Genomic DNA, 72,089 nt, shown 5'->3' with positions numbered 1-72,089 from the left:
TTACCTCAGTCATCAGGACAACACTGTAGTAGAATCCTGGGAGAACATCCTTCACATTTCCCACAAACACCAGGATTCCAGTGGCCACACCATCTTCACTGACACTGGCCTTTAAACATAGAGAACATTTTTATAAATGTTATTATTCCTACTTTACAGGGAATTAAACATAACTTTATCAATTACACAAATATAGATAAATAACCCAAGACCCAAGCAAACTGAGCGGGCGTTCACACAGAATGCGTTTTGCTTTGAAAATAATGATATAATATCATTATAAATATATACTGATGAGATGGGGATTTGTAAGTGCACATGTGAGAATGTATAACTTGCAAATAGAAAAGATTCAAAGCATTTAAAAGCTATAAGGATAGTTGATGGCAGTGTTTAGCTTGTAATGTGTGATCAGGGTGTGCTGGCTGAATTAATGGCAGAATTAATGGCAAAACTTGTAACATCACCTCATCAATAGACAAATCCAGCGAAACACGGAAGTAAAGCAGAGCCGCCATTACTGCGTGCCTTGCTGCTAAGGAAGTAGCAGAAGTAGCGTGTTGGTCCCGTAGGCTGTAGCAGATGTTAGCTATATAGTTTTTTTTAGTACGTATGCTGTCCAGTGATGCCGGGCAGAGCGTGTTGTGTGGTTGGTTGTTTTAACAGCACAAAACTACAGGCCTGGAATAAAACAGTTTGTGTAATCCACAAAGCTTTGTTGCACATTGACTGCCCATGGTTACGGCCATACGGATTGCACAGAGTTCCTGGTCGAGCGGAGGACCAAGATGTGCGTCAAAAGTGGATGAAACACATAAACCGAGATGGCTCATCGCATGCCAGATGATTAATAAAATAATCTTCAATACCTGTAAGAACATGTATTTTATTGCTACAACTGGTAGTGGCTAAGGCCATCCTTAAAAATACTTTGGTTTGCCGTAACAGCCAAAAAAATAAAAATGGTCGGTAGGTCGTAAAAAATGTAAAAAAAAATTTTTTTTATTGCATCACATTAAGTGTATTGTGATTGTCAAAACATTTTAGTAACTAAGATGAATTTTATTAGGTTTAGTGACATGTTACAATGTTTACATGGTAGGCTACAATTTCTGGTAAGCTACACTATTATTTTTATTCAATTATTATCATTTAATTATTATTGTGATTTGATTTAATATTGACTCATTTGGATAAATATTAGCTAGGCTACACAAGGTAGGCATTAATTTTTCTCAAGAAAAAAACAACTCACCTAACTTAATGCTGTAAACATACAGAGAGCCCTATCAGCTGGCAGTATTATTTAAAAATAACAATTTAAATATAATGCATTTTTTATTATAATAACAACTTTATTTAATGCTATAAGTAAAAATATAATAAAGATGTAATACAGTACACATATCAGCCAAAACAGGTTCTGTGTGAGGGGCTGCTAGCTGACAGCGTTCGGTCATTTCTGAGAGATTTATCTCAGACGAAGGTAAGTGTGAATACATAAATCCATTTTGAAAAACATGTTTACAAGAACATAACATTATACGTCGTTTGATGTTGTAATATTTTTTTAATCTGTATTTCTAGCATGTCACATTTACAAGCACCAAAACGGTATTTATTGTTTGAATTTCGTAATAAAATTGACAGAATCTGAGAGCTGAGATTTTTTTTCTATCATAAGTAACCTGCTCTGTCTAGTCTGTCGGTCTCTGTGTCCTCTTTACTTCGCGATTTTTCTGTGCGTGAGAAAATGGATGTGTGGCGTGAGAGCGTGTGAAAAGCGTCAATTGCGTGTGTCTCACATTTTATTGCATTTGTATTAGCTGTTTGAAGAGTAAAAAAAGTCCGTGGGTCTTAACGCAATTACAATCGGCAAGTCGGTCGGACTAAAAGGGGAAAAAATAATTAATTTGGTCGGTCCTAAATTGACAGGGTCGGTCGGGTTATGGCAAACAAGAATATTTTTAAGGATGGCCTAATAATTATTTGAAACTTAAGCTTGTGAACATATTAGCAACACAGCTAGTAATGACAGCGTTCGGTTTTATTGTTGTCATCAATTAATACACTTCTTAATTACATTACATTACATTTTTACATTATTACATTATGTTGTCAATAAATTACCTTTATCTGTAAGTTTTGGCCACTACCTGACATCATCTACCCATGTTCCCTTTCACCAGACATTTTCTTTAATGAGCAGGATGCGCTTTAATTGAAATGTCATTAGAGGGCACCGGCAAGTGTCACACCGTCACACTTCGCAGGCACGCAGTAATGGCGGCAGGCAAGATGGCGGCGCCCATAGAGTTCGCGGCGGATTTGTGTATACGGGTCTTTGATTCCAAACAGCTTGCACTGTATCTCCATTGACAGATCTGTACTGATCCTACAAAATGAATATATAACTAGATAAGCACATAAATATTACATATTACAAACACAAACAGTAATTGAACACCTCACTTTTCAAATGCAAAAAGAAAAATAGATTATAAGCAGTATTTCTAGAGGGGGTGATATATTGAACATTACTGGTGGTTATAATAGTGATTTGATGGATTAAATGTAAATGTCTTTGAATGTTACAAGATCAGATCTTTGAATTTAGTTCTGCAAATTTAACCTTAAGTAATTTCAAATGATTTAAAAAGTCAGAGTTCAATTAAAATATTTTCAGCAAAAATTCTTTAAACACGCCCACACACGCGATCACATTTATATATAAGAAATTATTATGATGCAATCATTAAAAAAAATATAGTAAACATGATTAATTCCCCTCCATATTGCGATTAAACTAAACAAGTTACACTCTTAATGGCAATAAGAACTGCTATGTTACGGTGAAAAAAATAAAAATGAAGTGAGCATATATCAAGATACTTACTTGCTTCTTTATTTGTAGTACATAACGTCTCATCTGTAGTCATCCAAACGTGCACTCCTTTGTTTTCTTCTTCTTTGACCAGCAGAGTTGCCTCGCGCATCGCGATCACAGAAAGATGGCTGAAAGTGCATTTTTCAAACTCTGGTGAAGTAGTGCGCCGTCATGACGTAGTATTTTGGCGCATGCGCATTAAACAAAAAGTTTATAGACAAATCCAGCGAAACACGGAAGTAAAGCAGAGCCGCCATTACTGCGTGCCTTGCTGCTAAGGAAGTAGCAGAAGTAGCGTGTTGGTCCCGTAGGCTGTAGCAGATGTTAGCTATATAGTTTTTTTTAGTACGTATGCTGTCCAGTGATGCCGGGCAGAGCGTGTTGTGTGGTTGGTTGTTTTAACAGCACAAAACTACAGGCCTGGAATAAAACCGTTTGTGTAATCCACGAAGCTTTGTTGCACATTGACTGCCCATGGTTACGGCCATACGGATTGCACAGAGTTCCTGGTCGAGCGGAGGACCAAGATGTGCGTCAAAAGTGGATGAAACACATAAACCGAGATGGCTCATCGCATGCCAGATGATTAATAAAATAATCTTCAATACCTGTAAGAACATGTATTTTATTGCTACAACTGGTAGTGGCTAAGGCCATCCTTAAAAATATTTTGGTTTGCCGTAACAGCCAAAAAAATAAAAAATGGTCGGTAGGTCGTAAAAAATTTAAAAAAAAATTTTTTTATTGCATCACATTAAGTGTATTGTGATTGTCAAAACATTTTAGTAACTAAGATGAATTTTATTAGGTTTAGTGACATGTTACAATGTTTACATGGTAGGCTACAATTTCTGGTAAGCTACACTATTATTTTTATTCAATTATTATCATTTAATTATTATTGTGATTTGATTTAATATTGACTCATTTGGATAAATATTAGCTAGGCTACACAAGGTAGGCATTAATTTTTCTCAAGAAAAAAACAACTCCCCTAACTTAATGCTGTAAACATACAGAGAGCCCTATCAGCTGGCAGTATTATTTAAAAATAACAATTTAAATATAATGCATTTTTTATTATAATAACAACTTTATTTAATGCTATAAGTAAAAATATAATAAAGATGTAATACAGTACACATATCAGCCAAAACAGGTTCTGTGTGAGGGGCTGCTAGCTGACAGCGTTCGGTCATTTCTGAGAGATTTATCTCAGACGAAGGTAAGTGTGAATACATAAATCCATTTTGAAAAACATGTTTACAAGAACATAACATTATACGTCGTTTGATGTTGTAATATTTTTTAATCTGTATTTCTAGCATGTCACATTTACAAGCACCAAAACGGTATTTATTGTTTGAATTTCGTAATAAAATTGACAGAATCTGAGAGCTGAGATTTTTTTTTTTCTATCATAAGTAACCTGCTCTGTCTAGTCTGTCGGTCTCTGTGTCCTCTTTACTTCGCGATTTTTCTGTGCGTGAGAAAATGGATGTGTGGCGTGAGAGCGTGTGAAAAGCGTCAATTGCGTGTGTCTCACATTTTATTGCATTTGTATTAGCTGTTTGAAGAGTAAAAAAAGTCCGTGGGTCTTAACGCAATTACAATCGGCAAGTCGGTCGGACTAAAAGGGGAAAAAATAATTAATTTGGTCGGTCCTAAATTGACAGGGTCGGTCGGGTTATGGCAAACAAGAATATTTTTAAGGATGGCCTAATAATTATTTGAAACTTAAGCTTGTGAACATATTAGCAACACAGCTAGTAATGACAGCGTTCGGTTTTATTGTTGTCATCAATTAATACACTTCTTAATTACATTACATTTTTACATTATTACATTATGTTGTCAATAAATTACCTTTATCTGTAAGTTTTGGCCACTGCCTGACATCATCTACCCATGTTCCCTTTCACCAGACATTTTCTTTAATGAGCAGGATGCGCTTTAATTGAAATGTCATTAGAGGGCACCGGCAAGTGTCACACCGTCACACTTCGCAGGCACGCAGTAATGGCGGCAGGCAAGATGGCGGCGCCCATAGAGTTCGCGGCGGATTTGTGTATAGGCTATGTGCATGATTTAATTTCTGTTCAAATTGAAGTTTTTCTAGTTCATTGTTGTAGTTCGACTGTACGTTTAGGGAACTTGACTCATTCACCTAACTAAAAGTCAATCATTTTTACAGTTTAGTCTGATTAAAATTATTAATGTATTTTAACTGAATATGAATTCAAATTAATTTTGTTTAGATTTGTTAAACCTTTGCTTGCAACTAATGCAATTAAATATGTTTATTCGACTTAGAACAACATAATGATATTAAAATTATTAGACACATATGTAAAGTACAGCACTATTGCATTAAGTATCACAAATTCAGCACTACACAAATGACATTTTATGTCAAATATTATGTAGAAAACTGACACTAATTGAGTTTAGAGCAGGAGCTAGTGATAAAAATTTCAACAATAAGTTGTACTGGATTATACTGTATAAGCAAGTGTATTGAAATTCAAAAGAAAAATACATTCCAGGTGTATTAATGCACACAGTATACTATATATTAAAGACTAAGCACATTTAAAATACATTAACAAATGTCATTTTGGACAACACACTTAAATTGAAATTAAAATAAATTATTTTTTCATGTTTTTTAGCATATTAGTCAATACATCAAAATAAGTGTACTTATTTAAAACACTATAAAGTCATAATTAAGTAAAAAATTAAGTGCATTTTTAAAAAAGTGCACTTAAGTGTGTTTAGAAATATTGTCTTGAAATTGTACTTTGTTTAAGTAAAACTTAATTAGACATTGTTCCAAAATGCATTTTTAAAATGTGCACTTAAGCGTGTTAGTAAATATTGTCATTAAAGTGTACTTTCTTTAAGTACAACTTAATTAGACATTAATACAAAGTGCATTTTTTAAAAGTGCACTTAAGCATGTTAATAAATATTGTCATTAAAGTGTACTTTCTTTAAGTAAAACTTAATTAGAGATCATTAAAAAATGCATTTTTAAAAAGTGCACTTTAGCATATTTAGAAATATTGTCATTAAAGTGTACTTTCTGTAAGTAAAACTTAATTTGACATTATTACAAAGTGCATTTTTAAAAAGTGCACTTAAGCGTGTTAATAAATATTGTCATTAAAGTGTACTTTCTTTAAGTACAAATTAATTAGACATTATTACAAAGTGCATTTTTAAAAAGTACACTTAAGCATGTTAATAAATATTGTCATTAAAGTGTACTTTCTGTAAGTAAAACTTAATTTGACATTATTACAAAGTGCATTTTTAAAAAGTGCACTTAAGCATGTTAATAAATATTGTCATTAAAGTGTAATTTCTTTAAGTACAACTTAATTAGACATTATTACAAAGTTCATTTTTAAAAAGTGCACTTAAGTGTGTTAATAAATATTGTCATTAAAGTATATTCTTTTTAAGTACAATTAAGTGGCCTTTAATTTTAATTATATTATATTATCTGCAAGTGCACTTTTTAAAAAGTATACTTTTAAGACTTGAAGTACACAAAAAATACACTTCCAATACAATTAAGTGCACTTCTTTTTCACAAGGGATGACATTAATAATTATTAATTTCTGATAGAAATGCAAAATCAATCGGTAGTTATTAATAGAATAACGACACACAAACCTTTACATTCTATCGCATTTGGTCCCATTTATTTTTGATCACAGTGCATACACATGCAAACTTTAAGTCCAAAAGTGCGCACATTTGGAGAAATGCACATTTACCTCATATTTCATTAGATAAGAGTATAAGCCGGCCGTATGCAGGGTTTCATACCGAGGTCAGAAAATGTTGTTTGCTAGGGGGTACGGAGGCATGCTCCCCCGAAAATTTAAATCTCCCTGGTGTACATATGTGCATTTTTAAGACATTTTAAGGCCAACAAATTGGATAACAATTTAAAACCATGTCAACAAATACATGCATGCACAGATTTGAGGCAGCTTTAATCGCATGTTTGGTAATTTCATGACTTAATTTACAACAGAACAATGACGGTCATTGTTCGTAGTTTCTTTTGCGCTTTATTTAAGCTATAATAAAGTAATTATGCAACGCGAACAGGTGTTACAATATATTCGGTTCCTGAAATATTCTGTTCCACTGGGTGGCGCTTACGCGAATATTCATGATATCCTTCTATTGTGGGCGTGTCCTTGAGACAACGCGCAAGTGAATGGAACTGAAAATATTAGTACACGCTCCTCAAATCGCATCGGTTTAATGGATTATTTCGAAAAGGTAAAAATATTCAGTGTTAAGCAACAGTTCACATGTTCAAAGCATTGCATAGTTTGTGTGAAATAATTGAAAAATTAAAAAAACAAACATTGTTAAAACCTTTTCTAAATATCTTTAAAGCTTATTTGGATTGTACAAAATTATCTTTAAAACATTATCCTGAAAATTGACTTTTTTTTGCAGATTTTTTCATCTTTTCTTAGTTTTATTTAATTTTTTTTAAACAACAAATTCAGTTGTAGCCTATATAAATATTAAATACATTAAATGTTATAACAAGTACAGAAGTAATTACTCTATGAATGTAACTCAAATTGACAAGACGTTTAAAAATTCAAAACAATGTGTGAAAAGAAGCAATGCTAAATTTGTTGTAGTACTCGTTCCGTATCTCAGGGAACCGAGGTTACGTTAGTAACTGAGTACGTTCCCTTTCGATACTTCACTCGTACTGCGTATGGGGAACGAATTCAACTGCGCCGTGCCACGGCAGGGAACGACTGGACTTGTCTTGGGCACCGTGAGGGAACCAGAGGACAAGTGAGAAGGCCGGAGCCGTCGAACCCTCGTTACACTACAAAAAGGGAGTTAACTCCCAGAGTGGCATGAAGCGGTGCTCGATAGAGGCCGCTGGATCATACCGAGAGGACCCGAGCTTGTAAGGTCGGGATGTCCAAATGATAAAATCTGACAAAAGTGGACGGCGAGGACCAGCCGGCCACCTCACAGATGTCTTTAATCGAAACTCCGCTAGACCAGGCCCAAGAGGAAGCCATTCCTCTAGTAGAGTGAGCTCTAACTCCTATGGGGCAGTCGAGGCCCATAGAGGAGTAACAAAGAGCAATAGCGTCGACTATCCAACGCGAAAGACGTTGCTTTGAGACCGAAGACCCTTTGGTGCGGCCACCAAAGCAGATAAAGAGCTGATCAGATTGCCGAAAAGTCTGTGATCAATCAATGTAGGTCCTTAATGCCCTGACAGGGCAGAGTAGTTCCAGCTCTCGCTCGTCCGACGAGGGAGGAAGCGCTGAGAGGGAAATGACCTGTGCTCTGAATGGAGTCGAGAGCACCTTAGGGACGTAGCCATGCCTAGGTTTCAAAACGACTTTGGAGTCGTTGGGCCCGAACTCAAGACATGCAGGGCTCACGGAGAGGGCCTGCAAGTCACCAACTCGCTTAACCGATGCTAGTGCAAGTAGCAGGGCGGTTTTGAGCGTCAGGGGCCTGAGGTCAGCTGAACGCAGTGGCTCAAAGGGAGGCCCTTTAAGAGCTCTGAGGACCAAAGAGAGGTCCCAGGTGGGAACAGTGAGAGGACGAGGAGGATTTAATCGCCTAGAACCTCTCAAGAAACGCACCACGAGGTTGTTTCGTCCCACTGACTGGCCAACAATAGGAGCGTGAAACGCTGCAATGGCTGCTACATAAACTTTGAGCGTTGAAGGGGTGCGACCCAGATCCAAACGCTCCTGGAGGAAAGACAGTATTGGCGATACGTCACACTCCACTGGGTCTATGTTGCGTGTAGAACACCAGTCAACAAAGACCGACCATTTCTGGGCGTAGAGGCATCTCGTGGACAGAGCTCTCGCCTGAGAAATGGTATTCAGCACGTCCCCGGGGAGGTTAGCAGGCTCCCGTCGAGGGACCAGAGGTGCAGAGCCCAGAGTTCTGGCTGGGGATGCCAAATCGTCCTGTTCGCCTGAGAGAGGAGGTCCCGTCTCGGGGGGATCGGCCACGGAGCTTTTGTGGAAAGCCTGAACAGCTCTGAGGACCAAACTTGGCTCCTCCAGAGTGGGGCCACCAGGAGGACTCTGTGCTTGTCTTCCCTGATTCGTCTGATGACCTGTGGGATCAGAGCGATCGGGGGAAAAGCGTAAAGGAGGGTGCTGGGCCAGACATGGGCCAGCACATCTTTCTCCTTCGAGAAATAAATTGGGCAGTGAGAGTTGCCTTCTGAAGCGAAGAGGTCTACCTCTGCCTTCTCGAAGAACTCCCAGATCATGAGAACCGTCTGGGGGTGGAGCATCCACTCGTCTGAGGGGACATTGCTCTGAGATAGCATGTCTGCTCCCAAGTTTGTTCTCCCGGGTATGTGAGTCGCCCTGAGCGACTGAAACCTCGGTGATGCCCATTCCAGAAGACGCCTCGCCAGAGCGCCAGAGCGCATAAGCGGCTGGACGAAAGGCCGCCCTGGTGATTTATGTATGACACCACCGTCATGCTGTTCGACTGGACTAAGACGTGGCGCCCTGACAGGTGTGCCTGGAATGCATGAAGGGCTCGAATCACTGCCAACATCTCGAGGCAGCTGATGTGCAGATGGCATTCCTTGTGAGACCACGAGCCGAAGGCCTTGCAAAGAGCACCCCAACCTGTGTTGGACGCATCCGTTGAGAGCACCGTCCTTCTGGACACCGCCTGTAGGGGTACCCCTTGGTTGAACCATACAGGGTTCATCCAGGGTTTCAGAGCTGCCAAACAGGCCTGATTGACCCTGAGACGCAGGCGGCCGTGCCGCCAGGCATGAGGAGGGACCCGGAACTTCAACCAGTACTGCAGAGGCCGCATCCGAAGAAGGCCGAGCTGCTGAATGGCCAGAGCGCCCTCTGGAGAGACTACAGCCGTCATACGGACTGAGTTGAAAACTGCACCCAGGAATGTTATACGCTGGCTGGGGAGCAGTGAGCTCTTGGCAAAGTTGACCCTGAGACCCAGGCACTCCAAGTGGCTGAGTAACACGGATCTGTGATGCTCCAGCTCGGCTCGTGACTGGGCTAGTATGAGCCAGTCGTCGAGGTAATTGAGAACCCGGATTCCCATCTGTCTCAGTGGGGAAAGCGCCGCAATCATGCACTTGGTAAAAGTGCGAGGAGCTAGGGACAGCCCGAATGGAAGGACGTATATTGGTAAGCCACACCCTCGAACGCGAATCTCAAGAATCACCTGTGATGGGGGGCTATCTGGATGTGAAAGTATGCATCTTTCAGGTCCAGCGAGCAGAACCAGTCCCCGGGGCAAACCTGCGCAAGGATCTGCTTCAGCGTTAGCATCTTGAACTTCCGTCTCATGAGGGAGAGGTTCAAGAGCCTGAGATCTAAGATGGGTCTGAGACCGCCATCTTTTTTGGGAACTAGAAAATAACGGCTGTAGAACCCCGAATTGCTTTCTGAGGGGGAGACTATTTCTATAGCTCCTTTCCTCAGAAGAGACGTGACTTCGGCTCGGAGGACATGAGCGTCGTCCGTGTTGACTGAAGTCTGAAGCACCCCGCTGAAGCGCGGGGGCCTTCGGGCAAACTGAAGTGAGTAGCCTCGACTTATGGTTCCCAGAACCCAGCTTGACACTCCGGGGATGGCCCGCCAGGCCTCGGCCCACGTGACAAGGGGCTGAATGGTATTGGGTGACGGGCCGCCAATCGGGGGCCCGTGCAGAGGAGAGAGTGGAAGAGGAACTTCGCTCTTTCTTAGAGAAGGTAAAATATTCATAGTGTTTGCCATAAGAATGGCGTTTTGCATGGACGCAGCACTGGGCCCAGTTAGCACAACACTGAACATATCTCCCACGCCCCGGAGCTGAATGAGGCGGAGGGGGGGTGGAACGAAAGAGCTTTTGGGGTGGTCCGGCCGTGGCGAGGCTTTGCCCCATCCTCTTCCTTCCTGAAAAATCAGGAGGGCTTAGGAGGCGTCGGGTCTAGCGTAATTTTAGGCCGCGGTCCCTGACATTGCCTCGGGAAGGAGGAGCGCCTACGATGGCGTGGGTGGTGCTGCCTGAGAGGTAGAGGGGGCAGGTTTGTTCTGCTGAGCCGGCGCAGACTTGGGGCGGCTGGAAGCAGATGTGGAGCTAGAGCGTTTAGGCAGGAAGTGTCGCATAGCCTGGGACGACTTTTGTGCTGCAGTAAAACGCTCCGTAAAGCCCTCTACTGCTGGCCCGAAGAGACCAGAGGGAGAGACCGGGGCATCCAAAAAGGCCGTCTTGTCCATCTCCTTAATCTCGGTCAGGTTGAGCCACAAATGGCACTCAAGCACGACCAGGCTGGCCATGGATCGTCCAATGGCCTGAGCTGTGGCCTTTGTGGCACGCAGGGCTAAGTCAGTGGCGCTGCGGAGGTCACGGAAGGCAGGTGCATCGACGCCGGACTCGTCCAGAGAACGGAGGAGCTTCGCTTGAAACACCTGGAGAATAGCCATGGTGTGCAGCGCTGAGGCAGCCTGGCCCGCGGACTTATATGCTCTGCCAGCCAGGGCAGAAGTGGTCCTGCAGGGCTTGGATGGAAGGGCCCTCTTAGTTTTCCAACCCACAGCCGTGGGGGGGACAGAGGTGAGCCGCCACTGCTTCATCCAGGGGCGGTAGATGCTCGTAACCCTTCTCTTCAGAGCCATCCACAGAGGTGAGAGCTGAATAATGTGTAGTACGTAGGCTGGCAGAATACGGGGCGCGCCACGACTTCGTCAGCTCATCGTGAACCTTTGGGAAAAACGGTGCAGCGTGTTGACGAGGGGCCTGGCGGGAACCCGTCAGGAACCACTCGTCGATCCTGCTCCGTGATGGCTCCTCTGGCGGAGCCCATTCGAGGTCCAAAACCTCTACTGCTTTCGAGAGGATGCGGAAGAGCTCGGCATCCATACCCGGCTTGCAGTCAATGGGCTCCAGCGAGGGAAGGCAGGCGGGGTCAGAATCACTGGCCCAACCTTCGGTTTCAGAGGCCGCGAGAGACATGGAGTCATCAAGTGGCTCGTCCTCAGAACCGCCAAAAGAGACGAGGTCGATCGCATCTGCCAAGGGACGCAGCTCAGGGCGGGAGAACAGGACGGGGGACTGCTCTCTCGGGGGAGAGGGTGAGGCATGCGGGGAAGTCGGCGTGACGTCATCCAACTCCGTGCGCTGGGCCGCTCTGCCCCGCTGTCTCTTCCTAGCCGGCTCGCGGGAGGAAGAACACGGGAGAGCGCGAGCGGCGAGATCGCCTTCATCGAAGAAGGCAATCCGCGGGCACAGAGAGGCGAGACTCATGTTCTCACAGTGAGAACACGAGGTCCCGGTGAGCGCGGCCTCTGCATGGGGTCTGCCCAGGCAGCCGACGCACTCACCATGTCTGTCGTCGTCATGCAGAGGGGCTCTGCATGTGCCACACGAGTGGCGCGGCATTTGTAACAGCGTTTGAGGGGCTTGAGGGGCTCTTTTAGAGTGGCAAGGGCCGCTGGAGCGGTGAAAACCGCTGTTGGAAAGCTCTTTTAGAGCGGCAATAAACCGCGGCAAAAAATCTCTTTTAGGCGCGCCGGATGGCGGCAGGAGACGGGCTGGCAGGCGGCCGGAAGCGGGAAGCGGGCGGCTCGGAGCTTCTTCGTCGGCGAGCTCAGCAGTCCGCTGCGGGAGCCTCTTCGACGGCGGCGAGAGCTTCTTTCCAGGCGAGCTTCTTCCAGGCGGCGAAGGCTTCAGCCGGAGATCAGCGAGGAGCAATGTGAAGTCGTCGCTGAAGGAGAGAGAACTGAAATCCTATGGCGAAACTCCCGCTTATATAGCCCTAAACCCCGCCCATTTCGGCGGGAATATTCGCGTGCTCTGTCGCCATAGGCCGCGCAGCTATGCTGCACCGTCATTGGTTCAACAACTTGTCTATGAGTGAACCAATGACGATGCAGTTAAACTGCGTTATTGAAAAAGGCTTCAGTAACGGGGAAAAAGGAGACCTTTCCCCATACGCAGTACGAGTGAAGTATCGAAAGGGAAACAAATGTTGCCATATTCAAAGAACGTTTTTTTTTCTTAAAAATGTTGCCATATTGAAATAAAGATTTTAAAACATAGGCTGTGTCACAAATTAAACTAGTATATGTTCAGTTAAAGGCAGGGTAGGTAAAAAATTTATAAAAAACTTTTTTTTCAAAATTTGTTTAAACTTTATTTATATATCAATACATATTTAAAATGTAAGTACTCTGAAAAAGGAAGTATAAAAATCGAGTGTCTGTAGACCTCTCACGACTGTTTTAAAGACAGCTCATTATTTCCATTCACTCCACCCCCTCCCTTCTGGGCTCCTTCCAAAGCCACGCCCCCAAAACGCATGAACGTGCGACTCCGACCACTGAGCTGGAAGACGCATTATTTACCTGAGACGAGCGGAGAGGAAGGAGCACAGTGCATGTAGTGACATCATGTCAGAATCACATGTAATAAAAATAACTTTATAATTATGAAGATAAACATAATTGAATTCGCTAACGAGCTAGTTATCTATAAGGCAAAGCTAAAAACAGGTTGCATGATACACGTTTTTCCATTACCATCATTTACACTGTGATGAAGATGAATTTCGTGTAAGATTCATAACATATACGTTGTTCTACAGATAAACAGAGTAACATACACTCAAATATCAACTCACAACTGCATTGCAGACACAAAATAATAACACACACATACAACAAAGTGTGTACGACACACACAGATACAAGATAAAGACATCAGTAAACATAGGTAGAGAATATAAAAACAAAACAAAGGCGAAAAAAAACGTGCAGGTAAACTTACAGGTGAACATGGTAAAAGAGTTAGACAGAGGGTAAATATAGTTCTAAGAAAAGTTCCTAGATGCGGAGTAACGTTAGGCCTACTATCTGTTAAACATGTATTTAGTTATCTAAAGCAAAATTATGCACAATTCAACACTATAGCTATCATCTTGAGCTAGGCCTATAGATTATTTATCGTCTCTACTACGGCTCGCTAAGTAATGTTATGTTAGCTATATTACGCAGTTATGTGTGCTAATGACACATGCTTCATGAAAAAATAAACAAAAAAATATGTATGATCAAAATACAAAAAGAAAGATTTACCTGTCCAGCAGAAATAAAGCCATCAAGGAGTCACTTTTCAGCCCCTTGAGTTCCCTCAGTTCTCGCCATCGCTGGAGAGCCACGCCGATATTAACTCGCGTTTTATTTCTTTGTTTATCCAAAGACTTTTTGTTCATTGCCTTTTCTTGTACTGTTACTGTCTTCCTTTTTTGCCTGGTTTGCCTTCACTAACTGCATAGGCCGGAAATGTGAATTTTGCTTGCTGTTTCTCTGCCATTGTTTTGGTATTCCTAGGATCCATGCCGCTTGAATTCCCCAAATCAAACGTGCGCGCGCAAGTGGGCAGGTCATGTGTGGCAAAAGGGTGGTTGCCATGGTTGCGAGAGAGTGACAGCCGCCTAAGCCAATCCTATGTTTCGTCCAGGATGGAAATAATGAGCTGTGTTTAATACAGATTAAACGGTCTAGAGTCACTCGATTTTTATACTCTTTTTATCAGAGTTCTTACATTTTAATTATGCATGTATATATATAGAAAGTTTAAACAAATTTGGAACAAAATTTCTTACCTACCCTGCCTTTAATTGTCCGCCTCTTACATGTCTGCGTCTTGAGAGATTGCAGAATTCAAGTGACAAATGATGCTTTATAAACAAAGTTTTGGAGGAGCGCGTTCAAACGGTCTGTCTAATCAGCTCGAGGGAGTTTTCTGCATCCCTCCGCCAACCCGCTCCTCACTCTCGGCTGGGATATGGGGCGAACTCTGGGTTTGGGCTAAACCAATTCCAAGCTTGGAGTTTGGGCAAAATAAATTCCAAACAAATTCCAAGATCGTAGCCCTCGATCCCCTTGGACAGCACGCCAAATACGCTTATAAATATATATATATACTCTATTCGATCATTTGTAAGTGTGAATCCGTGAAAACAACTGCCACAGGTAATAGTACATTATTTATATATTTATTTATTTATTGAAGATTTATTTTTGGCATTTTATTGTATTCCATAAATCAAAATATGTATTACATTTATGAAGAAAAGGTGCAGCACCCAGCTTTATCGCTATTGCCTCAGTGGTGTACAGTGTCTTTGGGTGGATTAGGATTGTTTGTGATTTGGTCTTAGTGACTTAGGAGTCCTCTTGACTACTCCTAACATTTCACAGCTTTATGAGCTAGTTTTAGTGCTAAAATACTTTGTTAAATACTCTTAGAGAAAAAATGTAGGAGTCCTAAATTTAGGACTGACACGCCCATTATTTTTAAGAGTTTCTCCTAAATCTGTAAGTTAGGAGCTACTTTTAGCTTTAAGATGTTTTGTGAATATGGCCCCAGGTACATAAGGTTGTTTGAGTGTGTTATGTTTGACACATTTCAGGGTTTTGTGCTGCAATATCCTGCCTTGTCAAACTTTAAATAAAATGAAACTAAACTATAATTTTCTTATCATAATTATAATATTTTAAACAAAAATAACATTCTTTAAGTAGCTGCTGGCATGAAGACTGTCATCAAAACAAAGCTCCAAAGATTTATATTCCAAAGGAATATTTTATTACCTTTTCGAAAATAATCCATTAAACCGATGCGATTTGAGGAGCATGTACTAATATTTTCAGTTCCATTCACTTGCGCGTTGTCTCAAGGACACGCCCACAATAGGAGGATATCATGAATATTCGCGTAAGCGCCACCCAGTGGAACAGAATATTTCAGGAACCGAATATATTGTAACACCAGCGCATTTGCGCGTGCAATTCTTGAGTGCGCGCCGCGAGCACAGTATAACGCTGATTGGACAGTCATGTTAATTTTTCTGAGTTTTACCGACATAGCCTGACAACATCTCATCTGACCGCAGTTCACTGTTGTTCAACTGAAGCTCCCTCGTCGTCATCTGCACCTTTTCCACGCTAGTTTGACTGGCACCTGGTGTCGAATGCGCGTCTGAAAAGTGTCCCGTTTGTTGTGGTTGTAAAGAGACAGTTCTATATAAACGCTTCATTTTACTTGGTGATGTTTTAAAAAAATATTTTTATTTTTGGTATTTTATATGCTCTGTTGGTGGTTTGTGGAGTAGCATCACCCGGGAGGGATATTTATTTATCCCCACCGGGGATAAAAATAATTCAGCAGAGGCAGGGATACATAGACCAGAAGGGGGGAAATCCCCCCCATCCCCACTACAAATCGCACCCTGAATCCAATAGACTTTAGCATGGAGTGGAAGCACTCAGGTGGAGCAGAGAGGCAAAACTACTTACCTGTTCAGGACTTAAAGTGCAGGTAAGTTTCATCTGTAAATAGGCTATTGTAGTTTTGTCTTTTTTTATAGTTAAGCATTAAACTGTTAACAACTGTTAGCAGTAGCACCCCATTACTCGCATCATTCAAAATACTCTATGCTAAAGGACATCATTATCTATTGTAAAATTACAATAGTAATTTAACACATGAATATTCAAATCATTTTATAATATATTTAGAGTGAGCTAGGGCAGACAACAACACAACCCTTATGAAAATTAACCATGGTTTTACTACAAAAACAAACAAAAAACATGGTGTGAATTTGGGCAGGGCATCTGGCTATATAAGCAGGCGCTCGGTATAGGATCACTGGTTCATATCAACTATAGCGGCGACAGAGTCGTGCAGCATCATAGCACAGTTAGCTATGCAGCACTTGTTCCCATATCTCAGGGAACTGAGGTTATGTTAGTAACCGAGTACGTTCCATTTCGATACTTTACTCGTACTGCGTCGCTAGACGCGGTGGGGAACCTATTCAGTCACACCGTGCTATGGTAGATGAGCGACTTGTAAGTAATTGTCCGGGGTGTCCAGAAGGGTACCATACCTCCGTAGGTCAGCTACAATGAAGCAGGCCATAGCCCGAGACCCAGATTTTATCGGGGACAAGAGAAGGCAAAAAAAACGGGTTAACTCACAGAGGTTGAGCTCAGCCTCATATAATCGTTCTAGAGCTTCACATAGCTTCGGAACTAGATGGGACCGAAAGCGTGCAGGAAGCGAAGCCCAGATGTGGGAATTTCAGCGGGTTTGAGACATAGTCAGACCCATCAAGGATTAAATCCAGCCTTAAGGCGGGAATATGGTTCCCGGAGCATTGAGCTCAGAGAGACAGTTAAGCAGAAAGGACCTGAGCCTGCAGAGCAGGGACGTCCAGCTTGTAAAACCTGACAAAAGTGAACAGCGAGGACCAGCCGGCCGCCGTACAAATTTCTGCAATGGCCACACCACTGGACCACGCCCTGGATGGAATCCCTCGTGGAATGTGCTCTGACCCCGATGGGGCATTGAAGGCCCAAGGAGGAGTATGCAAGAGCTATTGTGTCAACTATCCAACGGGATAATCTTTGCTTTGTGACCGAAAGCCCCTTGCATACAAAGAACTGCTCCGACTGCCTACAGAAGGCAGAGCGGTCAATGTAGATTTTTAACGCCCTGACAGGACAGAGCAAATTTAGCAAATTCCCTCCTGTAAGGGAGGGAGCACAGAGAGTGTGATTACTTGTGCTCTGAACAGAGTAAAGAGCACCTTAGGTACATAACCATGCCTAGGTTTCAGAATGGCCTTAGAGTCGTTAGGCCCGAATTCAAGGCAGGAGGGGCTCACAGAGAGCGCCTGTACATCTCCAACTCGCTTAACTGATGCCAAAGCTAATAGCAGAGCGGTTTTGAGCAATAGGGGTTGGATATCGGTGGATTGCAACGGTTCAAAGGGGGAGTTTTTAAGCGCTCTCAGAACCGTAGACAGATCCCACATAGGGACAGTAAAGGGCGAGGGGGCTTCAACCTCCTAGACCCTTTTACAAATCGAACAACAAGGTTGTTCCTGCCGACTGATTTCCCGTCTATAGAAGTGTGAAAAGCTGCTATAGCCGCCACATAGACCTTAAGAGTGGAGGGGGTGCCACCCTTATCCAACAGCTCTTGAAGGAAGAACAATATCGAAGATATGCCGCATGTGCATGGATCTTCACCTCGGTTTGTGCACTAAGCAGTGAAGACTGAACATTTGAGAGCATAGAGGGGCCTTGTGGATGGGGCTCTAGCCTGAGAAATGGTATTTAAGACACCCTCTGGGAGGTTTATAGGCTCCCATCGAGAGGCCATAAGTGTAGGGCCCACAGCTCGGGCTGTGGGTGCCATATCGTCATGCTCGCCTGAGAGAGGAGGTCCCATCTCAGGGGAATGGGCCACGGAGCTGCCGTGAGCAGCTGAGACATCTCTGAGAAGCAGAGTCGGTTTCTCCAGAGTGGGGCCACTAGAAGAAACTTATGTTTCTGTTCCCTGATTCACCTGATAACCTGAGGGATCAGGGCGATCGGGGGTAAAGCGTAAAGGAGAAGGCTGGGCCAATCATGGGCCAGCGCATCCCTTTCCTTCAAAAAATAGATTGGGCAGTGAGAGTTGTCTTCTGAGGCAAAGAGGTCGACTTCTGCTTCCCCGAAGATCTCCCATATTCTCCGAACCGTCTGGGGGTGGAGCATCCACTCGCCAGAGGGGACGTTGCTCCGAGATAGCATGTCAGGTTCAGTTTGCCCGGCATGTGCGGTGCTTTCAGAGAGCAACGGTCACACAGGGCTCCCCAGCCCATGTTTGACGCATCTATGAATATGACCTTCCTTTTGTGTATCATCCCCAGGGGTACACCCTGTTCGAACCACGAAGTGTCCTTTCAAGGGGCAAGGGCTGATCCACCTTGATACAAAGGCGTCTGTGACTCCAAGCTCGGGATAGAACCAGGGGTTTCAGCCAGTGCTGAAGGGGCCACATGCGAAGGAGGCCTAACTAAAGTACTGGCGATGCAGAGGCCATAAGGCCCAACATCCTCTGAAACACTCTGAGAGGAAGGGACGTGCCAATCGTGAAGGCAGTTGTCAGTTGCTGGATTGCCAGGACACGTTCTGGTGAGGCTACAGCTCTCATTTGGGTTGAGTCGAAGATGGCTCCCAAAAATGAGATTCGTTGGCTGGGAATCATCAAGCTTTTGGCATAAATAAAGTGGCTGAGGAGGAAGGATCTGTGGGATATTAGCTCGGCCTCTGACTGGGCTAACACAAGCCAGTCGTCAAGGTAATTCAGAATGCGAATTCCCATCTGTCTCAGAGGGGAGAGAGCCAAATCTATGCACTTTGTGAAAGTGCGTGGGGCTAGAAAGTAGCGCTGTCGACTGTAGTGAGGGCAGGAGAGGCAGAGGAATTTAAAGGAACTGAGTAGGGGGCGCGCCATGACTTCGTCAGCTCATCGTGAACCTCTGGGGAGAAGTGAGAGCATGACATCTCAGTGAGCGCGGCTTCTGTGTGGGATTTCCCCAGACATCGCACGCATTCACTGTGCCCGTCATTATCGTGCAGTGGTGTCCTGCACAAGCCACAGCCATGGCACGACATTTTCAACAACGTCGCAGGAAGTTTACTCTAAAATTTGCTCAGAAATTTGCTCTTTTAGTACCACAAAGCAGGAAAGCGCCAACATAGGTGCTCTGCAGGTGGCTTATGAGCAAAGTGCTGACCGGGGCTGCTTTGAGAGAGACGCAGGAGCAGAGACGCTTGAAAGCGGCGATCTGATTCGGTGCTGTGAAGCGGTGCGCTGATCAGTGCTGCTTGAGAGTGGCGAGCTGCGAACTGTGAGTGGTGAGCTGCCAGAGGCGAGCAGAAGCGAAGGCAGCTTCAAGTCCCGTAGAATCAGCGAAGAGCAGTGTTGTCATCGCTAAAGGAGAATGAATCAGTGATTAACAATGGTTTTGCTGCACTACCCATAGTTTCACCTTGGTTTTTGTAGTAAAAATGTGGTTATACACATGGTAATCCATCCGCCAAAAAAAAAAAAGTTTAATACTGTAAATTTAATTAACATAAAGGTGGTTGTTTTGCAACAAAGTAGACACGTGTTGATGAAAAAGTGTGAGACAGAGAGATATCAGGGAGATAACTACTGATTTACTTACCAACTTTACAGGAATGTTAATGACAGTTACAGGACAAGTTTGTTGATTTTCAGCTTTATTGTTAATGTCGGTATTATGTAATGTTGATAGTATGTAAATAAACAATGTGTGCTCTTTCTCCATGTTACCTGCACCCAGATATCTCCTTTTATTTTTCAGCAAAGGGGCTTTTGAATTTGCACATTTTATTCCCGCCCACTGAAAGTCACATCGACAGAGGGGTGGTGACAAAATAAAAGTGAATTATGGGTGTTTTTGGCAGAAGGGAATGCCTCAGCCCTTATTCTCCGTTTTATGAAATCATGTAACACTGATTCAGGGTTGGGAAGGGGTCAGTGTAGAAAATGAATAAACAACTTGAATATTTGATTTCTACTTGTGGGCAGGAATGAAACACACCTTTCTGCTGATTGTGCAGAAAGGTGTGCCGCTGGTGGTGCTTCAGGCACCAGAGCTGTTCTGGATACGGTTACTGAAATCCTTTATGGCACAGATTTTAAGAAAATTACAGTTGTTTGGCAAATAAAAAAAATGAAGGACAGTTACAAACATCTTACTAACATTTTATTATGTAAGCTTAATGTTACAGCTCAAATGACAAGGGAATTTATAGTAATTTATATTGTTAATTGATTAGCGAGTCCACAAAGTCATTCTCTCAAATGGCTTGGGTATGCAGAGAATTCGTGGCTTATATGGACTACACAACCCTGATGTATTGTAGTATGAAGTGTATGTTTGTTCATCTAAGGCAGGGGTGTAAAACTTAGCTCCTGATGAAGGGCCACAGTCCTACAGAGTTTAGTTCCAACACATACTGGGGGCCTATACCTTGAAGCTTATACCTGTAGTTTTCTGGCCTATCCAAATACCTACACTTGTTTGCACTTGACAACTTGTGAACTTACATTACATGTTTCCTGTATTTGGCCCAAGTTTTCAAGTGGGTGTGAAGACCGCAATTGTGTGTAGAACTTTTGACTACCCAATGGGACACACTTATAGTGTTGCAAAAAGAAAGTGTTGCAAGTTTATACAGAGCTATGTAACAGATGATGCAATTTTTGAAGCCCCAAAAAATGCAACCATGCATTTTCAGGGCTTTGAAATCACAACCCCAATTCACTACCATTATAAAGCTTGGAAGAGCTAGGATATTTTTAAATATATATCTGATTGTGTTTGTCTGAAAGAAGAAAGTCATATACATCTAGCATGGCTTGAGGGTGAGTAAATAGTTCTCATTTGTTGGTAAACTATCTTTTTAAGTTTGATGCTAAACTCTGCAGGGTTCTAGCCCTCCAGGTACTGGGTTTGACACCCCTGATCTCATCTCAGTGTCCATCCACATGGAAGTTAAACTAAAACAAAACTATAAAATCTTTAAGAAAGGCATCTCTCCACAAATTCAGTTGAAAATGAACTAAAATACAAAACCTTTTCTTCTCAAACCAGCCATCAATAACATCATCATGTCATTAATTAAAAGCAATACAGATTTAAAACTTTTGAATTTAAAGGGGTTCAACTTAAAATGAAGTTACTCATCTGAAATGAGACCGTTAGAGGTTTTTCTTTAATGCAGTATTGAATTAAAGTAGAGGTGCTTCCACAGAAATGCTAATATCTTATTCCAGGCATCCTCTTGTGCGTATGCATGTGGTTTGGTTTGTCCACCCCATAGCATGACAACTGCAACAACACCAAAATGCATTCAGATGTAAAACACACAATCACAAATAAAGTATAGAATTGGCATCAAGCCAGTAAAAACAAAACAAAAACAAGATGAAATGAGACAGTAGATTATGCATGTATACCTCTCTGTTTTGTCAACTGTAGGTTGTACTTAGTTGCACGAAAGTGAGGCGAATATGGTGGTTCAATTAGATGACCAGCCCTGGGATAAGTCAGGACTTCCAACAAGTGCCTATTTCCTGCTTTCTCCATCATCATCTTAATCTGGGTTTAAAAGGTAAATATCACTGATCCAAATCATGTCAGACAATTTGAATAATGGGTGAAATGAATTTTTCATCCATTTTAATAAATTAATAGTTAGTAAATGTTCCTTTTACCATGAAATAAATGGTTCAAAGGGGGCTTGAAATGCTTCTTTTTAACAAAAGTTGTAACGTTATAGTTGTTCCTGCACTTGAAGATGTTTGTTATTTTTGAATGTTATCCAAGTTTAACTACATTTACAGTACAGTTATTTTCTTAACTGCAGAAAATATATAAGATATGTAACTCACATCTTCAGCAGATTCAACTGCAGGAACAGTCTGATCATCAGCAGCATTCACCAACAGAAGTGGACACTTTATTCTCCCAACCTGCATGCATTTTAAAAACAAACAATTGACATTACAGGAAAATAAAATGAACAACATACAGTATGTTGATATATAGTCAAAACAGACTATATATCAACATATCCATATCAACATATACTCACGTCTACTTTTATTGGTGGGTCTGGGGGAGTTGAAAAGATATCTCTGTGAATTAACTGGTTCTCCTTATTCACATGTAGTTTATCTATATTCCTGGAATTAATAAAAATGTGCTTATCATTATTAAAACATTTAGAATGAAAAAATGTACTCAAAATTACTGCTGTTTAGTAGTGGAAACAAAAATGACAAATTAATACCTAGTTCTGTCATGAAACTGTAGATGGCGCAGGCTGACTAGCTTGAACTCAAGCCCTGTACACAAGAAGATGGGTACTTTCAAAACCACAGCTCTTTCTATGCGGTTTGGCCGTTCGACCAAACGCAGTATCCGGTAACTGAAACCAAACTTTTTTGAAAACTCCGGCCAGGGTGAAGATTTTTTAGAAACTTACAGCATTGTCATGTAGACGGTGAAACCGGAGATTTTGGCTAGTGACATTAGGGTGCGCGCTGTTATCTCCTTTGTTTGACGTCAGATTTTGCACCTTTATTTAATTGTTTACGTGAGGAAAGTCTGTGCAATGAAGGACGTAGCCAAAATATTGCTGCTTAATAACTGTGCTAACAGGGCATATAACATGTATACACATACATGCACAGTTTTCCCGTTATATTGCGTTACAGAGGTGTCAGAATGCAATACTAATGTCACTGCTTATGACAATTTTTTTTTTTTTTTTTACTTTGAATGAATATCTCATTGTTCTGGTTTATGGAATTAATAATAATACTAATACTAATAGTAATAGTAATACAATTCTTAATAAATGACAACGTTGTTAGCCTACCGGAACCAGGGCTGCGTTCTGCCCCGACAAAACGTTGCAAAACGTTTTTTAAACGGAAACGGTGGTGCGTCGTACACCCCGTTCTGATGACGCAAGAGTTGCAACAATGGCAGCTGAGAAGGACATTCTTTGTGTTCTTTTGAAGAATTTTCGGAGCCTGATTAAGTTGGTATAAATAGGTGTTTAATACTGCAACATACACTCGATGTTACAGTCACTGCCCTTGCCGTCCAGAATAAAAGATAACATCCCAATCCAGTGAAAGGATTTGTGGAAACTTCTAATTATTGTGATACAACACTTATCTTGCATTTCAGGATGAAAAGACAAACATTTCAGGTGAAGGATAATCCACTTCTTACCTTTAAGACTGTGTTATGATCTATATTATTTTTATTGTTTGTATTAATTAGGCTTATCATTATTGCTGATCACTGTTGTTGTGCTTTGATATTGTAATATTTACCATTATATAATCAGAGGAGTATAGAAAAGTTTATTAAAGTGTCACTTCTCAATACAACATCAAAATATGTAAGTATAATATTTTTATATTACATTACTCATTGTGCAAGCTGTCTCTTTAATACCGCTTGGTTTATATACATCTTGCCGCTGATTGGGCTGACATTTCTGACACGCCCACCAAACGAGAGAAAACGCATCTCAAACCCGTTGCACACCGATGCACACCGTTTCCAGGAAACGTCGTTCAACCCGGAAAACGTAGCAAAACGTTGCGCACCGGTTTGAGCTTGAACGTGCCCCAGTAATACACCTTTTTCCAGGCTTCTGATTGGTCAACATGGCTTTTGACAGCGCTTCATAGCATGTTTTTGCGTTTTCATGTGGACAGAGATTTTTTAAAACCGTGCTTGTGTGGATGTGATTTTTGAGGGAAAAACTATGTTTATAAAAATACCCGTGTATGTGTGGACATCGTTAACTACATAGCGCAGCTGATTGGTTGCTGTTGCATTAGCGGCCATGAGCTGCGACTCAACATTCAAACATTCCGGTAGTGTTTGCTGTTAGCAATCTGCAAAGTGAACACTCTTTCATATCTCTGTGCATATTGGGTGGTTTGCTTAATACAGTTTTTTTTTTTTTTTTTTTTTTTTTTTTTTTTTTTTTACAATCGGACACATTTCTCAATAGGCTACTTAGGTCACTTTTTCAAAACTCTTCACACAGTTCTCCTAATCAACTTTCATCTTGACACAGCAGTTAATTTTGCACTAAATCAACCAAAACACTTCATTTCTCAAATCAGCTCAGAACTCTAGCAAAGGTTTTCACCCAGCAAACACAATTTGTCATAAAACACTGACCTAAAAAAAAAACACTAGTAGCATTGTTTTCTTTTGTAAAATCTCTTAACAAAACAAGAATAACACTCTATTGTTTATAATTCACTGCAGTTTGTTACATGAACCATGCTTACAAAATTATTCTGAAGTTTTCCCCTTTGAATGGATAATAAAAATTGAAAGACTATGTAGGTGTTCTCTATGTAGGTGTTCTAATAATAATTCTAATCTAATTGCTTTGATAGTAATTGATTTTTTTTTTAGATTCAGAATATATTTCATTACAATAATACTGTAGAAATGCAGCATATTCTGTCTTATTCAGTTTTGTATTATGTTTTTGTTTTGAACTTAAGTTAAACAGTTTTGAAAACTGTTAAAGTATGTAAGCATGTGAAAATTGGTCTGTAGGTACACTGAGTTTTGGCATTTGTTGTGTCGAAGTGAGAAAATAATTAATGTAATTTGAAAGATGTAGTCATTGAATGCATTTTGCGCCAAAGCACTGATAAATGATCCAGTTTAGCCCACATAGATTTCTGTAATTTTCTGTTCACCAATTCACCAATTTTCTGTTCACCTGTTCAAACCCACCAATTCACTATCTCAACAAATTAGAATACTTCATAAGACCAATAAAACATTTTTTATTGAATTGTTGGCCTTCTGGAAAGTATGTTAATTTACTGTATATGTACTCAATACTTGGTAGGGGCTCCTTTTGCTTTAATTACTGCCTCAATTCAGCTTGGCATGGAGGCGATCAGTCTGTGGCACACCTGAGGTGGTATGGAAGCCCAGGATTCTTTGACAGTGGCCTTCAGCTCATCTGCATTTTTTGGTCTCTTGTTTCTCATTTTCCTCTTGAAAAGAATCTATGGGGTTCAGATCTCGTGAGTTTGCTGGCCAGTCAAGCACACCAAAACCATGGTCATTTAACCAACTTTTGGTGCTTTTGGCAAGTGTGAGCAGGTGCCAAATCCTGCTGGAAAATGAAATCAGCATTTAAAAAGCTGGTCAGCAGAAGGAAGCATGAAGTGCTTTAAAATTTCTTGGTAAACAGGTGCAGTGACTTTGGTTTTCAAAAAACACAGTGGACCAACACCAGCAGATGACATTGCACCCCAACTCATCACAGACTGTGGAAACTTAACACTGGACTTTAAACAACTTGGGCTATGAGCTTCTCCACCCTTCCTCCAGACTCTAGGACCTTGGTTTCCAAATGAAATACAAAACTTGCTCTCATCTGAAAAGAGGGTCACTGGGCAACAGTCCAGTTCCTCTTTTCTCCTTAGCCCAGGTAAGATGCCTCTGATGTTGTCTGTGGTTCAGGAGTGGCTTAACAAGAGGAATATGACAACTGTAGCCAAATTCCTTGACACATCTGTGTGTGGTGGCTCTTGATGCCTTGACCCCAGCCTCAGTCCATTCCTTGTGAAGTTCACCCAAAATCTTGAATTGATTTTGCTTGACAAGCCTCTCAAGGCTGCGGTTCTCACGGTTGGTTGTGCATCTTTTTCTTCCACACTTTTTCCTTCCACTCAACTTTCTGTTAACATGCTTGGATACAGCACTCTGTGAACAGCCAGCTTCTTTGGCAATGAATGTTTGTTACCCTCCTTGTGAAGGGTGTCAATGATTGTCTTCTGGATAACTTTCGGATCAGTAATCTTCCCCATGATTGTGTAGCCTAGTGAACCAAACTGAGAGACCATTTTGAAGGCTCAGGAAACCTTTGCAGGTGTTTTGAGTTGATTAGCTGATTGGCATGTCACCATATTCTAATTTGTTGAGATAGTGAATTGGTGGGTTTTTGTTAAATGTGAGCCAAAATCATCACAGTTAAAAGAACTAAAGATTTAGAGTACTTCAGTCTGTGTGCATTGAATTTATTTAATACATGAGTTCCACAATTTGAGTTGAATTACTGAAATAAATGAACTTTTCCACGACATTCTAATTTGAGATGCACCTGTAGATATTAAAATATGCAGTCTCATGGCTCTTTGAAAAAAGTAAAAGTAAAAAAAAAATAGGGCTGCACGATATATCGCATGAGATTGTCACGCGCATTTCGTCAGTAAAGCCGGTTCCCTGATTACCGCTAAATCGCCATCACCTGCTTTCAAATGGAGCGGCATTTAATAGACAGAGCCGTAGTTCACTGATAAGCCACGCAATATTGCGTTCATTATCGAAGGCGATTCATCTGCGATATGAACGCGATATTGCGTGACTTGTCAGTGAACTAAGGCTCTGTCTATTAAATGGCGCTCCATTTGAAAGCAGGTGATGGCGATTTAGAGGTAATCAGGGAACCGGCTTTACTGACGAAATGCGTGTGACAATCTCATGCGATATATCGTGCAGCCCTAAAAAAAACAAAAACAAAAAAAAAACACATCTTGGTGGTAGCTCTGCTTGTTTGAGGGATGTGTTTTGTCCCATCTCATCCTATGTTCTTTCATATGCTTGCTTTCTCACTCCACAGCTGTATCGGCTTATATTGTCTATTTCTCCCATTACCCTGTGCAATTGTTGGGTGAAAAGTTGCTTTACAAACTTTTATCAGTAGTCTTCTTTTCAGCATTGTATAATTGTGCTACAAACTCCAAATGTAGAGAAACTAGGAAAAGCTGCGCAACTGTGTAGCTTTATTTGGCATTGGCTGTAGTCTGTAAATTTTCTGGAAAAGATTTTGTGTGGGGGCCCTGTCTGTACTTTTCTTGTTTCCTGCTTTATTGAGCTGCTGCTCAACATTCAAATACTGGTAGTGTTTGTGGTTAGCAGTTTGGCAGCATGGTTTCAGAAATCCTCCTCCTCCCCAGCTCTACCTTGATCTGCTACGGGGTTACTTCATGCATGCAATATGTGCAGCAGCATGTCTTACATGCTCACAGCAATGTCTGTGTATGTATTGACAGTAGCAGGTCTTAGTACTTGCTCTGCAGCAGCAGCATAGCAGATCTATTCTGCCAAGATCAAATACATTAGCATTGCCATATCAATTATCAATTGTCATGGTAATGGATATGACAGAACTACTATTATTTCAGTTCACACTGTTTTATCATACAGTGGCCCCATAATGTATCTAGACACTTAAAGCTGCTGTAGGGAGTTTTTAGAAAACGTTGACTTAGCCTGAAAATTTGAACAAGCACAACTCACAGGTCACTCCCCCTTGCTCTCTGCTGCGCTACAGCCCTCCCTCCCGTGAACGCGCAGGTTAGTAAGGCGGATAAACAGTTATGGCACATTCACTGGTACAGACGAAACATCAACAATATGATTTACATTGACTATGGCCTGCCCATACTTTGACTACAAACTTGGTCCTCAGAACATTACGTATTTTGTAATACATGTAATGTAACTATATGACGTTGCACTATTTCTATAAGTAATAAATAGCCAGTATGATAATATAACGGTAACTAACGTTACAGTATGCAAGTAATTATTCTATCGATATGTAATGCTAAATAAGGTTGGCTAGTACATTATTTCAGCAACATGACAAGCCAGTGAATTAGTAGGTTTCAATAGTTGCTTTGCACAGTGCGTGACATTTTATCTGTACGTTATGCAGCTAGAGTTTTGACACTGAGTCAATGGGCTCCGACGAGGAATCCACACCACAGCGACTTCAAGGAGTCACCGGGCGGGGAGAACAGGAAGCCGTGGTGTGCACGGAGCATCAGGCAGGGGACGGTCAGGCCTGTTTTGAAATGATCTTAGTTGTGTAGTTCTTAAAAAATGAAACAAATCAAGCAGGGATACTTACTTGTCAAGCAGAAATGTGGCTAACTCTGCATCGGTTTTTAATCCTTTCAGGACACTTAGCTCCCTCCACCTCGGAAAAGCCGCTCCGATATTTACCCTCGTTTTATTTCGGGCTCTATCTAATTCTTTCTTTTTGGCTTTTTTATCATCGTCATCTGTCTTTTTCCGTTTACCCGTCTTTATTTTTATGAGCAGGTGCCACTCGAGGAATTGGCAGTTTGGATTGTTTGTCTGCCATAAGCAAAGCTGCAGCACACCGGTAATCTTGAATTTGAACGCCTGTACGCGCTCTGCATGACAGTGGTGTGATCAGCGCACACGCGAGCTTGATTGACACTGCTAAGACACTCCTCCTGGCTCTGATTGGTTGTTTCTTACCGGGAGCGGTGTATTTCTGCAAATGGCAATAGGACCACTGGGAGGAGCCAGAGGAGCTTGATCTTTTTCATAGATTATCTGTCTCATATTCTACTGTCAGGACATAATGACAGGTTTAACAAATATGTAAAAAATACATTTTTACAAAAGTTACCTACTGCAGCTTTAAGTCAAACTTAAAAATTTGATATTGACATTGTATTTGATTTAAAAAAAAAAGAAAAAAAAAAAAAAAGGCATTCATGACACTGTCATATTGCTATTTTTAATGCAACACAACTCAGAATATAATATACGATGCCACATTGTGCAGCTTTTGGTTGCAATTTTCAGTCAATGAGCCACAAGAGAAGTGATGTAAGTCTTTACTGCTTTATTAGCGGAAGTTGTGCAGAATGTGGACGAATAAAACTTCCTAACTGCGTCTTTGTTCTCTTCACTTTAGCCCTGATGACTGAGGCTTTTTATCTGTATGTTTTGGTTCAACGGTAATCTAGTAACGCATACAGGTCTTAATATACGCAGGGTTCCTTTTAAAACCCGATCAGTCTTTTCAATTTGAGCCAGAACGCAAAATTAGAGAGGATGAAAACATCAAAGATGTGAAATGTCTCTGTTCTGCTGTCAGATCACGCTCTGACAGCGGAAGTGATGTCTAGCACTCATTGAAGTCTATGCGCGAGACATCACTGCCGTTGTCAGAGCGCGATCAGACCTCACTAAGCGAGTGATGAAGTTGGACATTTTGGTGTATTGGAGGTAAAAAATGATATAAATACTGTTCGGTTTCTCGCACAAACTGATCAGTTCGTGTCTTAGGACATCAATGTTTCGTCACGAGATGCGTGGTTTAATTTGGATTTGTCTATGCACGTTTTTTCGACTCTTATTGTTCGAGTTCCCATTCACTCCCATTATTTGACTGACAGACGGCAACGTTTGGAGTTAAAAATCCTCATTTGTGTTCTACTGAAGAAACAAAGTCACCTACATCTTGGATGCGCTGGGGGCAAGCAGATAAACATAAAATTTTCATTTTTGGGTGAACTATCCCTTAAGTAACCATTTAACCACCGTAAAATAAAGTGACCATGCATAGCAAAGAGTGTCATCTCTTGCTTTTTTCATTTAATAGTTCTATAGCTGCAGGTACAAAAGTAATTCTATATCATCTAGTTCTCCACATAGGGGCCACAAACCGACATCCAGAGGGGAGGAGCTTAAACTCAGCATTTAAGGGGTGGGAACAATTACCAAACCACACTAAAAGGGAGAACGACAAGACTGATTCAATAAAAGCCCAATGGAAAAGGGCCATAGATTTATCAATGTGAAATCTGGACAGCTTTCTGGGGCAAAACTGATGCTGATGTCCCTTTTTACATACCGTCTCACACTTCATTTCAAAAGTCACTTTAGAATCTATGACTGTCCCAAGATATTTGTAACTTTATACACAATCCACCACCAGGGGCCGTATTCATCTTAAGGCTAAAAGTAGCTCCTAAATCGCTGATTTAGGAGAAACTCTTAAAAATAATGGCCATATCAGTTCTAATTTTAGTGGTCCTAAACTTTTTTCTCTAAGAGTATTTTACAAAGCATTTTAGCACTAAAACTAGCTCCTAAATCTGTGAAACGTTAGGAGTTGTCAAGAGGACTCCTAAGTCACTAAGACTAAATTGCAAACAGTCCTAATAATAAAAAAATACCAAAAAAACAAAATCGAAATCTTGAATCTGTCAGTCGTTCTGAAAAAAATTATATTTAATTTGTCAAATCGCCCAGCCCTAGTTAGAAGCACATTTTAGTATTTCATGGCCGAACTCTGTCTGTCTATTTTACCTGTTATTTTTAACAAACAATATTATAGATGTGTCATCAGATTTAAGTTGGACCGTGGTACAAGTGCATGCTGAAGTACGGGTGGACAACTGTATGGTTCGATGTCTCAGCCATGGAAGCTGCTGCCAGATACCCCATCCCGGCTTTGATGGCTGCCCTTGAACTCTGTTTGTTAGCTTTTTAAGGTGGATATTTATATATTGGGTATCAAATATATTACATATATGGGGTCCCACTTAATGAGATATGTGCAGAGGCTACTTGGTCATCACGTCCACTTTAATTAGTTTCTACAGAAATATGAAAACATCACATTGTTTTTGGGCCTGCAGTTCTCCCAATTAAGTTTCTTTCCTGATGGATGTACATCTCTCCTCTTAACTACAGTATGCTGGTATATGGTCATGCAAAAGCATCACTGTCACTGACAGTTTGGAAGCATAAAATAAATTGCCAGTTACCAATGTAACTGTGGTTCTATAAAAGCCGATATTCTTACACTTTTAAGTATGAATTAAGTGCTCATATTGTGGGCCCACACTGCATAATGAAAATTACAAAACACTTAATAACACCATAACATATTTTTCATAACATAAGTTTTTTTATGTCTCACTTTTTCATCTCCTCGAGGGTTTCAAAGAGGGATTTATCAAAAGGAATCAGGTGACTTCCGTTGATACACACACAGCACTGGGGCTAAAAAAAGACAATAAATAGAGACTGACCAACATACCAATGTAATACAAGGAAAAAAAAAAACTGCATTCAAAATGTAGATTTATGTGTGTGGATCTCCAATCTTTGTTCTGCAGAGCAACTGTCCTAAAGTGTTCAGCTTTAACCCCAATCAAACACCTGAACCAGCTAATCAAGCTGTTCAGGGTTACTTGAAAATTACAGGTAGATGTGTTGGAGCAGGTTTGGAGACCCCTGGTGTAGGCCAAGCAAACCTTGATGATCTTGGAGTAGGCCACAATACCGAGTGTGATTATACTTCCAAATGACAGCCCAATCACAGCCAGGTGATCCTTCTGTACCACTGGATGATTCCTCAGGATCTGGTACGCTCTCTACAGAAAACATGCATACACAAACATAAACGCACATCTGTACAGACAAATCAACTGTCTCACCACAAAACCCAATTTTGTAAAATATACAAGGGTCAAATAGTGATGGCTATCACTCAGATATCTAATATCACTCAGATCTTTTCGCTTTCCCATTTTTCCTGCTTCCAACACATGAAATTGAAGAGCTCCCTGCTGTAAAAAAAACAAACAGACAGCTAAAACCAGTTGTAGCCAGGTTAGTTGTTCAGGGACGTAGGAATCGGCGAATGTTTCACACTCAGGGATGCACTGATACCGATTTTATCAAACAATTATTGGCTGATTCCAATACCGATATTTGTCACTTCCTCTCTTATTTGAAATTTTGTCATAAAAATAGATAATATTTTGATCATGTTTTAAATCAGTAAAGTTCAAAAACACCTGCATTAAATTATACTAGCAGGTTTATTGCTGCATCATCAAATAATTTCTAATGAACATGGTTCGGATCCATTTAACATTCAGCAGGCCAACATAAATACAACAGAACAAAGATACATATGCAATAAACAGTGCTTTTTATTAGTTTATTAGTTTTCAGGTGCAGAAATAAAGTAAACAAATGTAAAATAACACTGCATATTCTTCACTGTATAAATTAAATGCATATTAATCCTTTATTATAACAGACTTTATTATGATTAATCTTCTAATTTGTTCTTGTATACATTTTAATATTATTTTGTATCTCCTTTACTAAGGCGGGACTCTAATTTGTATGGGTTTTCTAGTCTTCGAAGCTATACGGATAATAGAGAGCACGCAGTTCCCTTTCATGGGAACATCGACGCTGTGTCGAACGCATTGGGAACACCTCTGCGCAATTGCGTCGTGAAGCACTTGTGAAATTGAACCAATAGGGTGATGGGACGTCAGAGTGGGTGACGTCACAGACCAGGAAACTATAAAGCACTCCTGAGAACAAAGAACGCCAGCTTCTGTGTCTTCAGCAAGTGCTCTGTGTTATCGTGTGTCTTATTTGGTGTTGTCTGTCAATTACATATACAGAAACAATTTCTTTTGTTTGAGAACAAGAGTATCAGTGTGACACCACATATATATGTATATAAAACACTATAATGGCGAGCAAACATCAGTTCAGTCCGTGTGCTTCTCCCTATCCTCATTACTTCACGGGTGGGGATACACACAAGCTCTGTGTTGTTTGTAATGGGAGCGGAGCATGCACAGGCAGCCCTCGAGGGGGTTGTTTGCGAGCATTGTGATAAGTTTAATATAAAACCTCTCCACTCCCGCCGGGCGCTCTTTGAGGAGGGTGCCACGGCTCGCATTTCTCGTCGTCAGGTCCCGCTTCTGCCGAGGCAAAGCGGCAGCTTAGATCATGGGGTTCGCAGATGAATCTGGCAAAGGGGTTAGAGACGGGCACTGCCCTTTCTCTGCCCTTACCTGCCAGGTTCAGTGCCATTTCCCAGGTAGAAGCATGCTCTGCGGTTTCTTCCCCCGGGTTGAAGCACCGGTACTTCACATGTCCAGCTCTGAGGACGTGGATATTGTGATATCGATCTGGGGATTGCCACCTCACACACATATCGTATTTCAAAATCACACGTTTATTATTCTAACATCAAAAACAAATCAGTTGTGTTTGAAAGCCATGATTATTTTGTTTATTTGAAATATTCAGACCGTGATATACTTGTCTGATTATTTGCTCGATTTAATTTTGAGAAATTAAATCAAATATCTTTCTGATTTTGTAAACTTAAAAATATTGAAGATATATAGAGAGAAAAAAAAAAGTGAACAGCAGTTTGAGTCGCGTTCCTCCCTGTGCTACACTACAAAGCGAGTAGGTATGCACACAATTTATGTGTTGTTTGCTGGGAGTGGAGCATGCACGTCAGTTCACAGCTGACTGTGTTTATTCATAAAAATGTCCCGAAGTGTAAAGAGAATTATGCACTAGCAGGAGTTTTTAGCTCCACTCCTGTTGGCTTTATTCTCGAGGGAATAAAAGTCTAACGCAAGGCTCGGATCTCGCGTTTGCCGAGGCAGCGCGTGGATTAAGACTGCAATAAAGAATATATGGCTCGGATCTTGCGTTTGCCGAAGCAGCACGTAGATTACGTGCCCGTAAAATATAATGTATATATATATATATATATATATATATATATATATATATATATATATATATATATATATATATATATATATATATATATATATATATATTTGGAGGGAACTGAGCAGACGGGAGTTTCCCTTTCTCTCTTTCCCTAAAATACCTTGCGAACTATTACGATCTATAATTATTTTTGTATTCTAATATATTCAGCCTGTCATTCTTGACTGTTTGTTTCTGGCTGCATTTAATTTGAGGATTAAATGAAATATTGAATACATTAAATTCCGAGGAATTTAAAAGAAAAGAAAGGAGGCCGGTCTGCCAACCCTGCCACCTCGTGTGCTTCAGGGCGCAACAGTTTCCAGTGATCCTCCAAGAAGAGGAGGGTTGTAGAGCCATCAGTTCAGTTTTTCCCTGCCGGTTCGCCGTTTCAGGGCACTGGTCTGACCATTCATCCAAAAAAAAAAAAAAGTGTCACCACCCGTGCTCCCCCGCAGAAAGCTTGAGGACAGGGACAGGCGACACAGCTGAATTCTTTGTGGGGTAAGACAGATCTGCGGACTGTTATTATCACCAAGAAGGCTTCGAAGAGGTCCTGACGCCAGTGGCGTGGGACATTCGAGGGTAGCCCCTTCCGAAGAGGGTCCGTTACCACACTATATGGTATCCGCCCCTCCTCGGTGCCCTCAGGGGGCTGTTCTGCCAACCTTGCCACCTCATGTGCTTCAGGGCGCAGTGGTCTCCACCGACCCTCTGAGGAGGGCCGGTTGACATTTGATTCGGTTGTTCCCTGCTGGTTCGCTGCTTCAGGGCGCCGATTCAAATGCTCAAAAAACACCAGAGGCCAGTCTCGAGAGACTGGTTCCCTTAGTAGAATTTCTGGTAGAATGGAAACTTCTTCCAAATATTTCTCAATGGGTACTGCTCACAATAGAAAAGGGTTAAAGAATTTGGGTCTCGCATGCCCCAATTCAACGGGGTCTTCCCTATAGTGGTGGACCCCTTGCAGTCTCTGGTATTGGAACAGGTAGTTCTGACGCTCTTGCAAAAAGGAGCTTTAGAAGGGTTTCTCCTCCCAGCAAGCTGTCAGGGATTTACAGCCTGTACTTTGTTCCAAAGAGGGTTGGAGGGTACTTTCATGTATCCATCCATCCTCAGCATAGGAGGTTCCTCAGATTTGCTTTCGGGGGTGAAGCTTATCAATACAGGGTTCTTCCTTTCTGCCTAGTTCTTTCACCCCGCACCTTCACAAAATACGTGGATGCAGCTCTGGCTCCTCTGAGACTCCAGGGCATTCGCATGTTGAATTATATCAATGATTGGTTGATTTTAGCTCAATTTGAGCACATGGCAGTCCAACATCAAGATGTTGTTCTGTCTCACATAAGAAGGTTAGGGCTGAGACTTAATGCCAAGAAGAGTGTGCTTCTTCCAGCTCAAACTACCAAATATCTAGGGGTAGTCTGGGATTCCATCACGATGCATGCACGTCTGTCTCCTGCTCTGGTGAATTCCATTCTCTCAGCCATGAATGGGGTGAAATTAGGCCAGAGGATCTTGAGTGGTCGCTCGGCTCAGGGTCTTTGGGAGGACCATCTACTTTCCTGGCACATAAATCAGCTGGAAATGATGGCGGTATTTCGAGCACTCAAATACTTCCTCCCAGACCTGAGGGGCCACCATGTGTTGGTTCGCACAGACAACATGTCGGTGGTCTCTTATATCAACTATCAGGGGGGTCTGAGGTCTCGCCAGTTGTGCAGATTAGCCCATCGGATCCTCCTGTGGGCCCAGGGGAAGCTCCTCTCCCTGAGAGCAGCTCTTATTTCTCCAAGTATAAATCTTGGATGGTTTATCTCCTTCTACCTTTTAAGGTTTATATAGCGGCTATTTCCGCTTGTCATGCTCCGGTGGGGCCTCTCTGTGGCAAGCGACCCCCTATTTATACGCTTTCTCTGTGGTACCCAGAGGCTGAGGCCTTCTGTGCGTACAAAACTCTGGCCTGGGACTTGGCTATTGTGTTGGAAGGGTTAGCTGAGGCTCCCTTTGAACCATTAGAGGAGGTGTCTGGGAGATTCCTCTCTCTTAAAACTGTCCTCCTGTTGGCAATTTCATTTCTCAAAAGAATCTCTCTTGCTTATGAGTCATCCGGGCAGCCTTCACCTTTGACTGTCCGGGCACACTCAACTAGGGGTATGGCTGCCTCAAAGGCTTTGATCTCCCTCATTGAGATATGTGAGGCAGCTGGGTGGTCCTCTCAGCATACCTTCATTAGGTTTTATAACCTTGATTTGGGCTCCTTTCTGGGGTGCTCTCGTCTCGAAGATAACAGATTTTGTTCTCAGGAGTGCTTTATAGTTTCCTGGTCGTGACGTCACCCACTCTGACGTCCCGTCACCCTATTGCAGGGGTCATCAACTATATTTGTCCAAGGGCCAGAATTTTTCACTGCAGACACTGTAAGGGCCAGATACTCGTAATATAAAATAAAATTTGAATTGTATCCTAATATGTTATTATTTGATATACTAATTCTAATTCCAAATTTATGTTATTTTTTACATATTACCTACTGCAGCAAGCCACCAGGGGGCGATAGCGATATTTTAGGCTTCATATTCGTGAGGCTGTCAAGCTGTCCATCACTGTCACGCAATTGTGTGAAAATCCCAGGCAAGGAAAATTTTGACATTTGTGAAAAAATGAGCACGTGAAACAATAAAAGATGTTCAATGAGAGAACGCGTTTATCGTCATTCTTGACTGAAGGCAGGCTATGGCACAAGCTACTTTTCAGAAGGCTTTTTTTTTTCGTTAGATTTAAAAATAAAAAACGGTTCTCATTCCCCCTTGAATAAGGCCGGCGACACACTGGCTGCGTGAGCGTCTCACCTGCGTGGCGTGTCCGTTTTTTTTTCGGCTCCCATATTTAACAGGTTGGAGTTTGCACACTGAGACGCGCGTCTCAGGCGCGCTCGAGCCACGCAGAAAACGCGTGCATGCTAGAAATAGAACCGACGCGTGTTCCAGCCCTATGGTTCCAGCAACGGGAGTGTTCTCTGGCTAGAGCGCAGAACAGTGGAGTTTGTATGGACCTAAGTGCATGTCTGAACTTGTGTTTTGTTGCTTTGACATTGTGTAAAATAGAATAATAGAAACAAAATGTATTAGCATTTTTACCCGTTATTATCAATCTAAATTGATCTCGTTTTTAATTTAACTTAATTTCATTTTCTTTATTTAAATTTCGTTTTTTCTTTATTTAAATTTCGTTTTTCTTTATTTAAATTTCGTTTTTTCTTTATTTAAATTTCGTTTTTTCTTTATTTAAATTTCGTTTTTCTTTATTTAAATCTACCCTTAGTGTGCCAATTTGTTAGTCAGAAAAATATTAGACTACCTTAAAAGTATTGCTTAATTTAACAGACCTGTGTGTGCGTTTTATATCACTAGTGCAGTGTCCGTTCTCGGAGCATAAGCCCTGCCCGCGTGAGGTGCGCCGCTTCCCGCTGTCTCGCGTGTCCATCTATATTGCACCAAATTCGACACTGCACTCCCTTGTGAAGTCGATTGGATGAACGGTTCTCGAAATAATATAAATGCAAACGGACATACAGACACAGATTCCTGCCTTTATTAGAGAGAAAAATATGTTCAGCCCCTCTCTCCGAAGCTTCGAATAGTCGATGTTCATCAAAAATGGTATTCGGACAAGCCCTAAACTTTTTCCTCTTACAAGGCTATTCCTGATTTCATTATTATTCTGGGGGCCGGATGGAAATCTCTGGCGGGCCGGATTTGGCCCGCGGGCCGCCAGTTGACGTTGCATGCCCTATTGGTTCGATTTCACAAGTGCTTCACGACGCAATCACGCAGAGGCGTTCCCAACCCTATTCAGGGAACCAGGGTTACAGACATAACCCGAGACGTTCTTCAGAGATATTTTGCAGATTTAAAGTTGTTAGGAGTGAAAATGGACACAATAAACTTAATAAAACATCAGTAAAGTTTTGACCATCATTCGGATGAGGTCTGCTACACTTATGAAATTTACAAGTTTAGTCAAGAATAGTGTGTGATCTTTTGTTATTTGATTAATATTAAAGCACAGACAGCAGCGCTAGGATTATGAAACACACATTATTCATCTCAGTGTCTTCACGCAGTTAATTAATAAACCATCAGTTTGTTATATCAGCCTTTTTCCAGGTATAGCCGATTTGCCGATGGTTGTAAATTGAGCAAATATTGGCCGATAAATATTGGCAGCCAATACATTGGTGCATTCCTATTTCACACACTAACTGGAGTAAGTTTAGTATTGATTTATCTATATAGCACAAGGTGAAGCAAGACATGACAAGACAATACAATACATTTCAACATAAAAGTCCTGAACTCAGACACACACATGCGGAGTTCATTACACTGGCCAAGCAGGTGTTGAGCTGGTTTTAGCTTGTTTGTCAGCTGGTCTTCCAGCCTGACCAGCTAAGACTAGCCTGACCATCTAAAAAAGTGTCCCAATCCCCTCTGGCTAGTTTTAGCTGGTTTATTTTTTATCTATTTAATTTTTCCAGCAGGACTGACTGTTCACTTGCTACCTAATATAACCCAAATATCAGGTATATGTATATTGTAATGATATAATCAATGTTATTGACTTCACCTGTCAGCTAATGTTGTGGCTAATCAATGTGTACTCAATATTATCACATTTGCTTTATTGGCCCAGAATTCCATTTGAGCATCTACTCTACCCAACACAGGCAACTAATAATGCCAGATCACATCGAGTCTCCTGTCAAGGTTGGTCCACATTAGGAGACTATTAAAAGTTCTTAATTACCTCAAAATAAGAAATATCAACATCTTGCAATCTCCGCTCTTTTGGACCAAAGTAATCAAGTGCCATGGATGCAAAGCCATGTGATGCAAGCAGGGCAGAGCGGTACTCGATCAAACCACCACCTCCTCCCCACAGGTCCAGCACTCCTGGGTATGGCCCAGGACCTAAAAAAATCCATAGCAAATCATTATTACACACAAAAACTATGTCCATGGAAAACTATTATGTTCATGGAAAGTCCCCATAAAACATGGAAACCCAACGTGTGTGTGTGTATACCTGGAGGTAGGAATAATGTTCCATGTACTTCTTCCTCCCGGATGTTCACCCTTTTCACTCCTGGTGCTACATACCAGCGCTCTGTAACACTGGTTGCCAAAGGTGTTTTCTGGCTGAAGCCTTGAGATAGATGCCCACTGTATACTGAAATGTGAACTAACGTTGTTGTGAGAACATCCCTCTTACGTATCCTGGAGAAAAGAGTAGGTAGTTAGGTAGCAAAAGAGAGTGCCAAATTCCTCCAATAAAAAAGAAAATTGAATTTAAACATGCGCACACTATTGTACTAGTCTAAGCTACCTGAGTCCTTGTTGACTTCCTTGTACAGGTCTCATGCTCCACAGCAACCCCATTGGCTCGATTCCTTCATAAGTGCCTCCCAAACTTTCATCTTTGGTCCCTAAAGTATATATAATAGGGTATATCCACATCATGTACTTCATGTCTGGATCATTGTTCAAATAGACTGTAGAATTCTATATTTGTAGAAATATGCCCAAGGAGTTGGACTTCCATTTTGAGCACTGGTTCCTTCTAAGGTATCCTCCTCATCTAACTGTTGTGAAACGTATTTTCCAAATAAATGGAAATTGTTGCTGTGAAGGTACAGTTGTCACATTTTTAGTTTGTTTGGACTTTCAGTTTGGTTTGGTTTTTATTAAGTCCTGTCTTCCTTTGTTCTTTTCCCGCCAATCCTCAGTTGCCAAAGACACCTTAATTATGATTCATTCATCACCAGCTGTGATTGTTCAATTAGTCTCGTTTGTGTTTCCTATTTAAGTTGTACCCTGGCTTTCAGTTGTTGTCCGATCTCCGTTATGTAAAGTTGTTTTCTCCCTTACCTGAGTTGACTTTATTATTAAACCATTTATTGGATTGTACCCTCTGCCTTCTTCCTGCATACACAATGTAACATGAATGACACTTTAATTTAAGCAGAATATCTAAAATGGAGATCGCTAAACTCCAGCTTACTTTATTCTCACTTTTCTGTGTTTTCAGATCATCTGAGCTTCTTCTGTATTGTAGAGCGAGCATATGCGCATGGTGGCCAAATTGCAAAGATTAAGTAAAAAACAGAGCAGAAAATGTATCCTTCCCACTGAAGGACCCAATGCTGTTAAACCAGCCAAACAGACTAACGTGGGGCATGCTCCCCACATACTCAAAGCTGGAGGTGTTACCGGTGCACAAGATCAAACCAGCTCAGTGTGGTGCAGTACAATGTAATCAGAAACTCTGTGGAGAAGCAGTGAGTAAATCACTGCAATTACACTGCAAGTCTTAAAGGGTTAGTTCACCCAAAAATGAAAATTCTGTCATTTATTACTTACCCTCATGCCGTTCCACACCCGTAAGACCTTTGTTACTCTTCAGAACACAAATTAAGATATTTTAGTTGAAATCTGATGGCTCAGTGAGGCCTTCATAGGAAGCAATGACACTTCCTCTCTCAAGATCCATAAAGGTACTAAAAACATATTTAAATCAGTTCATGTGAGTACAGTGGTTCAATATTAATATTATAAAGCGACGAGAATATTTCAAAACACTGCTTCATGAAGATTCGGAGCACAAATTAATCAGTGTATCGAATCATGATTCAGATCGCATGTCAAACTGCCAACAGCTGAAGTCACGTGACTTTGGCGCTCCGAACAGCAGATTCGATACACTGATTAATTTATGATCCGATGCTTCCTGAAGCAGTGTTTAGAAATAGGCCATCACTAAAAACAAGGATGACCCAAAACAATAGGGGCAATAGTAGAATGAAAAATAGAAAAAGAAATAGTCTCTTGGTGGTTGCCTGAGATGATGAGACTCACAGGTGCATTAATAAAGTGTATACTTGGCAGCTCACTGCCATCTAATGCAAACACAGGAGTAGGGTCATCGAGCTTCAACAAAGGAATCTTCTCATCACGAGCCCACTGCTCGTCTATAAAATTTCCCTCAGACCCAGAATCAATGAGAGCTTGGCATGTAGTAGTCGTTCCTGCCCACCGGAGCACAACGGGCAGAGTGGTGACTGATTTGGCGGGAGAAGAACTTGAAACAGCGGTCCCCCGGTCTACTGGCGAGCATTCCCTTTTAGCGGGCAAACGGCCACCAGATGTCCTGAACGCCCACAGTATATACAAAGGTGATGGAGGATTCGACGCTGACGTTCAGCAGGCGAAATGCAAATTCCAGCAGTCTGCATGGGCTCAGGGAACTGAGCGGCTTCAAACGAAACAGTCGCTGGTCCAGGTTGGGGTGGAGATGGAGCTCGTTGGGTACTGCGGGCACGGCGTCGGAGGTCAGCACGCTGCTCCAAACGGATGGCCAATTCCACCAGCTGATCGAGGGTAGTGGGGACCTCTCGCGCATAGATCTTGTCCTTAATCTCAGGACACAATCCCTTCAGATACCGCGCCGTCAAGGCGGGCTCATTCCACTCACATGAAGCTGACAGAGTACGAAATTCTATGGAGAAGTCAGAAACTGAGTGTCCTCCCTGGTGTAAGACAGTAAGCTGACGGGATGCTTCGCGTCCACTTACAGAGCGGTTGAAAACCTTTACCATCTCCTCCCAGAACGCAGTGAAGGACTGACAGCATACCGCCTTCGCCAGACTGCCGTGGCCCAGTCTCGCGCTCTCCCTGTCAGCAGAGAAATAACAAATGCAACCTTTGCATGGTCGGTCGCATACGTAGTGGGTTGGAGAGAAAAAACAACTTCACATTGAGTTAGGAAGACTTTACACTCTGCGGGCTCACCATCATATCTTGGTGGATTGTTCACTCTTGGTTCAGAGGCTTGGCTGGGAGGCGGAGAATCAGAGAGCTCATGACGGAGAAATTGAAGTCGGTGAGATAAGTGACGACTCATGATGACCGAGCATCGCCTCCTGCATCCTAACAGCAAAATTAATCTGTGTTTCCTTCGCCGGGTCCATTTCGTGGTCTGGGAATTCTGTCAGGTGAGCCTAGAAGACCCAGAGGCGTAAGGAGCTTGCAAATAGTTTATTAGAGTTCCAGGAATAACAGAAACAGACTGCCAGACGTGAAGAAGTAGGCACGTTGCAGCTGGAGAACAAAAGAATAAACAGCGGCTTCCTGAGTCACAGGTCCTCAACTGTAGTCCCACTGAGTGAAGTACAAGCTGATGGAAACGGTACGTGCTGGCATATAGAAGCGACCACGCCAAACGACATTTAGATCTAAAGTATGATTACAACAATGAGTGGGTTCTTACACGTGTTTTATAACTCCACTAGAGTTTACAATGTCTGTAAGTGCCAATCCCAGTGCATCTTTTTCACTTCAAAAGAATTATATTTGAAACTAGACCTCTAAATAATACTGAAAATATTGCTATAAATTACAGCAACACCTCCCCCTTTACCTTTCAGATGAGGCTTGTGTTTAAAACAGTAATTTTGGGGTTTGGACTCATTCAAAGTAATGTAATCGTATGGTTTTAGCCAGGTTTCTGTCAATTCGACTGAACCGACAGCAGGAAACAAGTTTGGGTCTCTGGACTGGGGCTGGAACTCAGACTCAGTTCGCTAGAGCGCGAATGCCAGAGGTAACAGGGAACAGCTGAAATCAATGAAAGAAGAACGATAGAGGGGAAAAAACACCCAAAAAACACGAGTGATCAAACCTGGCTCATGACAAATCCTGCCTTTTTGTGCCTAAATCCATGTGTTCTGATGTCAAGTCACGACATTTTCATTTGTATAGCGCTTTTTACAATACAGATTGTTTCAAAGCAGCTTCACAGTGATAATAGGAAAATTAATGGACAGAGATTATTTTGGATTTACAGCAGCTCTAGGAAAACGTTATCAAGCTAAAGCAAGTTTCTGATTGTATCACTTCCGTTGGTGTTAATTATTATCTTAGGGGCCACCTAAATGACACCTTTTTAACTGAACAGAAGACATTTAATGCATTCTTGCAGTTAATTTACATGTTTAGTCTATAGGTATGTGCATTTGAATGTGTATGTGAGCAGATGCTTAGTCTTTTTTACAAAGTGACATTGCCAAATTACTTGTCTGGTCCGAATAATACAGAATTATTAGTCGTTTCTGTGGATCCATGTGAACTGGAATAATTTTGATAACGTTTTATCTATACATAAGGAAAGGAAAGGGAAGGAGGCCTTCACAGGGTATAGTTTAGCTGACACTTCAGGGCTGTGTTGTCGTTGTGTCTAGGTGCAGGTCCTTCATCTTATTTGGATACGGCCTGGATCTGGTGGATTATGGTAAACCTTGAAATAAACAGAGAGACTAATATTGGCATAGACGCCATTCTTCTTATGATGTAGTAAGTACATCAGGTGTTATGGGAAGTGTTCCCGGTTCTGGCTGACCTAATTTATGTAGCCTAACAATTTACATGATTTGAATTATAGAAGTAGAAAATGTGTTATGTATATGCCAGGTTAAAGAGATGTTTTTAGTCTAGATTTAAACTGACAGAGTTTGTCTGCTTCACAAACAATGCAAGGAAGACTGTTCCAAAGTTTCGGTGCTAAATAGGTAAAGGATCTAACACCTGCAGTTGATTTTGATATTCTAGGTATTATCCACTGACCAGAATTTTGAGATTGCAATAGACATGAAGGACTATAATGTGTTAAGTGCTCGCACAAGTACTGGGGAGCTAAACCATTTAGTGCTTTGTTAGTAATTAGCAAGATTACAGTAATCTAGCCTTGAGGTCATGAAGCATGAACTAACTGTTCCGCATTTGTCATGGAGAGCATATGTCATTATTTAGATATATTTTTAAGATGAAAGAATGCAGTCTTACAGATGCTAGAAACATGGCTTTCAAATGAAAGATTGGTATCAAAGTGCACACCTAGGTTCCTAACTGACGACGAATACTTGACAGAAAATCCATCAAGTGTTATGCATTACGTGCAGAGGTTTTTGGTCCAATAATTAGAATCTCCGTTTTGTTTTGTTTTAGAATTTAGTAGGAAATTGCAAGTCATCCAATTTTTATATCAGCTATGCATTCTGTTAATTTTATGAATTGGTAAGATTCGTCAAGGCACGAAAAAATATATAGCTGAGTATCATCAGCGTAACAATGAAAACTAATGCCATGCTTCCTAATGATATCTCCCAAGGGTAACATGTACAAGGTGAACAGCATCGGTCCTAGTACTGAGCCTTGCGGTACTCCATACTGAACTTGTGATTGATATGACATCTCTTCGTTTACTACTACAAACTGATAACAGTCACATATGTATGATTTGAACCATGCCAATGCAATTCCATTAATGCAAACATAATTTTTGAGTCTATTGAAATGAATGTTGTGGTCATTTTGAGGCGGATTTGGGGTCCTGGTGTAGTTTTGACATGCCCTGACATTTGTGCTTTTTCAGTTGTTTATAAACATTAATGACAAAAGTCTCATTAAATTGTATTTAGTAGAAACTAGGCTACAATAATATGTGAGCAACAAGTATGTACATGTTTGTTTTTTTGAGAGAATTACATATATGCATGATTTCTGGAAAAAAAAAAGTCACTGAAATAAGGCCTCAAAATACATACTAAATATTTTTTCTCAAGACTTTTGGGAACTGTATATTTTAGTCTAGAGTTTTTTTCTTCAAATTGATGTGAAAATTATCCTGCTCGGACACATAAAACATTGTATTGATTTTAATTTCTAAGACACTTTTTTGTTTTGCCAGGCTATATTCGGAGAGGCATGAATCTTCATGAATAATGCTGTGATTCACACCTCAGGAGATTAAGACCCTGCCACTAATGAGCCGCATAATGAGCCATTCAGTCAGGAATGTGACTTAGTGAACTAAGAAAGAATGCAATGACAAAAGACATATATCATTTTTTGTTGTTTATTTAGAATATAATTAACTATATAAATTAGAGTCAAAGACACATTTTGAGTACACAGTTATACCTGGAAATAAATTCTGTTCAAAGATATACGTGAACATCACATACCTGGCATTTGGTGTTTCTGCTCTGGAGAAGAAAAAAATAAAAAGAAGAAAAAGAAAAAAAAAACTTTCCTGTGATCTCAGTATCATATGCATGCAGTCCAATGTGTGCCAATATCTGGATACAATAATTCTCAAATCTGTGAGATAAAAGAAAAAAAAGTCTGTGAGCATGCAGATAACAGGATCATATCAGTTATTGTATTAACATTAATATGATGTCCACTTTAAACAGAAAGCATGATTTTTGTGATCTCATGCATGCACATATTATTGCACATCATGTGAAGAACATTTTGTATAGGCCTGTTATATTTTAAATTACAGTACCAATCAAAAGATTTGACACATTACTATTTTTAATGTTTTCGAAAGTCTCGTGCTCATCAAGCCTGCATATATTTGATCAAAAATACAGAAAAAAAACGCAATACTGTGAAATATTATTGCAATTTAAAATAATGGTATATACTTTAAAATATAACTTATTTCTGTGATGCAAAGCTTTCATCATTCATTGCAAACGAAATCTTCACTTATGTGGCACTATATAGGCTATTTTACAGTAAACCCTTCATAATCTGTCCAAAACAGGCCAAAAGAAATATTGTCTAAACATTCATATTACTATGACATTTTATGTATCTTATTTGTTATATTATAGAGCCTATACATGTTAATGTGCAGTTTAATATGTTGCTAACACATTTTATTTCAGTATTTATTACATATTTCAGTTTATTTACTCATCTCATTATAGCAATATTTTTTGGGAAAAGCCAATAATCATTCACACAGAGACACAGAACATGCAGGATTCATATTTAAACAGTCTTTTTGCGGCTTAATATTGACAGACACGAGTCTATATCGCAAATAGAATAAAGAATTTAGGGATAAAAAAAAAAAACGTACCTTTCACAATCCTCGGCTTGATCAAGTTGATCCTCGAAATGGAATTGAATCCAGTCATGCTCTTCCATTGAGGTAAATCCTTTTAGAATTATTCCTCACCGCATCTCAAAATGATGAAAAGTACATGAAACTGACTAAGCTTGATGTGTTTTTCTGAGTTGATGTGGGCATTCACTCTGTTGCATTAATCGCCTCAGAATTTGCATCTGAATAGCACGCGCGGCCCGTGGGCATTAATCATTTGATACAATGCACTTATTGTGTACATACATGTTTTTACATTGTACTTATATTTTAAAAACACCTGCATGTAATTACATCTGTAATTAATTTCTGTAATTACATTTATAATTACACTGTTGACCCATCCCTTACACCTTACCCCTACCCTTAAACCTACCCATACCACCAAAGCTTTCTCTAACCTTACCCGTATCCCACCTCAATAGCAGCAAAAGTGTTTTGCAATTCAATATGAACCCAATAAGTACATTGTACTTATTTTTTGATGTAAGTACATAGTGGTTAAGGCCACTGAATATACAGTGGGACAGAGTATTTTAAGTTGATTTTGCTGCTATGTGGAAAAAAAAAAATCCAGCAAAATGTGCCAACGTGTTTCCCGACCTGTGAGTGTTAATAATAGCCAGTTTAAAAGTTTTCGGTACATACCCTAATGACATTAATGATATTAAGAAGAGGATCTATGACTTCTGGAAGCATCTCTTTCAATTGCTCAGTCGGTATAGAGTCTAACATACATATTGTTGATTTAGATTATTTAACAAGTTTTTTTAACGACCATTCTTCCTTTCCTATAGCAATGAATGAATGGAATTTTTCCTCAGAGACACTACAATCTAGTGTGATACTGTTGTAGACAGTATTTATAAAGCAATCTTTAGTGGTAGAAGTGATAGTTCTACCATATTTGTAACCAGGAGTTTACAGCTTTGCAGCCTTGGCTAAATGAAGTATACATGGGACTAGATAATGATCTGAGATGTCATCGCTCTGCTGCAGAATTTCAACAGCATAAATATCGATTCCATGTGACAATATTAGATCTAAAGTATGATTACAACAATGAGTGGGTTCTTACACGTGTTTTATAACTCCACTAGAGTTTACAATGTCTGTAAGTGCCAATCCCAGTGCATCTTTTTCACTTCAAAAGAATTATATTTGAAACTAGACCTCTAAATAATACTGAAAATATTGCTATAAATTACAGCAACACCTCCCCCTTTACCTTTCAGATGAGGCTTGTGTTTAAAACAGTAATTTTGGGGTTTGGACTCATTCAAAGTAATGTAATCGTATGGTTTTAGCCAGGTTTCTGTCAAACATAGCACATCTAGTTCATGACCTGTAATCATATTATTTACAAAGAGTGATTTTGTAGAAAGGTATCTAATATTAAACAAACCGAGCTTTATCATTTGTTTATCTGTATTATCTCTGTTTTTTATTTGTTGAACATCAATTAAACTTTTACCCTTAAATGGGTTTAAGAGTTTTCTTGTATTTATTAATTCGGAGAACAGACACAGTCTCTATATGATGATATCTAGGTGAAAGAGTCTCTATGTGTTGGGATTTATCTGACTTCTGTGACATGAGACAGCTAGCAGATTGTCAGTTTAGACAGTCTGTCTGCTTCCTTACCTGTGCCCCAGTTAGTCAAGGTTCATCTCTAAGACTATGTGCCATACTTACTTTCAGAAAGACATATTTCTTTCAGAAAGAAGAGCAGCACCATCCCAGGAGGGATGAATACCATCTCTTTTCAACAGGTCAGGTCTGCCCCAAAAACTATACCAATTGTCTATGAACCCTATATTATACTGCTGTAAGGACTTAGCCTATTTATTAGCTCAATTTACGTTTAAGGCAGTAATTTGACACACAGCACAAGAAACTCGTATATGTGAAAATCAAAACAAGATTTATTGACTACTTCTAATGATAACAGGAAACTAAGGCTAAACACACACACACACACACATACATACATGCACACACATTCGCGGAGTTGATGAGTTATGAAAAGTCCCAAGTTCAGTGCTAACTTAACTCATAACCTGAGGAAAATCACAAAAGTAGAGCTTTGGCTTGATTCTTTAGGTTTAAAGGAGTTTCACCAGTTTCCAGCAAGAGAGAGAGAAGTTTGCTTGTACCTGCGTTTGCTGTGACAGCTGAGGTAATCGGGTTGTTCCGTGACTCGTGTACAGCGGAATCCCGTTCTGGATTGGCTGTCTTTCAGGTGACGTCTTCTCGGGAAAGCCCTGTGGGTTGCGCGGAAGCTTTGAAGGATGCTGCTGGCTGGTGCAACTGTTCTGAGCGTCTGGCTTGAGCGGCTCTCTTCTTGGGAGACTTTGGTCAGATATTTCACGAAGTGTTTTGGAGTCTGGATGTGACGGCTGTTGAATGATCAGCGGCGCGGCTCGTGGTTGAGGAAATGGATGGAAAATCAGCCCCGGTCAATCAGTTCTCAATGACCCATGCGACTTTTCGCCGTGGTCAAAGTAGCGGTGCTTCGGCTACTGGGCTTCAACGACTGTGCTTCAGTCCGACTTCTGACCGACCTTTGACCTATTTCCTTCTGACATTAGCTTGTTCGGACAGCATAGTTTTAAGGGAGCGATCCTCCAATGAGACGTTGCTACGGAGATTAGACACGCCTCGTCTATTGTCTATTGATCACATCGCGTGATATCTGCAGAACATTCTCCTGTTTTATTAACAACTTTATAAAGTTTCTTAATATTTTCCTGATACTGAATTCCAATGTTTCATTCACACAGAATTACAGAGAATTATAAACTCTGTATTTAGAACTCAAACATGACACACTTCTTACACACATATTATTAGACTGACCTAATTAAAACAATGATTACCAGAGAAAGAAGAGGCATACGGGAATACAAACATATACTGCATTGACTCCAACATGTTAGTAATCATCATAGCAAATGTTATTCTGGGTATAGTTAATACTTTAAGTAATCGACAATTGTCCCTTTTGAGATTCAAGATTGAGTCCTTAAGCATAGTTTAAACTTTGACCGGAGTCACGAGTGACCGGGTCAGGATGGATTGCTCACACAAGGGAGGTATTGATAGGACAGATTCGTCTTTAAATCCGTTGATGGGTGTTTTCCTGTTCCGTCCGATAATACAAGAGTGTTTTGTGAGAGAATCAATAGATTTAATGTGATCAGATCCACGTGATGGGTTCTGATTAGTTTATTGCTGATGAGCTAAGAAGTCCTTTAGACAGAGTCCTTTGTTAAAAGAAGTCACGTCATCACTTCTGTTAAGGCTAGGTGTTTCCTGTCAGGAAATGGATCTTTTGGACCAAATGAAGCTTTGTTCAATCATGTTGTTCATTGATAAAGTCATTGGTAAGTTCTGTCGAGCGACGCCCTACACTGCGGACACTTATACAGCCATTAAGTGATGATAGTCTTTAAGTATCTCATCACTCCGATGAACAGGAAGGGGACCAGAGCAAAGAGTAGTGTCTGACATCATACTTGCGAGTTCACACACCTCTTTAATGTTAATTTTAGTGATCTCCGACTGGCGATGTCGAACATCATTAGTGCCGACATGAATAATAATCTTAGGCCTGGTTTTACAGACAGGGCTTAGGCTAAGCCAAGATTAGGCCTTATTTCAATTAGGGTATTTAAGTAGCTTTTATAAAGGTGCCCTAGAAAAAAACATTACTGATGTGCATCTTGAGACAAAACAATGGCACTGACATATTTTAAGATATATCAGTGCAAGTTTCTTTCAGTTAAAACAGCTCAAACATGCATTTTAGTCTAAGACTAAATTAAGCCTTGTCTATGAAATGGGGGGTTATAGAATTTATGATTAGCATTAGCCAACAATTTTAAATTTGCTTTGATGTCAGGCGCTCTGGCTCCCAGCAAACATATGACTATGGTGGCTGGTGTCTCTATTTTCACATTCCGTGTAATAGAATCGTCAAGAACATGTTCAACTCGAGTCTCAGTGGGTGCATCAAGTGGGGAGAACCTGTTTGATGTTCTAATCAGAAAGGAATAGCTATGTCAGAGCATAGTCAAAGAAAAATGTAAGAAATTAATTGATAAAAAAAAAAATGAAACAAGAATTGCCTGTGACAGACTGTTAGTGTCTTTTGTAATTGGTAGTGAGTTGTTACTCTGTGTTAAATCCTGTAGTAGGACGGTCATTAAAGGTGCCCTAGAGAACACTATTTCACAGGATGTAATATAAGGCTGCGTTTACACTGGCACAAAAATCCGATCTTTTGCTCACATCTGACACAGATCGGAATTAGTGGCACACGTGTAAACACAAAAAACCACATGAGATCTGATTTTTTTTTGCATCCGATCTGAGCCACTTCCAAATGTGGTTTTAAATCTGATACATATCCAATCTCTGGACACGCGACCTACGTCTAAACACGCATATCCGATTCCCATTGGAATTCCAAGCCACCAAAAGGCGAGGGCGACACGTTTGCTCACTAAAAGGTAGCTTTAATGTTGTATAATGAAGCAGACATGCTTGTATGCACTCGCACAAAAAATTTGCAGCTTTATTATTGAGGTAGGAACTTTATATGTCTAACGTTATCTATTTTTTTTAGAAAGAAATTGCGCACACACACACACACACATTTCGCAGCTGAATTAAAACATTTGCCCGTTTAATTTAAAAGAGACAGCCGTGTTGTTTTTCTTATAAGCCAAAAGCTTCACTGTAGCTACTTGTTTCTATCTATAAGTTATCTATAAGTTCTAGTTTATAACTAATAACTGTAGATAAAATATCAAACGCAAATTACCTTTATTTTCCGGTCTATATCCGTTCAGTCAGAATTCGCGCTGCAGTACATCCATGACAGTGACTGTTAACTTATCCATTCTGACGTAATCATGGCCACTCAACATGAAATATATAAATAATTTTAATAGAATGGCCATTCAAAACCCGAGTATCTATTATGTGCATGTAAAACTACCAATGACAATCATTTTGGGACAGGAAGTAATGTAAACACAGATATCGGATACCAGTTACGTCTAAAGCGAATGTAAACACACTGGCCAAAAAATCAGATATGGTCAAAAGATCGGATCTGTGCATTAAGACTTGCAGTGTAAATGCAGCCTAAGTCTAAGGTGTCCCCAGAATGTGTCTGTGAAGTTTCAGCTCAAAATACCCCATAGATTTTTTTTTATTTTTTTTTATACCATGTTTTAACTGCCTATTTTGGGGTGTAATTAAAAATGCGCCGATTCAGTGTGTGTACACCTTTAAATGTTTGTGCTCCCCGCCCCCAAGCTCACAAGAGTCGCAACTCTATAATACATTGCATAAACAATAGAATAAGTTCACACAGCTAATTTAAAGGTGCCCTAGAACTTTTTTTAAAAAGATGTAATATAAGTCTAAGGTGTCCCCTGAATGTGTCTGTGAAGTTTCAGCTCAAAATAACCCATAGATTTTTTTTAATTCATTTTTTTAACTGCCTATTTTGGGGCATCATTATAAATGAGCTGAATCAGGGCTACTGGCCCTTTAATTCTCATGCTCCACACCCACGGAGCTTGCGCTTGCCTTGAACAGGGCATAAACAAAGTTTACACAGCTAATATAACCCTCAAATGGATCTTTACAAAGTGTTCGTCATGCATGTGGCATGCATGCGTCGGATTATGTGAGTATTGTATACTGTTATATTGTTTACATTGATTCTGAATGAATTTGAGGCTGTGCTCCGTGGCTAATGGCTAATGCTACACTGTTGGAGAGATTTATAAAGAATGAAGTTGTGTTTATGAATTATACAGACTGCAAGTGTTTAAAAATGAAAATAGCGACGGCTCTTGTCTCCGTGAATACAGTAAGAAACAATGGTAACTTTAACCACATTTAACAGTACATTAGCAATATGCTAACGAAACATTTAGAAAGACAGTTTACAAATATCACTAAAAATATCATGTTATCATGGATCATGTCAGTTATTATTGCTCCATCTGCCATTTTTCGCTATTGTTCTTGCTTGCTTACCTAATCTGTTGATTCACCTGTGCAGATCCAGACGTTAATACTGGCTGCCCTTGTCTAATGCCTTTCATAATGTTGGGATCATGGGCTGGCATATGCAAATATTGGGGGCGTACACCCCGACTGTTACGTAACAGTCGGTGTTATGTTGAGATTTGCCTGTTCTTCTGAGGTCTTTTAAACATTTACATGTACATTTACATTTATTCATTTGGCAGACGCTTTTATCCAAAGCGACTTACAAGTGAGGAATACAACAAGCGAGTCGTCATGACGAGGCAAATAGACAAGAAGTGCTCATAATACAAGTTATAGGCAGTGCTCAGATTATCCCAAGCTACAATAGAGAGGAAGTGAAAGGATAGGTATAAGAATTTTTTTTTTTTTTTTTTTTTTTTTTAAGATGAGGTTAAGTGCTCACGAAAGAGATGGGTTTTCAGCTGTCTTTTGAATATTGGCAGGGATTCCGCATTCCGGATGAAGGCAGGAAGATCATTCCACCAGCAAGGGACAGTGAATGAGAATGTTCTGGAAAGTGATTTCGTGCCTCTCTGTGATGGTACCACAAGCCTTCGCTCCTTTAATGAGCGCAGGTTTCTGGTAGGAGTGTAGACTCGTAAGAGTGAGTGGAAGTAGGAGGGTGCTGAGCCTGTGGTGGATCTGTAAGCAAGCGTCAACGCCTTGAATTTGATGCGAGCAGCAAGTGGTAGCCAGTGAAGAGAGATGAAGAGAGGCGTGACGTGGGCTCTTTTGGGCTCGTTGAAGACGAGACGTGCTGCTGGGTTCTGAATCATTTGTAGAGGCTTGATTGTGCATGATGGCAGTCCAGCCAGAAGAGCATTGCAGTAATCAAGCCTAGAAATGACCAGAGCCTGGACCAGAAGTTGTGTTTCATGTTCTGTTAGAAAGGGCCTGATTTTCCTGATGTTGTAAAGTGCAAATCTGCATGACCGAGCTGTCTTTGCAATGTGGTCTTTGAAGGTCAGTTGGTCATCAAGGATTACTCCAAGATTTCTGGCCGAATTTGATGGGGTAATTGAGGATGTGCCTAGCTGGATGCTGAAATCGTGATTTAGAGTCGGATTGGCAGGGAAGACGAGAAGCTCAGTCTTAGCCAGGTTGAGCTGTAGATGATGTTCTTTCATCCATGCCGAGATGTCCGCCAGACAGCTTGAGATTCGTGCAGCTACTGTGGGATCATCTGGTTGGAATGAAAGGAAGAGTTGTGTGTCATCAGCATAGCAATGGTAGGAGAAACCATGTGCCTGAATGATGGGACCAAGTGATGTAGTGTAAATGGAGAAGAGGAGGGGTCCAAGAACTGAACCCTGAGGAACACCCGTGGTCAGTTGATGAGCTTTGGATACCTCCCCTCTCCAGGCAACCCTGAAAGACCTTCCTGTGAGATAGGATTCAAACCAGAGAAGTGGAGTACCTGTGATGCCCAGTGACGAGAGGGTGGACAGGAGGATCTGATGATTCACCGTGTCAAAGGCAGCAGATAGATCGAGCAGAATGAGAACTGATGATTTGGAATTAGCTTTTGCAATCCGCAGGGATTCAGTGACCGACAGCAGTGCAGTCTCAGTCGAGTGGCCACTCTTGAAACCAGATTGATTGACATCCAATTGGTTGCTTTGTGAGAGGAAAGATGACACCTGGTTGAAAACAACTCGTTCAAGTGTTTTTCCTATGAATGGTAGGAGAGAAACAGGTCTGTAGCTGTCTACAAGAGACGTGTTTAATGTGGGTTTCTTAAGCAGTGGGGTTACCCGAGCCTGCTTGAATGTGTTAGGGAAAGTGCCAGTGTGGAGAGATGTGTTGATAATGTGTGTAAGTGCTGGTAAAAGTGTGGGAGCAATGGCTTGTAGAAGGTGTGAAGGGATGGGATCTAGAGGGCAGGTGGTGGGATGATTGGAGAGGAGAAGTTTGGATACTTCTGTCTCAGTGAGGGGGGAGAATGAAGAGAGGAGGTGTGTGGCTGTGTGTGTGGTTGGTCTGTGTTCCTGTGTGTGTGGAGCGGAGAACTGACTGCTGATGGTAGATGTTTTGTCAGTGAAAAATGTAGCAAAATTATCAGCAGTAAGGGATGAGGTGGGTGGTGGTGGAGGGGGACAGAGGAGAGAGTTGAATGTTTTGAAAAGTGTACGTGTGTTTGAAGCGCTGTTGATTTTGTTGTGGAAATAGGAGGATTTAGCAGCATGAATTTCAGCAGAAAAGGATGAGAGCAGAGACTGATAGCTACATAGGTCAAATTGGTCTTTTGATTTGTGCTACTTCCTCTCTGCAGCCCTGAGTTTGGTCCGATGTTCACGAAGAACATCAGATAACCAGGGATTAGAGGGAGTGGCACGTGCAGGCCTGGATGACAGAGGACAGATACTATCTAGAGAAGAAGTTAATGTGGAACATAAAGTGTCTGTTGCTGTATTCACATCCAGAGATGAGAATTGTGAGGGTGAGGGAAGGGAGGATGACACGACAGAGGAAAGATGAGAAGAAGAAAGAGAGCGCAGGTTTCGTCTGAAGGTAACTGGTAGCGGGGTTGGTGGTGAACAAATGGGGAGTTGAAGATTAAAAGTAATGAAAAAATGATCAGAAAAGTGCAGAGGTTTTACCAGAATGTTGTCGGTGATGCAGTTGCGTGTGTAAATGAGATCAAGCTGGTTGCCAGATTTGTGTGTACTTGTGGTGATGAGCCATCTGGGCTTCTCCAGATGAATGTTGAAATCGCCAAAAACTACAAGTGGGCTACCATCCTCTGGGAATGAGGACAGCAGCATGTCCAGTTCCTCTACAAAGGTACCCAGTTGGCCTGGGGGGCGATAAATTACTACGATATGAATTTTGACAGGAATTGAGATTGTAATAGCATGAAACTCAAATAAATTGTAGTTGCACAGAGAGGAATGAGTCGAGTATTTCCAATTGTCAGAAATGAGAAGACCTGTGCCCCCACCCCTCCCAGACTGGCGAGGGGTATGAGAGAAAGTGAAGTTGTTAGAGAGAGCAGCAGGGGTTGCTGAGTCCTCTGGACGAATCCAGGTCTCAGTCAAGCCCAAGATATTAAAAGAAGAATTAGTAGCAAAGGCTGGAATGAAGTCAGCTTTGTTAACTGCTGACTGACAATTCCATAGACCCACAGAGACAGAGAGAGGAGTATTAGTGTTAGAAGAGGAGTAAATAGGGCGCAGGTTAGAAGCATTGCGCTGCCTTTTACGTGGGTTAGTGGAGCGTTGCCAAGAGACAACAGGAATGAGTTGAAAGCACATGCTGAGAAAAAGTGTGAAAGGAGGGAAGAAACTTAAGTGTCTACCGGTTTCGTTGCTCGGTGGAGTCGCGCAGGTAGAGTCGCAGGTCTTTACCCGAGTCGGTCTTCACACGAGGAGGCTGAACGCTCCCGCTGACGCTTCCGCGACAGCGCGCACACACAATTAATATACTGCTTATTAACACGTGATTGAAACGAGCTTTAAACAAATGAGATTTACACAAGGAGGAAACAATGGAGTTTGAGACTCACTGTATGTCATTTCCATGTACTGAACTCTTGTTATTTGACTATGCCAAGATAAATTAAATTTTTCATTAAAGGGCACCTTTAACTATCAGAATGGATTTTATAAAGTGTTCGTAATGCAGCATATCAGATCATGTAAGTATGGTATTTATTTTGTGGATGTTTACATTTGATTCTGAATGAGTTTGATAGTATGCTGTGGCTAACGGGGCTAATACTACACTGTTGGAGAGATTTATAAAGAATGAAGATGCGTTTATGAATTATACAGACTGCAAGCGTTTCAAAATGAAAATAACGACATGGCTCTGGTCTCTGTGAATACAGTAAGAAACAATGGTAACTTTAACCACATTTAACAGTACATTAGCAACATGCTAACGAAACAAACATTTAGAAAGACAATTTACAAATATCACTAAATATATCATGATATCATGCATCATGAACAGTTATTATGGATCCATCTGCCATTTTCGCTATTGTCCTTGCTTGCTTCTGTCACGGTACACACAGAAACAAGAAGGTTTAGGATCCAAGTGCAGGTGTAGTTTATTTAAAGGGTAATCCAAGGTCGTGATCCAAAAGCAGGCAAGGGTCAAAATCCAGTAAAGCAGTCCATACAACACAGGCACAAGAAAAACAAGAAAACCAGAGAAACAGAAGCGCACGTAACAATAGTTAACGAACCACAAACAAAGACAGAAACAACTCGGCATAAATAGACAGACACTAATGACATAATACAATCCAGCTGGGTGCAATGAAGTGATGACGAGTCCAGGCAGTGTGTTATGGGATATGTAGTGTATGTAACGAGTGGAAATAAGAGTCCGGGATGGAGTGCCCTCTAGTGGCTGATAGAGCACTCTCACTGGTGATCATGACATTACCCCCCCTCAAAGGAGCGGCTACCAGACGCTCCACCAGACAAAACAAAACAAAAACACAAAGTCAGGAGGGAGGTGGACAGGAGGAGGATCAGGGGGAGGGATGGTGGGCCAGATCCAGGGTGCCCAACTGATAGCCAGGGTGGTGCTGGAGGAACTGACCAGGCTGGTTCCAGCGGTTCTGGAGTCCTGGCTGAGTGCCAGGGTGGTGCTGGAGGAACTGACCAGGCTGGTTCCAGCGGTTCTGGAGTCCTGGCTGAGTGCCAGGGTGGTGCTGGAGGTACTGACCAGGCGGGCACTGGCAGATCTGGACTCCTGGCTGAGTGCCAGGGCGGTGCTGGAGGAACAGACCAGGCGGGTCTCAACGGTTCAGGTAGCCTGGGCAAAGGCGGCAAAGAAGAAGGCTTGGATGGCGGCAGTAGGGCCGAAGGCTTGGACGGTGGCGGCAGGGCAGAAGGCTTGGATGGCGGCGGCAGGGCAGAAGGCTTGGACGGCGGCGGCAGGGCAGACGGTTTGGACGGCAGGGCAGACGGCCTGAGTGGCGCCGGCAGGCCTGTCCAAAGGTGCTCCGTGGCCGTATCAGGGAGAACGGGCAGCTCGGTGACGCCTCCGTGGCCGTATCAGGGAGAGCGAGCAGCTCGGTGACGGCCTCCGTGGCCGTATCAGGGAGAGCGGGCAGCTCGGTGACGGCAGCGGGCTCGGGCTGCTCTGGCGGCGCCGGCAGGGCAAGGCGCTTAGTTGGCGCCGGCAGGGAAAGGTGCTTAGGAAAACGAAGAACAACCTCTAGAGTGGTCTCCGGGCCTTGAAGGACGGAGGAAGCCCTTCTCCTCCTTTTCCTCCTCTTATGAGGGTGAGGCGGTGGCTCTGTGCCTACCTCATCTGTAGGCACCGAAGTGGCCCAACAGGCCGGAGCGGATTCACTGGCTGGAGCGGACTCACTGACTGAAGCGGACTCACTGACTGAAGCGGGCTCAGGAGTGGACTCACTGACTGGAGCGGGCTCTGGAGTGGACTCACTGACTGGAGCGGGCTCTGGAGTGGACTCACTGACTGGAGCGGGCTCTGGAGTGGACTCACTGACTGGAGCAGGCTATGGAGTGGACTCACTGACTGGAGCGGGCTCTGGAGTGGACTCACTGACTGGAGCGGGCTCTGGAGTGGACTCACTGGCTGGAGCGGGCTCTGGAGTGGACCCACTGGCTTGAGCGGACTCTGGAATGGACTCACTGACTGGAGTGGACTCACTGACTGAAGCGGACTCACTGACTGAAGCGGGCTCAGGAGTGGACTCACTGGCTGGAGCGGACTCACTGACTGGAGCGGGCTCTGGAGTGGACTCACTGTCTGGAGCGGACTCACTGGCTGGAGCGGGCTCACTGGCTGGAGCCTTCTTCCTTCTCCTCCTCCTCCCTTTACCGGGGTGAAGCTGAGGCTCAGTGCCCACCTCCCCTGTGCCTTCTGAAATGGATTCATGGGCTGCAGCATGCACACTGCCTGATGGACTCGGTGAGGTCCATTCTCTCCGATGGCGAAGATATGCGGCAAACCTCCAGAAATCTAAAATCCGTAGCCCTTCCATCTCACATTGAGGCAGAGGATCGTCAAGGCAGCAATTAAACACATCCTTCAAAGCCGCGTCATTGTAACCCAGCCCCACCGCCATCGTCCAAAAGACCTTGGCGAAGCATCCTACCTCCCATCCCTCTTGGCGTAGAGCCCTCAACGCCCGCAGTTGATCCAAATGCTCCCTGGTAGTGGCTGGAGGAAGGATTCGGAACCCCACACTGCTGGATCCTTGCATGGTTTTTGGTTCTGTCACGGTACACACAGAAACAAGAAGGTTTAGGATCCAAGTGCAGGTGTAGTTTATTTAAAGGGTAATCCAAGGTCGTGATCCAAAAGCAGGCAAGGGTCAAAATCCAGTTAAGCAGTCCATACAACACAGGCACAAGAAAAACAAGAAAACCAGAGAAACAGAAGCGCACGTAACAATAGTTAACGAACCACAAACAAAGACAGAAACAACTCAGTATAAATAGACAGACACTAATGACATAATACAATCCAGCTGGGTGCAATGAAGTGATGACGAGTCCAGACAGTGTGTTATGGGATATGTAGTGTATGTAACGAGTGGAAATAAGAGTCCGGGATGGAGTGCCCTCTAGTGGCTGATAGAGCACTCTCACTGGTGATCATGACAGCTTCACAATACCTGCAGAACGTCTGATGATTCGGCTGTGCAGCTCCACGATATTAATACTGGCTTGCCTTGAACATGGGCTGGTATATGCAAATGTTGGGTGCGTACATATTAATGATCCCGACTGTTGCGCACAGTCTGCGTTATGTTGAGATTCACCTGTTTTTCCGTGGTGTTTTTCACGCATGAGATTTACATATGAGGGAGGAAACAATGGTGTTTGAGGCTCACTGTATGTCATTTCCATGTATATAACTCTTATTATTCAACTATGCCAAGGTAAATTTAATTTTAAATTCTAGGGCACCTTTAAAGAAAGAAGGCATTTTCATTTGGATTGAGGACGTACATGAAAGGGATAGGTAGCATAGCCCCTATGGTATAGGGGCTGTCCTAACACAGATTTACGCTGATGGTTCTGAACATACTGTCACATTTGCTTGTCGCTCACTCTCTGCAGCAGAGCGGAAATATGCCATTGCAGAGAAAGAGGCCCTTGACTGCATGTGGGCTGTGGAACGGTAGTGAACATTTTTTGTGGGGCCGTTGGTTTGGACCATGAACTACCCTGCTGGCCACTAAAAGTATGGGGCATGCTGTGGTGCGCATTGCGAGGTGATCTACATGCCTGCTCTGCTTCAACGAAGATGTATTTTACAAGCCAGGGTCCAAAGATTTCACCACAGGCTGCCTCTCACACTTGCCTCTGCCCACTTTGGAGGCTGCACATTCTACCAGTGACCTTTGTCTAGCATTTCTTTTGTGTTTTCCCTGATTGCATATTTACATCTGCCTGTTCTCTCTTTTTAATCTTTTTGTGTACTGATTTGGATTTGTTTGCCTTGTAGGGACTATCTGCTGGTTTGTGACACTTTTTTTTGCCTGACCACTTCTATTAAATTCTGCAAATGGATATAACAAATAAGTCTGTTGCTGATTTAACATAAGCAGGCTTTTTAAAAGTGTTACAATAACAGGTCATTTTGATAAGTCATTGCACGTCTCAGCCATTTATCCAATTAAACTGTCAAATATTTGTGAACCGATTGCAGTTTAACTAAGATTTTAAAGTTTGTTCACTTTTATATGTTTGTCTTAAAATTAATTATTTGAGTATGTCTGACATTAGATCTTGACATCTGTCCATCATCCAAATTTCTCAACAGGTTGATTGTTTTCATTTGCAACCAAATCCTGGCTCTGTTAAAAGTTTGATGTCATGCCAACAAAATCCATACTAACTAAATCTCAACATATTTCTTAACATATGGAGTTTGACAGCTAATGTTAGGTTTTAACAGATATTTTAGTTTCAGACCAAAATTCAAGATCTGTCCGACACCATTTTCGTTGTGCTGTATGAACTGAATTGCACAGGACAAAATATGCCTGTCTGTGTGTCATCTGCACCTTTTAATAACAGTAACAATAACTGTCGTAAGTAACAATAGTAACTGTCCTAAGTAACAATAGTAACAATAGTAACTGAAACTGTGGTTACCATTGTAACTTTTGTAAAAGCCATGCACTAGACAGCACTACGCACCTGTAACTGTTCCATGTTCATCACTGATGTAGTGTCCAAACGCCTCCCAGAGGTCTTTGTCCTCTGATTGAAGTAGAGAGTGTAGTGTCACCTTTTGACTTGGTGGTAAATTTGTTACAGCAATCTGAAACTTCTCGTCCACCAGCCCACGACAAGGCTGGACAGAGATCAGTGGACATGTCCTCTTCTGAATGCTCACAGTCCTATACAGATATTACAGGAGATACTTGAAAAGTGATTCAGCAGTCATGGTTACTATAAACCGTTTTTGTATGGAAAAGAACAGCGTGAACATTTTATAAATATTTAGTTTTTATGTTCCTTAGAAAATAACAGCAATATGTACATTTCTCCACCTATGTTTGCTTTGTCTTTCTTTGGAATATTTGGATAATCTTTGTATGGGATGGTTTGTTGAAGTTTATCAGTATTCACTCAATTCAAATAAACATCAGGGGCCATATTCACAAAACATTTGTCTTACCACTAAGAGTACTCCTTTATGGCAGTAAAAGTTCTGGTAACACTTTATAATCTCACGCTATGAATCATTAGTTAAGCATTAGTAAATAGTTAATTAATCATTTATAAAGCATTAATAGACATTAGTAGGCAGTTTATTAATACAGCTATAAATGCTTTGTTCTTGATTTACAAGCGTATCTATAATGTTTTTAATTTTATTTTTATACTTTATTAATGATCAATTTATAATTTATTAACACACTAAGTAACTATTACTACAATGTACATTAAAATAGTTTATTAATCATTTACTTACAATTTTTAAAAATGATCTTATGAACCACTGACAACTCCTAAATAACTGGTTGTAAATAATGCAATCCTTAAAGGTGCTCTAAGCGAAGTCACGTGTTTTTAGGCCAAAACATTTTTTTGGCACATACAGCAAACATCTCCTCACTATCCGCTAGCTGCCTGTCCCCTGAACACACTGTAAAAAAAAGCGGTCTCTGTAGTCGCCACAAGCTCCGAAAACGGCAACAAAAACAAACTGATGCAGCCTGGACCACGAATCATAATAAACATGCTCCAGCCAATAACCGACAAGCAGCGTCAATACGCAAACTACTTACATTTTAAATGCGCGTTCATGACTGTTTCAGGAAGCACGGAGGGGGTGGGGGAGGAGGAGGATCTAGCTCCTAACACTTCGAACGTCAACAGGAAGTTACTCCACCCAGGATCGCTTAGAGAGCCATTAATTGAGAAATGATAAATTGATCATTAATAAACTATGAAAATACAATTATTAAAAAACATTATAGATATGCTTGTAAATCAAGAACAAAGAATTTATAGCTGTATTTATAAACTGCATACTAATGTCTATTAATGCTTTATAAATGATGAATTATTTATTTAATAATGCTTAACTAATGATTCATAGTATGCTGTTATTATAAAGTGTTACCGAATCCTTTCACAGGTGTACATCTGCGGTGTCTTAACATTATTCTGATGAAGATTGAAGCAAATTGGGTAAAAATATAATGGTGATTTTAAAGCATTTTGAAAGTGACACACTTCCTGCTGCCAGTTGGTGGCGCTATGACTTTGACTAAGAATAGTCATATCCATGTGATCGGGCTCCTTCAACGAACACACAACTGAAGTTGCATCAAAATCAATGTATGCAGAAGTTATATCAAACTTCCTGTTTCTCTTTCATCACCATAAATTTGTTGGCTCACCACGGCGAAACATGGCGAGATCAAAAATCTGCTCACAATTTTGTATCCTCAATGTCTTGACTCCATGCTGACTGAGTTTGGTTGCGATTGGATGAATCCCCTAGGAGGAGTGTATCTAATTCTAGAGCATGCATTTTTCAAACAACCTAATGGCCAACTTCCTGTTGTTGCGTGAACACACTTTGGATAATAGTACTTTGTAAATAAAGTGCTAAATTATGTGTTTTTTGTATTTTATTTTATTTTATTTTTTTATTTTTTTTGCACAAACAAAGCACTCACATCTCTTCATAAAATTGCGTTTATATATCATATCTGTCTAACTAATATCTATCTATCTATCTATCTATCTATCTATCATATATGGAATATCCTAGCAACTTCATAGCAATACCCTAGCAACCCAAAGCATAGAGGGATATCTTCAAATCTGAATATCATAGAGGCATGGGGGTTGGTTTATATTGTCAAGCAGCCTTTGGAGTATCATCATTGGTAGCTGCCAAGCCACGCCCTAGCAACCAAACAGAGTACCCTAGCAACCGTTTTGCAAGATCTATATCTCTGCATCAGAACATCGTAAAGACATGGGAGTTGGCTTATATTGTCAAGCAGCCTTTGGAGTATCATCATTGGTAGCTGCCAAGCCACTCCCTAGCAACAGAACAGAGTACCCTAGCAACCGTTTTGCAAAATCTATATCTCTGCATCAGAACATCGTAAAAACATGGGGGTTGGTTTCTATTGTCATGTAGCCTTTGGAGTATCATCATTGGTAGCTGCCAAGCCACTCCCTAGCAACCAAACAGAGTACCCTAGCAACCGTTTTGCAAAATCTATATCTCTGCATCAAAACAACGTACAGACATGGGGTTTGGTTTATATTGTCAAGTAGCCTTTGGAGTATCATCATTGGTAGCTGCCAAGCCACTCCCTAGCAACCAAACAGTACCCTAGCAACCATTTTGCAAAATCTATATCTCTGCATCAGAACATCGTAGAGACATGGCGGTTGGCTCTTTTGACTCATGCTAGCAATCTGGACTTCCAACATGCTACACATTCTAGCAATGAATAGCAACATGCTAATATTGATTAGCTAAGTGTTAAAGTAGGCTAAGAACATGCTAATAACTCTATAAAAACTCCATAGTAACCATCTGTGACAACTATCTATCTATCTATCTATCTATCTATCTATCTATCTATCTATCTATCTATCAAACTAAATCTATCTATCTAAACTACTAAACTTAAACTTTCAAACTGAAAACTTTTAAAACTATTTCAAACTTTCTGGACTGGCTTTTTCAAGCCAACTTAAAGTTTGTCTTCAAACTTTTTTATCTAGTTTACATTGCTATTCTTGTTAGAGAGGAGCCATTGCTTACAGTAACGATTTGCAGGGGAACAAAGAAGCAGGCAGAGAAGAGGATCCACATGCAGCTTAAAATTTACACAGGTAACAGCGAACATGAGGGAAAACACCAAGAGTACAAGAACACAGGAATACATTCAACGACTGACAAACCACAAGTACTACTTATACAGAGGAACAAAAAATCTTAACAAGGTAACAAGGGGGCAGTTCAGGAATGACCTCTGTGGTCATATTGAGGCAAACAGGCAGGACTGTTATGACCTCTACAGTCGTGTCGAGGCAGATAGGAAACTCAGGAACCACCTCCGTGGTCACATCAGGGCAGACGGAACTCAGGGACAACCACCGAGGTCATAGGGCAGACAGGGAACTCTTAGGTCGTGAGGCTGGCCTCTGGGACTGGAACGAGCTCTGGAGTGGACTTATGGACTAAGGTGGACTCTGGAGCGGATTCTTGGGTTGAGGCAGGCTCTGGAGTGGATTAGCAGACTGGAGCGGTCTTTAGAGCGGATTCATCAGCTGAGGAGCAGTGCACAGCCCAAACACACCAGATGGCCATTGCCATAACAGGGAGCACAGTCGACAGCGGGACCACCTCAGAAACCCCCAGGTTTGGCATTACTTCTGAGATGCCAGCTGCTCGCACCAATGTCAGTGGTGTGTCCTGCAGACTCAAATGCCTAGGGGAAGCCTTACTTTTTTCAAATGCAGCACTCATGACGTTTGGGAACACAGATGTGGCATCCATGATGGCTGAAGATTCTGACAAGGCACCCGTGAAGGCTGGAGACTCTGGCATAGTGTTCATGATGGCTGGAGCCTCTGGTGTGGCAGCCATGATGGTTGGAGGCTCTGGCGTGGCAACCATCTTGTCTGACGACACAGCCGGAGCAGCCATCTAGTCTGAAGACACAGGCAGAGCAGCCATCTTGTCCGAAGACACTGGCTTTGCGGCCATGACGGGACAAGACTCTGGTATGGGAGCCATGTTGTGAACAGACTCTAGAGTGGCAGCCATCTTGTGAACTACTGGGCAGGAAGGTACAGAAAGCACGGGGCTAGACACCATCATAACTGGGCATGCTGGAGATCATGATGGGCCAACTGGAACTTATATTGACCCCCACCCCACCCCACCCACCACCACAACCACCACCACCAAAAAAAAAAAAAAAAAGTTAAGGGGAAGAGTCCTCCTCTGTTGGGGCAACAGTGTAGGGAAAACCACTTAACCAAAGAGCATAGTCCAAAAATTCCAGAAGTGACCCTTGAGGACCGTCACAGACCAACACAGGTAACAGCGAACATGAGGTAAGAGTACAAGAACACAGGAATACATTCAAGGACTGACAAACCACAAGTGAGACACAAGCACTACTTATACACAGGAACAAACAAGCTTAACAAGGTAGCAAGGGGGCGTGGTCCAATAAGTGTCCATGGTAACAAACAAGGGAACAGCAGCAGGGAAACAAGAGGTGAACACAACAATGAAGACACACGTGACACAGGCAGGGATCATGACACTTACAGAGTATTTGCACCTAAGGGGTCCTTGCCCTGAAAACTTTGAAGATCCCTGTGCTAATCTGAAAGTTACTTCTGGCTTACCTTAAATAATTCAGGTTATTTATAAGGAATATGGAATATAGATATATTATATGGAATATAGATTTATCTCAGGTTTAGGTGTCAGACTGACAATATCTAATAAATCCAGCCTTAGTTAGTTTCCAACTGGGTTGAGCAGTATTACTTGTCTGCTGAAGATCAAGAAATAATTATGCAAAAATATGAAAAATGTCATCAAATTTCAACATTTGGATGTATGTATGAAAATAACCATATTTAGGTAACTGAGGAGAACATGCTTTCCACATCTCCCATATATTTTATGTAATTTCTCTTCTTCATTATTATAGTTTATGCAACTAGTAGCAATGTGGTCATATGCCACCTCCAAATGTGGTATGAGAATAATCTGATCACAAAACACTGATCAATTAAATGAAAACAATGCCATATATTCTAATCATATTAGATGTTTTAGATATCAGACTCTGATCATTGTATTACAGTGTCCATTTAGAAACTTTGCAATAATTAGATGTTAAATGGTATCCATGGCCTTTACCATAAGAAAAACCCTTAAAAAAAAATCTAAGAAATGTGTTCAACAGTAAATTCATATAAATCAAATGACTTACCTTAAGGACATCAGGTTGCTCACACAGTTTATTTGTTTTAATGCTGTCACATGTGCCATATACAGAAGTTTATAATTAAAAAATGCTGCAGTGAAACTCCTCATAATTGTTGTGACAGTTCTTCAGGGCAAGAAGGACAAGACAGGGTCGTCTGAGGTGTACTTTTATTCAACAGTTTCCTCAACAAAACAGCACTGACGCCTCAATATAATAGTTCCTTTGGCTTCGTTCTCCACAGAGATGCACAGACACAAGTTCACCGTAGTCTCTCTCTCACCTTCCCCAGTTGCTCAGTGGCTTTTATCTTGTCTCTTCATGCCAATTACTGGAATGAGAAACAGTTAATCATGTTGCACTAGATGTGCTTACTCACCGTTCGTCTCCTGGCTCAGGTCTGTTGAACAGCGTGTGCTCAAAATGTCACCTGTGAAAGTCTGTCAATCAATTTCTATATTTTTGGAGCCAGGGTGTGCCAACTTTATACTTTTTAATTCAACTATTAAAGCATTGCATACTTTTTTTATTCTAATTACACTTCCAAAAAGGTATACATTTGTAAAAGTAATATAATCTACAGCAGTTTGGATATATTTATTTTAAGGATAATAAATAAAAAATAAAAAGCAAAGGCAGTGTGGTAGAAATTCCCCTACGCACCTGATTTAGGTTTACCTGGGACATCTTCTAACTGACAACCCTAAAAGTCTCCGGATTGACGCTTAAAAAAATTACCCTCTAGCATGTCTCCTCCTCGTCCTCTATGAACACTCTCTAATGTTCCACTAACCTGCTGTGGAGCAGTAACCAGACAGACTCCAGACAATGCCTTTGAATATGCTTTAATCATGGCCAGGAGAATCTCCCCGACAAGTAGAGTAAAACAGTTTTTATAGAATAGGAGCAGGACAAAGATGACATGATTTATTACATATTTTCTCTAATTGATTGGTTCTTCAGATGTATAATTCAGCAAACCAATTCTGTTACTATAAAAGCAAAAACAAGTTTATATATTTAGACACATCCATACATAGTCAGACAAATGTCTACTTTTGTTTCTTCTTTTTGTTATATTCAGACAAGATTCAGACACACTTTGGGGACATTATTTTTCAAAAGCATATACACTGCTCTCCAAAAGTTTGGAAACACCCCTGGCAAAGCGTGGTTTTGGACGATATCAGAATAAATCCTTATCATTTTTTGGTGCAAATACATTAAAGTAACTTGACATTATCATTGAAGACCAGCAATAATAACTTTCATTTTGATTACATAATAATAGCAATATATACATGTGAAAGTCAGACATGCCCCTTTGCCAGCTGTGATCCCTGGTTACTGGTTTAAACTTGGCCCATGTTTGTAAAAGATTTTTGGGTCAGCACACCTTAATAGCTTCAATAATTGATTACCAATTAAGTTTAGATTACAATGAACCAATTAGAACCCAGTTTAGGTCAGACAGTTTCCAAATATCTTTTGCCAATCAAATGACTTGTTTGGCCAGTTTTATAGAGAGTTTCCATGTGTTTCTTGACAACATGACAACTAGCCAGGTGCTAGTAGCTTTCTCTGGAAACACGTCAGTCTGTAATAGTTCTAAGGAATGAAGGCTATTCAATGCGAGATATAGCAAAAAAGTTGAAAATTTCACTGAAAGGTGTCCACTATGGCTTGGAACAAAAGGCAAAGTATGGGTCAAATAAAGACAGAAAGAGGAGTGGAAGACCAAGAAGTACCTCTTCTAGTGAGGACAAATATGTAAGAGTGTCCAGCCTTCGCAACAGACACCTAACTTCTCCAGAGCTGACAGCTGATCTCAACAGTGCATGTGATGTACCAGTGTGATGTACTACTGTCCGTCAGAGACTCCAACAAGCAGGTGTACATGGCCGAATATCAGCTAAGAAACCACTGCTAAGATCAAACAACAAGAAAAAGAGACTGCAGTGGGCAAAGAAGCACAGAAACTGGACAGCAGATGATTGGATGAAGGTGCTCTGGACAGATGAATCCAAATTTGAAGTTTTTGGCTCAAAGAGAGGATTTTACGTGAGACGCAGAGATGGTGAAAAGATGTTAGATGCCTGTATCACACCCACTGTGAAGCATGGAGGTGGCAGTGTGATGCTCTGGGGCTGTTTTGGAGCAGGAAAAGTTGGTGACCTATATCATGTCCAAGGAATATTAAACCAGCATGGATACCAGAGCATTTTGAAACGACATGCTGTTCCTTCTGGTCAGTGCCTTATTGGTCACGGCTTCACCTTCCAACAAGACAATGACCCCAAGCACACTTCCAAGGTATGCAAATAGTATTTGGAGAGGAAACAGTCAGCTGGCATCATGTCTGTCATGGAATGGCCTCCCCAATCACCCAACCTCAACCCAGTTGAGCTACTATGGGAGGAACTGGACCGTGATGTCCATAAGAAGTGTCCAACCAGTGTGAATCATCTTTGGGCAATCCTTCAGGAGGCTTGGAGTAATATATCAAGTCAGTGTTTGAATAAACTGACAGCTTGGATGCCGAGATTATGCAGAGCTGTAATAGATGCTGATGGTGGATATTTTAATGAATCAATTTTTTTTTTCTATGTATAAACTGTTTATGTAATAAAATATTTAATATTTATTTTTGCAGTTTGTGTTGTCCCTTATCAGTGCAAAATTATCACAAATTAAAAAGGATTCATGCCAATATTGTCCAAAACCCCACTTTTCTAGGGCGTTTCCAAACTTTTGGAGGGCAGTGTAAATGTTAATCCTGCAAGAAAATAAATTATAGTTATGATTAATAAAAAATACCACAACAATCCCCCCTCTGATCTTTTCTCTTACATGATCATCAACCTTAATTCTTCAAATGAATTTTACATGCTTAAATGTTTTACATGCTTGTTACTGAATCATCTCATTATAAGTCACTAGTAACATAAATTTAACATTACCAAATACAGAATGAAGGAAATTAGCATAATCTAATAATATTCTAATTGAATATTGATATGTTTTCCTTTAATACCATCTGCTATCTCTCATAATTTTTGTGTTTCACAATTTTCAGCTAATACTTGTAAGATGTGTAAGATATTCCTTCCATCAGCATCCATAATTATGGGGGTATTTTTGTTTCAAAATTCCAAATAAATAGATTATGACCCACAAATAAATGTAAAGAGATTCACAAAAAATAATTGTATGCACAAATGAATAGAATGAGATTCACAAATATATGTTAGGAGTTTCACAAAAAATAATTAAATTCACAAATATATAAAATGAGATTTGCTAATAAAAAACATTCACAAATATGTTTTAATGTCACAAACACAACTCTGCCTGCATTTATTTGTGAATCACCACCTGTACATTTGTGAATTGCTTTCTGTGCATTTGTGAATCACCTCACTCATTTGTGGATTCTGAGTCACTACTGCAGGCAAATCCACAAACAGGTCGACTCCACCCACCGACTACTCAAGCCAATCCATAGACTGTAAAAAAAATATGGATGACGCGCCTTCACTCTCTTCCACTGTAACTGAAGCCGCCAGTGTGTCTATATGGCGCTGACATTTTGAGTCTCGAGTCTGCGCATAGTGAATGTAGAGCCAGAGTCTGTGCAGTAAGTGAGCACGAAGTGGAGCCGCGATATCAAGGTCCCGCCCAAACACAGAACAACTCATTATGTCGGTGTAAACGATTATGAAAATGTAAAAATTAAAGTTAAAGCTCCAGTCACCATACAAGTCAGTTGGCGCCTCAGTAACTACTTCACTCAGAGAAGCTGTCAACCTCAGCTGTCAATCATGACATCTCACAACCATTTTTATAGCATCAAATAACTAACTAACTAAAAAAAAACTTATTTAAGAACGAACACTTGAACTAACACCAGCGTGATAAAAACTGCCTAATATGACAGAAATTGTCATTTCTGTCATGTAGCCGTGAGCTCTGTGAGCTCTGTGAGCTCACGGCTACACTACAGTAGCCGTGAGCTCACGGCTCACGGCTACTGTAGTGTAAGAATAGAGTGGGCTCCTGTGGGAGCAGGTGGGAAGACACCCAGCAGTGAGGTAGAATATTTTCACTATTTTAGTGGATTGATGGTGTCAGTTGAGGTGGATATGGTGAGCTTGTAGGATTGAGTGAGAGAACAAGCTGAAGCTGAAGAATTTGGCTGGTAAGGGTTCGTTGAGCTTCTTTAATATGCAAGCAATTGGATTGGATATAGTTCTTAAAAGCCTCTGATGACCATCGACCAGAGTGTTTGAATCTGATGCTGGGAGAGGCCTTTTGGGGCAGCTGTGTTTTCTTGTTGCTGTCGCCTCTGGCTTGCTTAGTTGGGGAGACTTGATATTCAACAAACATTGTTTTTGATCTGCCTTCATTGACACATTGTATGCAAACTGAACTGGACAATGACATCACTGTTTCCTCCAGAGCTTTTGTATGGATAATTAACTAAGATTTGCTGGCTCCATTAAACAAACAAAACAAGATCAATTTAATAACAGTTTAATAAAATAACACTTAATACTGACACTTCATATATAATGATATTAGATCCAGGGAAGAGGTGAGACAGTTCTTTTCTGTGAGAGAAGAGCTCAGTCTGCAACATGGTGTGATTTTTAGAGGAGAGAGAGCGGTAATACCTGCAAAGCTGAGAACCGAAATCATGGAGAGAATTCATGCATCACACTTAGGCATTGAAAGTTGCTTACGCAGGGCAAGAGACTGTGAATACTGGCCTGGGATGAGTGCGGCCATCAGAGCATACATAGGAAACTGTGCGGTTTGCAGAGCGGTGGATGCACAACAGCAGAAAGAGACCATGTGCCCACACAATATCCCAATGAGGCCATGGGCAAAAGTGGGAACTGATTTGTTTTCATTTAACAACAGAGCTTACCTCATTACTGTTGACTATTTTTCCAACTTCTGGGAAGCAGACTATCTCGCAGAACCGAGCTCAAGCACAGTGATACACAAGTTGAAGGCCCATTTTGCACGTCATGGAATCCCAGACACAGTGATAACTCTGATAACGATAACTGGGCACAGTACAGCTCACAAAAATTCAAACAGTTCAGCGTGGCATGGGAATTCAGGCACATAAAATCATCTCCAGCAGATCCGCAGAGCAACGGCAAAGCAGAGTCTGCAGTAAAGACAGCCAAACGGCCTTTCAATCATATCTGTGATTCTGAAATACAGTATCCACGGTGCGGTGACAGCAAGCATTAGATTCATCCGCGCTGACGAGCTGTGCCGAGGCACAACGCACGTACAGATAACTGTTCCGCATATGACTGCAATTGCAAGTTTCAAACAGAGATGGCGACAAAGAGGAAAAATCGCGGACTGCAGCTTTAAAAACAAAAACAATGCTGTGTGCTGAGGTAAATGCGCTTGTTGTTTTTATATAAGCAATATTTCTATTGTCTTGAAGTCTACCAGGGATGGGATGGTTTGGGGTGGGTTCTAGATTTTGTATAATTGTACTCTTGAATTTTTTTGCCTTTAAAAAAAAGAAAGAAAAAGAACTCAAACAGTTGTTAACAAAAAAAATGAGAACTTGATGTCAGTTTTTCCAAAAACAAGTTGAAACATTGACTCATCTGACCACAGCACACATTTAGACCATTTGAGATGAGCTTGAGCCCAGTGAACTTGGCAGCACCTCTGCATAGAATCGATGTATAACTTTCTCCTTGTATAACAGAGATTTGAGGTGCCATTTAATGCAGCGTCAGACTGTTAAGTGACAACTGTTTTCCAAAGTACTCCCTAGTCCATTTGGCTTTATTTAACACAGTAGCATGAAGGTTTTTAATGCAATGCCGTCTGAAGGGTCAAAAGTCATGCACATTCAACTGAGGTGTCCAACCTTGCCCTTTACTGAGATTTCTCTTGATTCCTTGAATCTTTTTATGCATGGTAGATGGTGAAAGACATAAATTCTTTGCAATCTTGCATTGAGAAATGTGATTTTTGAATTGTTTGACAATTCTCTCATGACATTTGGCACAAAGTGGTGAGCCATGACCCATCTTTTCTTGCAAAGACTGAGAAGCTCTTTTACACCGAAACATGATACCCTCACCTATTACCAATTCACCTGCTAATTGTGGAATGTTTAAAAACAGCTTAACTTGGATATTATATATCAATTTTCACTTTTTTTTAGCTTCTGTCCCAACTTTTTTGGAGTGTGTTGCAACCATCAAAATTAAAATTTGTTTATATTCACAAAATACAACTATCTTGGTCAGTGAAAACATTGGACATTTCTTTGTACTTTTGTCAGTTAAAATAAGGTTCAAGAGAATTAACAAATCACAGATTGTGGTTATCACATTTTACTAAATGTCCCATCTCTTCTGGAATTGGGGTTGTACCATCCTGTGTTTTTTAAGTTAGTATGATCTATGCCAGTCCCACATGCTAATGCAAATCGCCCTTTTGAAAAGGTGGCAGCTGACATTACTGAACTTCCTGTGACACCATCAGGCCATAAATATATCCTCATTCTCCAAGACTATTTCACCAAGTATGTGAATTGTACCCTATGAAAGATCACAGAGCTGTAACAGAACGGTATGTCACAGAGCATGGTGTTCCTGAATGCCTTCATACAGATCAAGGCTGTCATTTTTAGTCAGTTCTAATCAAGGAGTTATGTTCCAAGTTTGGTATCACCAAAATTAGGACTTCTCCTTATCATCTTGAGGGAGATTCGCACACTGAAAGACCAGTT

General features: G+C 41.2%; 1 protein-coding gene across 1 annotated transcript; it reads right to left on the bottom strand.

The window, feature by feature from the left end:
* Window positions 1-20,563: 20,563 nt before the first annotated feature.
* Window positions 20,564-66,359, bottom strand: LOC125246150 (peroxisomal succinyl-coenzyme A thioesterase-like). Its single transcript, XM_048157021.1, has 11 exons — window positions 65,318-66,359; window positions 60,015-60,217; window positions 39,172-39,271; window positions 38,872-39,062; window positions 38,593-38,756; window positions 31,491-31,610; window positions 31,154-31,236; window positions 22,427-22,517; window positions 22,224-22,304; window positions 21,789-21,930; window positions 20,564-21,660 (listed from the first exon to the last, which is right to left on the bottom strand). The coding sequence occupies exons 1-11, from the start codon at window positions 65,419-65,421 to the stop codon at window positions 21,545-21,547; spliced, it is 1,395 nt and encodes a 464-aa protein (XP_048012978.1). The 5' UTR covers window positions 65,422-66,359; the 3' UTR covers window positions 20,564-21,544.
* Between the last annotated feature and the right edge of the window lie 5,730 nt (window positions 66,360-72,089).

This window comes from Megalobrama amblycephala, linkage group LG14 (assembly GCF_018812025.1).
Source record: "Megalobrama amblycephala isolate DHTTF-2021 linkage group LG14, ASM1881202v1, whole genome shotgun sequence".
Taxonomy (NCBI): Eukaryota; Metazoa; Chordata; class Actinopteri; order Cypriniformes; family Xenocyprididae; genus Megalobrama; species Megalobrama amblycephala.
This window is presented reverse-complemented; position numbering and strand designations above follow the sequence as displayed.

Excerpts from the sequence above, each read along its gene's own strand:
- LOC125246150 (XM_048157021.1), bottom strand. The coding sequence starts at position 65,421 with ATGAGGAGTTTCACTGCAGCATTTTTTAATTATAAACTTCTGTATATG. Across the intron at positions 38,757-38,871 it reads AACATTATTCCTACCTCCAG|GTCCTGGGCCATACCCAGGA; the intron begins GTATACACACAC and ends GGATTTTTTTAG. Across the intron at positions 31,237-31,490 it reads CCTACTCCAAGATCATCAAG|CCCCAGTGCTGTGTGTGTAT; the intron begins GTTTGCTTGGCC and ends GTCTTTTTTTAG.